Here is a 72,089-nt window from a genome sequence, read left to right on the forward strand (position 1 = left end):
TCATTTTTTGTACTTTTTTTTATTGCAAATGTGTTTTACAGAGGGGTTACAGTTACAGGAGCAAGGTAATGAGTATATTTCCTATTGAGCATTGTTGATTCTTTCTTTGTTTTCCCCCTACCATCCCTTCCCTCCCATCTCCACAACTACTTCACCCTGCCGAGGTCAGTGACTTAATTTTTCTTTTTTGGTTGGCACGGGGTTTGAACTCAAGTTGTGGCAACTCTTACCTCACATTGCTACAAATTTACCAACACCCTGAGTTCAAATCCCAGACTAGGAAAGAAAACTGGCAGAAATTCCAAACCAGGGAGCTTTATTTTTTTTATTTAGTTAAATAATTAATATTTTATTTATTTATTTATTTATTTATTTATTTATTTATTTATTTATTTATTTATTAGCCATCCATGGGACTTGAACTCAGGTCGTGGAAACACTTCCTCAGCTTGGATCTCCCTAGGCTGTGGTGCAGTCTCCAGACCCATAGCCGATCCTGAGATCCTAGGCCAGAGGGCTTGCAGGAAGAAAAAAAAGCTGGAAAGCACAAAAAGTGTTGATCTGCAGAAGACTGGCATTTTACGATTTTGGGGGGCATGGTGACCATCCTGGGCCTGAATAACATGGCTACAAAGTAGACCTGACCTGCAATTGCTGATTCTGGTAAGCTATCAGTGAAGCCATAAGCCAAACTTTCAACATAAGCCCTGGGTTCAAATCCCAGTCCTGACACCAATGGCAGGAGATCACAAGAGACTCATCCCTATGCATGGGAATACCAATTGAATGAGTAGTTCATGCATCCGTCTAGTCTAAAATTGGATGCAATAGTCCTAGAATGCTGATTAACGTATAGTTTATTAAGCATAAAAAGAATAATATTCCTTCAATGTTGGTATAATAAATACCTAAAAGTTGGTAGGAATATAGTAGGTGTCATTCAATCATAGATAGATGGCTCTGGCACTCTTTAACAATATACATTTATTTGTATACCACCGTCTGCCTATCCATGTATCGCTGTTTTGGCCAAACATGGGGGTCGATCTCAGTGCCTGGGAACCACTTGACAGCTTCATTGGCTAGAGACTCCCATGCTTAAACTCACCCATTCATGAATTGGGCCTGCTAGGCACTGAGTTCAGATCCTCACATTGCCAAGCATGATGGAAAACACATCTACAATCTAGATTCTTTGTGATAGGATGTAAACAATGTAATAAATGGTAGAGGTGTCATCAGAGTCAATACATTAAATGGTAAATAAATGAATAAAATGAGAAATAAAATTTATAAACGCACCAAACACAATATGGACTGAACATCTGAACGTAAGTATAAATCCTATCATTAAAATGTATATAAGAAGTATTTTTTCCAGGACTAAGGCTTGAATTCAGTCCCCCTAGGAGGAGGGAATGGCGGGAGATCCTGAGATACTCATTTCTGGACCTAGGAAGAGCCATGGCATGCGAAAGATCTCATCCTTGAATAAGTAGTTCATGCATGATGTGAGTAGGAAAGGATACATAAGACTCATGGGGTATAGATTATTTGTAAAGAAGAGTTGATGAAGCATGACAATAATCATCATATACATGAAATGGATGCATCAGAAAATAGGTACTCACAGATTGGATTCCATCACAGGTCACCAGAATCCTACTCTATACAAATATGTACTTATTTGCATTCTACCTTCAGCTTTTGAATGGATGACTATTGTGCTCCCCACTCTCCCCCCAGGGGGGCTCAAACTCAGGTACTGGGAACGCCTAGCTCTTCGTCGCTCACAGGCTGGTGTGCTCATGTGGACCCATTCACCAATTGTGCCTGGTAGGCCCCGAGTTCAAATCCCAGCCCTGCTAAAAGATTCATCTTGGTGTCAGAAGTCAATTGTTGCATCTATTTTCCTTTCCTGTGCAAGTCTTGGGTCTCAGCTAGGATACAGAATGCATGGTTCACCCTGTGGTCATGGGAATAACTTGTTATCCATGTCAGTCCAGTTATACCTGTCATCATATACGTAAGAAAATACACAATACATCCATCAATAGCATACAAAATATACACAATAAGTACACTCAATGCATGATGCAGTCCGCATACGGATGTGAATATACACCCCATGTTTCAATGATGCATTGAGGACTATTTTTGCCTCCCTGTGGCTTTAACTCAGTTCCTGGGAAGAGCCCATCTCCTTAGTGGCTCACAGTCTGGTGTGATCATGTGGACCGTTTGGGCAGTTGGGCCACCTAGGCCCCGAGTTCGAATCCCAGCACTGGCAAAAATTCACCCTGATGTGAGAAGCCAGTCATTGCACCTGTCTTCCTTTGCTGTGCAAATTCTGGGTCTCAGCCAGGATGACCACACCAAACGCAAGATGCAGCCCACCCATGTTTGGAAATATAGATCCTTTGTTTAATTATGAATTTATGACTATATTGCCCACCCACCAGGGCTCAATCTCAGGTCCCAGGAATGGCCTAGCTCCTTAGAGGCTAACAGGCTGCTGTGCTAAACATGACCCATTCACCAATTGGGCCTGATAGGCCATGAGTTCAAATTCCAGCACTGCCAAAAGATTCATTCTGATGTGAGAAAACCAAGGTTGCATATGTTTTCCTGTTCTGTGAATATCCTGGGTCTCATCGAGGATGGAGAATGTTATATAAGCAAATCTATAGCCATGGGAATAGGTTGTCATCCATGTCAGCACAGTTATATCTGTCACCATATTCAATAAAATGCACAATACATCAATGAATAAGACAGAAAATAAAAAGAATATCTACACTGAATGCAAGATGCATACCACTCCTGTAGGTAAAGAGAGATCCTATGTTTAAAAAAGGTAGGCTTGCGATTTTGTCCAGTGCTGGGGCTTCATATCAGGCCCTAGACCAGGCCTGAAATTCTAGTCTTCAAGGATGGTGAGCTTCCCCTTTCCCCAAAGTGCAACAGAGATACCCAGACCTGAGTTCAAATCCCAGCACTGACAAAAAATTATTCCTGATGTCAGAGGCCAGTTGTTGCACACCTTTTCCTTTCCTGTGAAAGTCCTGAGTCTTAACCAAGAAGGGGAATTCATAGGCAACCCTATAACCATAGGAACAGGTTGTCATCCATGTCAGCAAAGTTATACCTGTCACCATATTTAGTAAAATACACAATACCTCCATGAAATAGAGACAAAATAAGGAGAAGTTCACTAAACACAAGACGCTGTTGACACATGAATGTCAATATAGATTGTATGTGTAAATTATGAATTTATGACTATAGTGGACCACCTTGGGGATCAATGTCCGATCCTGGGAATGGCCTAGCTCCATAGTTCACAGGTTGGTGTGTTCACCTTGACTTATTGGACAAATGGTCCTACTAGGCCCTGAGTTCAGATACCAGCACTACCAACAAGTGGGTTGTAGAGTAAGAAGCCAAGTGTGAAACTTGTTTTCCTTTTCTCTGAATATCCTGGGTGATCCTGAGACTCCTGGCATGTTGAAGAACATTTGTACAAATCTAGATGTTCTGTGATAGGATGTCATCAATGTAATAAACGGAATGGGTTTCATCATAGTACAATCAATGGTAAATAAATGAATAAAAGAAAAATTTCAAGGAACAACCCCACCAAACATGTATGGACTGAACATCTATAGGTAAGTATAAATCCTATCTTTACAATATATATAGTATGTTTCCAGGGCTGGGGCTTGAATTTAAAACTAGTGAAGAGGCCTGACTTTCTTATCTTCAAGTACAGTGATCTTCCCCTTCATCCACATTGCTCAAGATTTACCCAGATCCTGAGTTCAAATCCAAAGCCTGTAAGAATAAACTGTGTGAATTGCAAGTCAGGGAGCTAAATTTTTTATTTTACTTTTCTCAGTATGGTGCTTAAAGTCAGGTTGTGGCAACTCCGTCTCAGCTTCGATCACCCTCGGCCAGGTGCAGCCACTAGATCTACAGCTGCTTCTGGGATCCTAGACCCCCAGGTCTTTCAGGGAAAGCAATTCACAGAAAAATGTGGCCTTTTTAAGTTTTCTTCCTTTGCATGGAGACCCTCATGGGTCTGAATGACACTTGCAAAGGGTACTTCACCTTGCAATGCTGAAGGCTGGCAGACTAGCTGGGAAGCCATAGGCCCACATGGCAACATAGGCCCTGATTTTGAATCCCCCTCCTAACACCAACCAATGGCAGGAGATACTAAGAAAATGGTTCCCATCCATAGGAAGTACAATGGAATATTATCAATGTCAAGGTTCGATGAGTTGATCAAGAATGATGCTCCTATAAAATTAGACAGCAACATTTCAGGAAGCTAATTGATTTTATTTAATATTTATGAAGCATAAAATGAATATTATTACTTACAGGAACACAATAATTTCAGGACACTGATTGATTTCATTAATAGTATAAGGATGAAAACAATAACACTAATTACATGGACGCATGACTAATATCCAGGAATTGGTAAGAATATAGTCTATATAACTGAATAATGTATAGACATCTCCGATACTCTGTAAAAACACATATTTTTTAGCATACTTCCATCTGCATGTCAATCTGTTCTTATTTTTTTAACCCCTGGGGCTTGAGCTCAGGTCCTGGCAACAGCCTGTCAGCTCAATTTGCCCCAGGATGGTGTGCTGACACTCAACCATTCATGAATTGGGCCTTGTAGGCTTGTAGGCCATGAGGTCAGATGCCAGCACTCCCCAAAAATGAATTGTGGAGTAAGAACTTGATGGTGACACACGTTTTCCTTTTCTGTGAAAGTCCTGGGTGTCAGGTATGAAGTGGAATACATATGCAGACCTCTATCTTATGTAATCAATGTAATCAATGTTTTATGTGCATAATAGTCAAAATAAATGGTCAATACATGAATAAAACAAAAAATAAAATAACTGCACTGAATGCAATATGGAGTCAACATATGTATATAAATATAAATCATATATGTAAATTGTACATGAATAAGATGTTTTCTAGTGGTGGGGATCTATTTCAGGCCTAAAGAATAGACATGAATTTCTTGACTTCTAGGAGTCCAGTTTCCCCTTCCCACACAGTGCAACAGAGTTAACAAGACCAGTTCCAGTCTCAGTCTTGGCAGAAAAATGGCACCTTTATAGTATGTAATAGCATAGTAATTCTAAGGTATTTCATTATTCCTCCATTTTATTAATGTGATTGTTTAAATGCCTCATAAAATATTAACTAACATCGATCAGTGTCCTATAACATAATTGTGTATAATTTTATCCTAGAATCATTCAAGAACTGCTCTTTCAATCATGACATTCATCATATTCCATTGGTAATCATATGGACAGGAATATGTTGCTTAGGATCTCCTTCCATTTGGAGGTGGCAGGACGAAGATTCCAACTGTGGGCTACAGCTCCCACCACTTAAACCCGAGGATAGGGAACTCACCAGTCTGTCCAAGAACATCAACAAGACCAATGATTAGGCAGGCACCAGTGGCTCTCAGCAGTCCTCCTTGATACTTACAAGGCTGTGATGGGAGGATCATAGTCGAAGACACCCTAGGCAAGAAGTCCAACTTCAGTGCCAACAAAGCCAGAATCACTGTGGCTCTAGTGTGGAAGGCCAACCTTGATCAAAAGCAGCTCACAGACTGTGCACATATCCTGAGTACAAGGACTGGGAATGGGAACAAACAGACATACACAACAATCTGTGAAACCATCCAGCTAAATGAGGTCACCCTCTTGTATCCAACTGAATTGGACATTGTTCCCTGAGAAAAGGGCTGGGGGAGCTGCTATTTCTTGACTGTGCCCATGCTGCTTGCATCACAGGATTCTGGCCACACCCCCATTCTTTCATAGTTCTTTCTGACCAATGAGATACAAGAATGGTGGTCACGCCCACATTCCATGCTGCCTGGTAGCACCAGGATTCCTTCTGTTAGTTTACACCACTACCAGCAATTAAGGAAGGTAGAGATGGCTGAGTGGTGAGGAAGAGACTCCAGGCAACTTTGGAATATAGAAGGAAATTGAGATGCCTGCCCTCACCCTGGCTTCTTTCCCTCCTTCCCAAGGTGCGGAATTTCAAACATCAGGCAATGGCACCTTGCCAGGCCGCATAGAGCCCCAACCTGCTCCCTGGCCCAGGTTCTTTGCTCTGAGGCCATGTGTCTGCAATGCCACTGCCATCACTGCTCGCTCGACCTGGAGCATCCTAAAGCAAATTCTCCCAGCAGCACAGGTGAGTGGCTGCCCCCAAACCACCCCTACCCCGGGTCAGACACCCCTCTGAGGGCCCCATGACCCACGACTTGTGTCCTCTCACTGGCTCTGAGGAGCCACCTTTCTGTCTTGGGAATTTCTGAAACAGAGCCTCAATATAAGCTCTTGCTGGGCTATTCGAGGTCTTCCTATCTGTGACAGGTATCCTTCACCAGCCCTGGTCCTCTGGAGTTGGGATGGTAGACATGTAACAACATGTGCAGTCATTAATTTAGAAGGATTATCGCAAACTTTTAGTCCACAGCAGCTGATTCTTTTTCTTCATATTTTTATAGTGAAAATACTGTACAGAGGGGTTAAAATTACATGGGCAAGATAATGAGTACATATCTTATCAAGCATTGTAGCCTCCTCCTTTTATTCCCCTTCCCATCCCATCCTCTCCCCATCAGCCTACCCGACCCTCCACCTCCCGCTAACAAAGTTGTAAAGTTCATTTTAGACATAGGACTTGTACGTCTCATTGTTGCAATGGGTCCACCTGTAATCCCTATTTAAATGATTTTCTTTCCCTTCCCCTCCATAAATTATAACAACATAAAATATAGTGAAAGCAGGGATTATATCATGGGGGAGGGACATAAAAAGCAACAAAGAATTAAACTTATAAATGTACTAGAAAAAATGGAATGAAAGTAAAATTTTTGAATACATACCTTAGAGTTCATTTCCCTAACACCAACTTATCTGACCTTTTCTGCTTGAGTCAGACATGGCATCTAGCTCTATTCCTTATAAATTTTTCATTTTATTTATATGTCACTTAATATATACATACATGTGTGTGTAATATATATATCAACTGTATCTGTCCAGTTAATTGTATGGTTATGTATGGTTAGGTAATTTCATCATGTCAAGTTCATGGACTTCCATAAACCTTAACATCCCTGCAACACCACTGCACATGCAATCTTAAGTGTTCACCATTGTGAGTTAGACTCGTGTTTTACCAAAGCTTTATATATAGGGTGTCATTTTTTTCATTTAGTCTTCACACAAAATGTGTGTGCTCCTAGAAATGATGGTATTAATAACTACAATAATGTAGTGTAAATCTTTACATTGAACGCATGCTCAGTATGAGTTGTTCTTTTTTTCCTTTTCTTATTTTATCTTTAGTAAGTTGATTTGAGTTTTGATGTTGTGTTTGCCAGACAAGTATTCCACCACTGGAGTCACTCCACCAATCCTTTCTTGTTTAATTTACTTTACTCATAGAGTAGCAATTTTTACACCAAGCCCCAAAATCAGGGATCATGATTGCATTCCAATATACCCACCTAGTAGGTTGATATGGCTGATACTTTCCTTCCTAGACTGATTTAGAACTGTGATCCTCTCAAATTCTACCACTTTAGTTAATTGTGTGAGCTCCAGTTCTCCATACTTCTAGAAGATAGGACAGACATAAATGATTACAGGTAATTTGAGCGAATCATTGGCTAATATAGGTGATTTGATATTAAAGTTTAGGGTAAGTTTGAAAGTATAATCACAGTAGTCAGATATTTTGCTAAGTAATTTTGTTTCACATTAATAACACATCTTGACCAGAATTAAGGACTTACTTTTATGTCTGTCAACTTGTATGTCATTTGGTAATATAAACTTCACGTCTTCCATGTGGGATAAAGAACTTTGAATGGTCTGATGTGCTGGTTCACATCTATAATCATGGTTAGCAATCAGAAATAAATAGATCACAATTTGAACATAGTCTAACCAAAAATTCTAGAAGTCCCAATCACAACAAACTAGTGGATCATGTTGAATCATGCCATTAATCTCAGAACCACAAGAGGCTAAGCCTCTGCCTAGTACTTGTGTCACTTGGGTAACTGGGACACTTGTAGGCAGTAACCTCTACTGATGCAGAAACTGGGCTGAGTTTTAGCAAGATGAGGGAGGAGTCTGCCCCACCTTCCTAGGGTCGACCTCACAGAAGGCAGTGAGCATGCTTGCTTTCCTCCTACAAATGGCTTAAGATGCTATGCTGCTGAGTGTTCATTATTTGATTCCAGTGACCTGTGGTAGAGGTGTAAGGAAACATTAAATAAATTTCACATATGCCAATTAAGCTGCTCTCCCAGCCTGTGAGTTCAACTCAGCAAGTGTTCATTATTTGAGAGTTGAGAATACTGAAGTAGGGAAGAGAGGGAGGGTGAGTGAAAGAGGGGAGAGATAGAGAGAGAGAGCTGGGCACTGGTGGCTCACACCTGTAGTCCTAGCTACTCAGAAGGCTGAGATCTGAGGATTGCGATTCAAAGCCAGCCTGGGCAGGAAAGTCCGTGAAACCCTTATCTCCAATAAACCACGCAAAAACCAGAAGTGGCGCTGTGGCTCAAGCAGTAGAGAGCTCACCTTGAGCTCAAGAGCTGAGGGACAGTGCCCAAGCCCACAGTTCAAACCCCATGACCGACCAAAAAAATAAAAGTGAGAGAGGGGAAGGGAGAAAAGAAAGGAAGGAAGGAAGGAAGGAAGGAAGGAAGGAAGAAAGAAAGAAAGAAAGAAAGAAAGAAAGAAAGAAAGAAAGAAGGAAAGAAGGAAAGATGGAAAGAAGGAAAGAAAGAAAGATAGAAAGAAAGAAAGAAAGAAAGAAAGAAAGAAAGAAAGAAAGAAAGAAAGAAAGAAAGAAAGAAAGAAAGAAAGAAAGGAAGGAAGAAAGGAAGGAAGGAAGGAAGGAAGGAAGGAAGGAAGAAAGAAAGAAAGAAAGATAGAAAGAAAGAAAGATAGAAAGAAAGAAAGAAAGAAAGAAAGAAAGAAAGAAAGAAAGAAAGAAAGAAAGAAAGAAAGAAAGAAAGAAAGAAAAGAAAGAAAGAAAGAAAGAAAGAAAATGATTGAGAATGAATTGTTTGGAGTCAGGAGTCATATGTCAGAGGTACTACCTGTATTTGGTGTTAGGTCTGCCCCAGGCCATGCAGACCCTATTCAGACACCTTCACACTTCTTGGCTAAGTTTCAACCCTTCATGTGTTGCCTAGTATCTGGCACACCTGGAGTTAGCCACCTCACCATCCTGTTAAGTCACAACCTGGTCAGCCTCTGGTCACACTTTCCATCTGACCAGAGGTGAGTTCCAGAACTTGAAGTCACATCCAGATCCAGTGTCGCCAGAGTTTCCCTCAAACTGCCACACCTCATCTGGTCCTTTACATAGATACATACTTCTCCCAGGTTGGGTCCCCCATTTTTTTACATGGCTTTCCACCATATATGGCATTGGCAGCAGTTCAGTAAATAAACTACTTTACCTGAATGAATACCGTGTGGTGTTCTCTTCATTGGGTACCGAATGAAACTCACCTAATTAATATACTGTACACTTCAGAGTTTCTAGTTATGAATCCATGGTTATTTTTGTGACACATGTGAGATAAGTATCTACAAACCATATTTACTAACTCATCATTTAACAGTATAGTTCTGCCTAGAATTTTTAATAGCAGCTTAATTAACCATAAAGTCTATTTTGTATGCTTTGCTTTGCTTTGTTTTGCTTAAATCAATAGAAGAGTTGGTGAGACAATCTGTGTGAAACCTCATGGTCTGTGTTGGAGGGGCAGAATGATGCAGGCTCCGGCCTCAGGATTATCTGAGGACTGTATTTGTGTATGTGGAAAGCTCTTGGCATGCCAAGTTAGAGAGGGAATATGTTCTCTCTCCCTATCTCAAAGCTCCTGTCAGGTTCCTGGGAGCTGAGGAAGTAGCTCTTCTGCTTACATAAGCATAGAGGAACAGCTAGTCAAGCATTTTCCTGAGTACAGGGAAGTGGTTTGAACTTGCTCTAAAATAGTTTAGATAAAAATATACAAAGACATTGTCTCATAGTTTAAGCAAAATTGTATCTGTTGAAATTCTTTGTGTGAATATTTCCTGACTAAATCTTGGCAAATATAATACTTGCTTGTCTTTAAATACCCACTAGCAATAAAGCACAGCATGCAGTGGCAATTGCTGTTTGCACTCTGTATCCCCTGTATCCTGGTGATTTTGTGACCCTTACCCAGGGACCCCAATGCCTTAGACGTTGCCAACTGGCACCCAAACAGGGACCCTGAAGTGTTGAATTCAGGAAGGTATATACAGGTAAGTACTTTTTTAATTACAGGGTGATGGGACAAGTTAAGTCTACTCCGTACTTACATATGCTAAAACATTTACTTGCTGCTTATGGTATAACTATTTCTTCTTTTGACATAGAAATGTGTATTAATGTAGTTAGGGAATGGAATCCTTGGTTCCCCGTTGAAGGGACATTAGATGTTGATAATTGGAAATGAGTAAAATATAATGTAGAAAGAGCTGTTTGAGAAGGGGAAAGGATTCCCGTTAGATTTTGGTCCATTTGGGCTATTTTACATACCCTTTTTAAAGCTTTAAATGAGAAAAGAGGCCACCCCTTCTATTGTAGATTTACAATTGGACTCTGAGGTTAAGGACGTAATAGATAAGGATGCATCACAATTAACAGAAAAAACAAGAAGTAAAGAAGCCTGAAAAAGAACAATCTGAAAGCGTAAATAGAATGTCTGAGCAAATGGAATTGATTTTATCAAGATTAAAACATATGGAGTTAGAAATTAGCAGAGTGAAAGAGAATCTGAGAAAGTGAAAGTAAAACAGCCTTCTGCTCCTCTGCTGGCCGAAGCAATTTTTACCGTGTCACTCCCTCACAAAACAGAAGGCTTAGACAGTGAGTTTGATGATGAAATGCATATTTTTTCTTATCCTGTAATTTGATCAGCCCCTATGAATGATTTAGCTCAACCAGTCAAATATGAAGGTGTTGTTGTCAATGATATTGGTAAACTTAAGAAGGCAGTGACGTTGTATGGTCCTCAGTCTCATTATGGTAAGGAATTGTTTAATGGGCTTGCCCGACATTACAATAATTTTGCTCTCGAGGATTGAAAGTTGCTTTGTAGAGCCTAATTAATACCTACAATGGCAAATGTGGTTTACTGAGTTATGTACAGAAAGGACTAGACAAAATGCACAGAGCAATAATCCGCGCCTATAGGTCATAACCTTTCCCATGTTGAGTAGAACAGAAAAATATGCAGTTGCTAATATGCAAGTGAACTCTCCTGAAGAGATCCATGAGTAGTTACGAGACATAGGTATTGAGGCATGGGAGAGGATTCGGCTGGTAGGAGAGCATTATGGCTCCTGGACAAAAGTAATTCAAAAACTTAATAAACCCTATGTTGAATTTTTATCATGATTGAAACTGACCTTGGAACTTACTGTTGTGGGAGAGGCTGCACAGCAACAACTACTGGGCATGTTGGCTTGTGAGAATGTTAATGAGGACTGTAGACGAGCCCTATTGCCTATTAAAGAATCTGGGGATGTAAATACATATTTAAGGGCGTGTAAAGACATTACATCTGAATCCCGGCTTATGCAGTTGTTTGTGCTGAAACTATGCCCACTACCTTGCATGCTTTACAAACCAAACCCGCTAATCTAAAATGTTTTGGATGTGGTCAAATGGGACATATAAAGAAGAATTGTAAAAACGCTACTGATGTTAACAAGAGAGGAACAGGAATTTGCCCTAAATGTAAAAAAGGAAAGCACTAGGCAAGAGTGTGTAGACCAAAAATAGACAATAAAGGATAACTATAAAAATACTTATCCTATGCAGGGAAACTCTCCGTCAGGCCAGCCCCGGGGCCCAGGATTAATAACAAAGGGTAGCCAACCATTTTTCTTCCTCGTCCATGCCACAGCCCACAGCACCGCAATGGACATGCCTATTCATTCATCTACTGAGAGGCATATTGGTTTAAAACATGCTTGCATGTAAGTAACAATTATGGTCATTCAAAAATGACAGATGTCCCCTCCCCAGACATACTGAAATCATGATTTCTAAGTAAGATAGGATTTTATGGTGGTACAAGTGTTGAGATATATGTATGAGTCTAATGTGTATCTTGCACTGAATTAGTCAAGAAGATATCCAATATCATATGGGATAAAAAATGGTAGTGAAAAGATATTCCCTTGAGAAAGATATAGGAGGCTGCGAGAAGTATGGAGAAATTCATATAATTTTGAACGATTTAAAAATGCAAGCTCAAGTATGTCTCATTAAGTGGAAGGGCAAAAGAAGGGGAAGAGAAGAAAATAACTGAAAGCAGATCATTGTCCCAACTTAGAGTACAATATAACATCCAAGTTAAAGAGACACCAATATAATATGTCCCACTTAATTTAGATACATGCAAAATATTTACTTGGGTTTTTACCACTTTAATGCTCCAAAATATATGAAGACTTCTAAGAAACTTTATGTGATTGTCGTTACATCAACCTGAACAATAATTGTGATGAGTCCTCTTTTTCTCAGTATGCTCTTGGAAAATACTCCCTAAATTAATGATGTTGTGACTGATTAGAGAGTCAGTGTAACGAGTTTGTACTTGTATGATAATCCCAGAATAGTTTAATGCAGTTTTTTTCTCAAGATATCCAAGTATATTCTCTGATGCTATACTTTGAACACACCCTCACACCTGAGCACATTATTTGAAATTGCACATCAGCATTTCCTTGGCACATTCTACTTTGTACCTTTGTCTTTTTGCATGTTCCTTTTGATTTCACAGTTGCTCTATTTCCATTTCTTCTGTGCAAACTGCTAAAAACATTGTTCAAATACCACTTCTTGTTTGCAAACACCCAGTCTATGTATGAAGGTACTTTGTCCATGTTAACCAATAGGGTAGTACTCACTCTCTGAGGAGAAAAGTTCCACAGTATAACTCTATGCCCACATTAGAGGGTGTAGAATTTAAGGCATTTTGAGACAAACAGTGATATCTGAATTGAAAGGCTCCTTAGGGATATTTTCTTGGAGCTCATTAGTTTACCCAGGAGAAATAAAAATATCCACACACTTTGGAGCTAATTAGTAAGTAACTGAATTAACACTAGATCCTAGATGTTGTGTTATTACAAGTCACCATTGTATTATTGTTACATCAGAATCCTTCCCTAAATGCATATGTGTATCAGAAAATAAAAGAAAGGTAGTAAAACAAAATGTCTTATCTTTTTAGGCATTTAGTCGTTGTGGTGAGGGTAATGTCTGAACTCTTCCATTCAATAAAAGCTTGAAGTTTATAAGAGCACTTCCTACATATAAGAATTTGTGGCAGGTTCATTGAGAGGGTTATTTCAGCATGGAGATATCCCTAACAAGAATTATATTTAAATAGAGTATATGACAGTTATGACATATTAATGGCTATTGAGGCATTTTCTATTCTAAAGAAGAATCAATTTGCAGAGTGTTCAGTAACATCAGTAAAACTGAATGTTCAAACTTTACTTGGTGGTATTGTCCTATGTTTATAATGAATAGTCTGAAAAGATAACCAAACATAGCTAAGAATATTTCAATAAAATTCCAAACTGATGTAGATACATGGATCACTCATTGGAACTGTAGGGCAAATTAGGCTTGTCTGTGCTATAGTTCAACCATAATCTCCTGGTTAAACAGTCTTCAAAAATATTCACAGAATATATCTAAGTAAAGTTCATGACAGTTACATCTGTATAATACTTCTAAGGTCAGGATAAAAGCATTTGTTCCTAACATTTAAAATCAACAGGATTTGTTGAATTCATGGATCTGGAATTTTATGGCTTCACATTCATATCACAAAATTTCATCAATATGAGTTACATCTCTACCAGTTCACCAAAACACTGTTCTTATTGAACTTGTCTATCAGGCTAGGAAGTTGGCTCAGTGGTAGAGTACTTCCCTTGCATGCCTAAGGCCCTGGGTTCGATTTCTCAGCACCACATAAGCAAAAAAGAAAAAACCGGTAGTGGCGCTGTGACTCAAGTGTTAGATCACTAGCCTTGAGCTGAAGAGCTGAGGAACAGTGCCCAGGCCCAGAGTTCAGGTCCCATGACCGGACCCCCTGCCCCTAAAAAAAAAAAAAAAAAAAAAAAACTTGTCTATGTCCTTTTAGTTTTCAAAACCAAATAGCATATTTCCTTCAATGTCTCTGTAACAGTTTTGACCTTTTCTTCCTGCAAATTCTTTCCTTTCTTCACTTCTGTAAATCTGTTTTTATTACTTTCTTGTTTCCTTATCTCTTTCTTCCAATCTTGTCCACATTGGTGCTCACAATGCTACACTTATGTCATAACTTTTCTTTTCCTCTTCCTTTTAATAATGTCCCCAATTTTATCATTCTTTTTCATATTCATGGTCATGGATATTTTGATGATATCTAAACAGACCTATCTTTGCATCTGTTTAATATAAACTTTAGAATTATCAGAGAGTTTTTTCCCCTAAATCCATCATTTTCACCTGTAATCCTTATCGCCAAGAATATCACTAACACATTTGCCTGGTCATAGATGTAGAACCCTTTAGATTTCTTCTTACCCTTCTACTCCACCCATTATATAAGATGAACGATCAAGATTTTCTTAGTTTCTGTTACTAATTTGATTTCTTTCTCTTTTTTTTGGTTGGTCATGGAGCTGGAACTCTGGGCCTGTGTGCTGTCCCTGTGCTCTTCAGCTCAAGGAGAGCACTCTACCTCTTGAGCTACAGCATTATTTTCGAGTTTTCTAGTGGTTTTCATTGGAGATCAGAGTCTCATGGACTTTTCTGCCCTGGCGGGCTTTGAACCGTGATCCTCAGATCTCAGCCTCCTGAGTAGATAGGATTACAGACATGAGCCACTGGCGCCCAGCACTAATATGATTTCTATGTACTCCTTTTTATGCCCCTGACACAAGTCTGTTTCATGTACTCATCACTGGTCACCTAGTCTTAAACAGCTATTTACAAAGTATGTTTTTTCCCCATTGTCTTTACATATTGGTCCTCTCCATCAACAAATTACTGCTCCTTGTAAGTATGCAGAGGGAAGAGCTCAGACACAAATTCTAGTATCATTATTTACTCACTACATTGACTGTTGGCCTTACATTTCTCATCTATAAATGGATGTAATCTACCAGAAATATTGAAGAATACATTTGCTTACTCCTAGAGCAAGAAAAAGGAAAAGTGACGAGTCCTTACATTTTCCACCCTAGTTTACAAATAAGGAAAGAGTCAAATTCAGTTTGTTGGTATAAAGTCACAAATTGTTTCATGCAGAAATAAAAATATATTTTACCTCCTGGCTCTAAGGGCTGTGTCCTTTGAAGGCAACTACAGATATGTAAGTGGTATTATGTAAATTGGGTCATGTGTCTACAGTTGCATTGAAGAACATACTCAACATATCACTGGAAAACATTCGTTATTGAATAGTATCTAGATGAGAATGTTACTTGAACTAATCACACTAGGTTGAAAACTAATCTTAGTCCATCAAAATTTTCTTATTGCTGTATGTGTTGCCAAGTGTTCTTCATAAATTTATACATAGATTTTCTTCAGTGAACTGGAAAGAAACTAAAACTGAATAAGGATTTCTGCCTACTGAGTGAAGCATGCTTGAGGTATGTGTTGTTACCTTCTAAGGATATATAACTAAGCAACTGGCTATGTGGGTGGTGAAAGGGTTTCTCCTAAGTTCCCAAGGCTAGAAAAAACAAGAACATTTGATAACAAAGCACTCAGATTATTATATTTTATCTATGTGGGATAATAAACATGTGGAAATAAACGATTTTATTTATAAGCAAACAATACCAACAAGAAGAGTGAATAGACATTAGAGAGACTGCAAAAATCACATATGGATTTACTGCCTCACCTGATTATGTGATTTTATTTCTTGATATTGAAACTCTCCTCTTGTTATTCTTATTGTATGTAATCCAACTCTGTTTATTATTATGTATTCAATGTGGGAAATCTAGCTTCAAAGATGTCTAAAAATTTTTCCTTTTCAATCATAACATTGTCATTATCAGGGTCACTCTGGTCACCATCATCTTCAACAAAATTATTATTAGCATAATAAGTGCTAATTATTGAAAGCCTGGTATGTGTCTATGATTTTGTATTATTTGTATTTTGATTAATAATTTTAATATTACCACTGTGCATGCATTCATGTTAAAATTTTGAATAAATAAAGAAATAAAAAAACTAAGCCATATCAGGTAGCTTGACTATGTGCTTATAACAAATTATTGAACCGATTTTTGAAGTATTGCACATTCCTAACCAGTATGAATTAACTTCCTCTCTCCCTGTCATTACACACAAATATTTAAGGGTTTGAACACAACTTTTTCAAGTAATATACTATAAATATTACTACAAGATCATGTGTATATCTAAAATTACCTTGAAAATAATATATTCTACTTTCTATTGAAATATTAGTCACTTTACTCTAGAAAAATTTTGGAAAAATAGACTATATATCTTTGACATGAAAAGGGTAAAAAATAGTAGCATAAAAGTTTTTGAGGGAGCCTATATATTCAGAAATATGTGTGTGTTTGTGTGTGTGTGTGTGTGTGTGTGTGTGTGTATGTGTGTGTGTGTATAAATGTTATGTGTGGAAATTTATACATTTTTAGAGGGAATTTGTCATCATACATATGTATATATATATATATATATATATATATATATATTTATGTATAGAATTGTGTGCATTAGAGTGAAACAAACATCTTCAAACATAATTAAAATTAAAAAAATCATCAAACCAAGTGCCAGTAACTCACACCTATAATTCTAGCTCCTCTGGCTGCTGAGATCTAGCAGCTGTTTTCACATCTAGCCCCGACAGAAAAGTTCATGTTAGATTCTTGTCTCCAATTAACCACTCAAAAACAGCAATTAGCCCTTTGCTTCAAGTACTACAGTGCTGGCCATGAGCACAAAAAGGCTTAGGGACAATGTCCAGGCCTTACAAACAACAACATGAATCACATTAATTTCACAAAAGTATTTTTAACTGCTGTGAACATTTCTTAGAAACATGAATATATTATCTGACCTTTTCTGCTTGACTCATACATATACTAGATATTGCAAATAAGGGAAACAATGGGACCCATGTTACTTTGGGTGTGGCTTACTTCACTTATTATAATTTTTCTAAGCCTTTCCATTTCCTAATAAATGGGGGAATGTCATTCTTTCTGATGGAGGCTTAGAATTCCATTGTGTATATATACCACATTTTCTTGATCCATTCATCTACTGAGGGGTATCTGGGTTGGTTCCATATCTTAGCTATGGTAAATAATGCTGCAATAAACATAGTTGTGCTGGTAGATTTAGTGTGATGCAAGGAAAATGAACCCTTAGATATGTATTTAAATGTTTTTTTTTCTTTCATGCATTTGTTTCTAACGCATTTATTAGATTATTTCTTTGTTGCTTTATATGTCCCTCCCCCACAGTATAACCCCTGCTTTCACTATATTTGATGTCGGTATAAATTGTGGAGGAGATGGGGAAAAACAAGTCGTTTAAGGATCCAGGTGGCCCCTTGCAACAAAGAGAAGTACAAGTTGTCATATGGAAAACGAACTTTACAATTTTGGTGGGGGGGGAGAATTGAGTGGGGGGGGTGAGGGAAGGCTAGGAAGGGATGTGAAGGGTAAACAAAGGAGGAAGCTGCAATGTTTGATAAGAAATGTACTCATTATCTTGCCCATGTAATTGTAACCTCTCTGCACAGTATGTTCACAAAAAATAAAAATAAAATAAAAAATTTAAAAAATGAAACATGAATATATGCCCCTGGAAAATGTTAAGTAAAAAGGATAGAATATTTATGTCTATATTAAAGACATGACTATTTAGATTGTTTAAGATATTTAGATAATGATTAGGAATTAAGACTAATGATATGTAGGTAATAATTGGGACTGGTATTTTATTCTGTTTTATGATAGTAATAAAATGACAATTGTAATGATTATATAAAATTACTCTTGATTGGTATTTGAATTATATTAAGGGATAAATATTTTTTGAAGTTTTTTTTATTGTGAAAATACCGTACCAAGGAGTTGCAATTACAATGGCAAGGTATTGAGTATATTTCTTTTCAAGCATTGTTGCCTCCTCCTTTGTTTCCCCTTCAATCCCTTTCATCTCCCCATACACTGATCCCCACACCCTCCCTCCCCCATTCCCGGGCCAAAGTTGTAAAGTTCGTTTTTTAACATAACAAAAATAACTCAGATTTCACTGTATTTGATGTTAGTATAATTTGTACAGGGGAAGGGAAAAAACTAATCGTTTAAATAGGAATACAGGTGGAACCATTGCAACAATGAAATGTACAAGTCGTTATGCTGAAAAATGAACTTTACAACTTTGGTGGGGGGAGGGGATTAGGTAATGGGGGTAAGGGAAGGGATGGGAAGGGGAAACAAAGGAGGAGGTAACAATGCTTGATAAGAAATGTACTCATTATCTTGTCCATGTAATTGTAAACGATCTGTATGGCATTTTCCAAATAAAAAAATACTTCTCAGTCCCATCTCTCAACATTACAGGACTTAACTTTCCAATTAAGCGACATAGACTGTCTAGTTGGATTAAAAAGCAAAATCCTTCTATCTGCTGCCTTCAGGAGTCACACCTTGCCCATAAAAACAAACATATTTTGAAAGTGAAAGACTGGAACAAAATATACCAAGCAAATGTCCCCCATATACAGGTGGGAGTTGCAATCCTAATATCAGATAAAAAAGGCTTCAAATTAAAATTAGTGAGAAGAGAAAAAGAAGGTCGCTACATATTAATTAAGGGTATGCTCCTTTAGGAGGATATTACAATTCTAAATATCTATTTGCCAAACAACGGAGCACACAAATTTATCCAAGAAACAATACTTCCCTTAAAGCTCACATAGATCCAAAGACATTAATTGTTGGGAACTTTAACACACCACTATCCACAGTACATAGATCAACTCAGCAAAAACTCAACAAACTGCAGATCTAAACAACTGCAAGGATTAACTAGATTTAAAAGACATCTAAAGAATATTTCACCCAGCAGTATCAGCACATAGAATATTTTCAACAGCAGCACATAGAATATTTTCAAAAACTGACCACATTTTAGGTCACAAAACAAAAGTCCAAATTCATTGAAATTATGCCTTGCATTCTCTCAGACCACAGGAAATAAAATTAGAATCCAAAGCCAAAACCACCAAAGAAAGTCCTGTAACACATGGATGCTGAGCAACATACTGTTGAATCACGAGTAAGTCGCATAAGAGATTAGAAAGGAAATTCAAGTGTTCATGATCTTCAACAAAACGAACACACAAATTACCAGCTCCTCTGGGACACAGAAAAGGCAGTACTCAGAGGCAAGTTGGAGAGATATGAAGCCAACAATTTAATGACACATCTGAACCTCCTTGAAAAAGAACAGCAAGATAAATGCCAACGCAGTAGATGGAAAGAAATAATTAAAATTAAATCAGAATTAAATGAATTAGAACCAAAAAAAATGGAATCAACAATACCAAGAGTTGATTCTTTGAAAAAATTAACAAAATTGACAGATCCTTAACAAATCTTATCAGAAAAAGAAAAAAAACTCACCCAAATAAATAAACTCAGAGATGAGAATGGAAACATCACCAGAGAAACAACCAGGATTCAGAACATTAAAAGGGAATACTTCTCAAAACTATGCTAGTAAGTTTGAGAACTTGACAGAAATCGACCTTTTCATAGCAAATATTGACATGCCGAAACTAAAGCAAGATGAGTTAAACCATTTTAACAGGCACATATCAAACATTGAGATAGAAACAGCAATAAGAGAAGTCCCATCTAAAAAAAGCCCAAGACCAGAAAGATTTACATCAGAATTCTACAAGGCCTTCAAAGCAGAGCTCACACCAATACTATTCCAACTCTTCAATGTAATTGAAAGAGAACGTGCACTACAGAACTTATTCAATGAGGCCATCAAAACCCTCATCCCCCAAACCAGGCAGGGAATCATAAAAAAAGAGAACTTTAAACACATTTCTTTGATGAACATTGATGCAAAACTTCTCAACAAAATTTTGGTCAATCGACTTCAACAATTCATCCAAAAAAGAATACACCACAATCAAACAGGATTGATTTCAGGGATGCAAAGTTGGTTCAATATACACAAATCAATTAATATATCGCAACAACAAGAAAACGAATAAGAACCACATGGTTATCTCAATTGTTTGAGAAAAAGCATTTGACAACATCCAACAAACCCTTTATGATGAAGGCTCTGGAAAAATTAGGAATCCAGGGATCATTCCTCAATAGAATAAAGGCTTTATATGACAAACCTACAGCTATCATTATACTTAATGGTGAAAACCTAAAGCCATTTCCTCTTAAATCAAGAAGGGGACAACGGATTGCTGGTTCATAGGGGAGCTCTATGTGGAGCCTTTTCAGGAAATTCCATACTACTTTCCAAAGTGGTTGAAAAAGTTTACACTCCCACCAACATTGCAGTAAGGTTCCCTTCTATCCACATCCCTTCCAGCATTTGTTGTTATTAGAGGTCTTGATTTTAGCCATTCTAACTGGAGTGAGGTGGTATCTCAATGTTGTTTTGAGTTGCATTTTTTCATGGCTAGGGAGGTTGAGCATTTCTTCATGTGTCTATTGGCCATCCTTCTTTCCTCTTCAGAGAAGTTTCTCTTTAAGTCTTTAGCCCACTTACTTATTAGGCAGCTGTTTCTTTGAAGATTTGTTGTTGGGGGATTTATTTTTTTTTGAGTTCCAGGTATATTTTAGATATGAGACCCTTGTCCGTTGTATGGCTAGTGAAGATCATCTCCCAATTCGTGGTCTTTCTATTGATCTTGCTAGCTATGATCTTTGCCATGCAGAAGCTCTGCAATTTCATGCAATTCCATTTATCCAACATTTTTTTGATCTGTTGTGTTTCTGGGTCTCTATTAAGAAAATTACGGCCTGTGCATCATTAACCAAATGTTCACAAACAAGTCCAAAGTTACCATCACGACTATGTTTATTGCAGCATTATTTACTACAGGTAAGATACGGAACCAACCCAGTTGCCTCTCAGTAGATGAATGGATCAAGAAAATGTGGTATATATACACAATGGAATTCTATGCCTCCATCAGAAAGAATGACATTGCCCCATTTGTTAGGAAATGGAAGGGCTTGGAAAAAAAATTATATTAAGTGAGTAAGCCAGGCCCCCACAAAACATAGGTCCCATTGTTTACCTTATTAGCAATATCTGGTGTATGTCTGAGTAAAGCATAAAAGATCAGATAATTTAATGTTAGGGAAATGAATCCTAAGATATGTATTCAAGTGTTTTTTTTCTTTTATTCGATTATTTCTAACACATTTGCAAGATTATTTCTTGGTTGCTTTGTATGTCCCTACCCGACAGTATAACCCCTGCTTTCACTGTATTTGATGATGTTATAATTTGTGGAGGGAAGGGGAAAATCAAATAATTTAAATAGGGATACAGGTGGACCCATTGCATTACAACAATTAGATGTACAAGTCGTTATGTCAAAAACAAAATTTACAACTTTGGTGAGCAGGGGGAGGATTGGGTGGACGCGGGGGGAGGATGTGAAGGGATGGGGAAAAAAAACAAAGGAGGATGCTACAATTCTTGATAAGAAATGTATTCATTGTTTTGCCCATGTAATTGTAACCCCTGTGTACGGTATTTTCACAATAAAAAAAGAAGAGGACAAGGATGTCCACTCTCTCCACTTTTTTTCAATTTAGTATTAGAATGCCAAGCTACAACAATAAGACAAGATGCAAACATAAAATCGATCCAAATAGGGAAAGATGAAGTAAAACTCTCCCTCTTTGCAGATGTCATGATCTTGTATTTAAAGTATCCCATGGACTCCACTCCCAAATTACTCATAATGATTCAAAACTTGGCAAAGTAGCCAGTTATAAAATTAACCCTAAAAGACAATGGCTTTTCTCTAATCCAACAATGAGAAAAGTGTGGCTCAAACAAGGAAAACAACTCCATCTATGATAACCCCCCCCAATAAAAAGCCTAGGAATTAAGCAAAAAGTGAAGAATCTTTATGATGAAACTTTTTTATTTTTTGTCAGTCACGGGTCTTGAACTGTGGGCCTGGGTGCTGTCCCATGGCTCTTCAGCACCAGGCGAGAGCTCTATCACTTGAGGCACAGCACCACTTCCGGTTTTCTAGTGGTTTATTGGAGATAAGAGTCTCACAGACATTCCTGCCCTGGCTAGCTTTTAACCATGATCCTCAGATCACAGCCTCCTGAGTAGCTAGGATTACAGGCACGAGCAATCAGTGCCTGGCTGATGAAAACTTTAAAAATCTAAAAAAGGAAATCAAAACAGAAATTAGAAAGTGGAAAAACCTCCCATGCTCCTGGATTGGAAGGATCAACATCGTGAAAATGGCAATACTTGCAAAGGCTATCTACAACTTCAATGTGACCCCTATCAATATTCCAACCTCATTCTTGAAGGAAGTAGAAGAGGCATTCCAAAAATTCATTCGGAACAATAAAAGACCCCGAATAGCAAAAATCATCAAAAGCAGAAAAAAAAGTGCTGGAGGAAAATGAATACCAAATTTCAAACTCTACTCCAACACCCCAGTAATCAAAACAGCTTGATACTGACACACGAACAGACTTCAGGAACAAAGGAATATAATTGAAAATGCAGAAATGAACCTATAGACCTATAGCCATCTAAACTGCGATAAGGGAGCTAAAAAATTAAAATGGAAGAAAGACAGCCTCTTCAGGAAATGGTGATGGCCAAATTGTTTAACTACTTGTAGAAAACTAAAGCTAGATCCTTATATATCACCCTCCACCAGTATCAACTCCAAATGGATCAAAGACCTGTAGTCCAAGCAGACATTCTGAAAACATTACAGAATGGAATTGGAGAAACTCTAAGTCTCCTTGGCACAGGTCAAATTTTTCTTTAAAGAGACCCAGAAGCACAACAAATCAAAGAAAGTTTGGACAAATGGGATTGCATGAAATTGCAGAGTTTCTGATTGGCAAAGGATGAAGCTAGCAATTTCAATAGAAAGCCCAAGAATTAGGAGAAGATCTTCACTAGCCATACAATGGACAAGGGTCCCATATCTAAAATATACCTGAAACTCAAAAAATTAAATCCCTTAACAACAAATCTTCACAGAAACAACTGCCCAATAAGTAAGTGGGCTAAAGACTTAAAGAGAAACTTCTCTGAAGAGGAAAGAAGAATGGCCAATAGACACATGAAGGAATGCTCAACCTCCCTAGCTATAAAAGAAATGCAAATCAAAACAACATTCAGATTCCACCTCACCCCAGTGAGTATGGCTACAATCAAGAACTCTAACAACAGATTCTGTATGATATGTGAGCAGAATGGAACCCTAGTGCATTGTTGGTGGGTGTGTAAACTTGTTCAACCACATTGGAATATAGTATGGAGATTCCTCAAAAGACTCCACATAGAGCTCCGCTATTTCCCAGCAATCCCACTTTTGAGCATTTACCTGAATGATACAAACATGATTATTTTAAAGCTACCAGCACGACAATGTTTATTGCAGCATTATTTATCATAGATAAGATATGGTAGCAACCCAGATGCCCCTCAGTAGATGAATGGATTAAGAAACTGTGGTATATATACACAATGGAATTCTATGCCTCTATCAGAAAGAATGACATTGCCCCATTTATTAGGAAATGGAAAGACTTGGAAAAATTTATTTAAGTGAAGTAAGCCAGGCCCAATGAAACATAGGTCTCATGGTTTCCCTTATTTGCAATAAGGTATATTTGTGAGACAAGCAGAAACGGTCAGATAAGTTGATATTAGGTGAAATGAACCCCAATATAAGTATTCAAATGTTTTTTCTCTCTTTCTTGTGATTGTTTCTAACATTCATAAGATGATTTCTTTGTTAGTTTGTATGTCCGATCCCCACAATATAACCCCTGTTTTCACTGTATTTGATGTTGGTATAATTTGTGGAGGGGAAGGGAAGAAACTAATAGTTTAAATAGGGATACAGATGGACCCATAGCAACAATGAGCTATACAAGTCGTTATGTTGAAAAATTAACTTTACAACTTTGGCCTGGGGGGAAGATAGGGGGACACGTGGTGGGGGGATGAGAATGGATGTGAAAGGGAGACAGAGGACGATGCAAAAATGCTTGATAAAAAATGTACTCATTACTTTGCTCATGTAATTGTAAGATCTCTGTACAGTATTTCCACAATTAAAAAAAAGAAATATACTATTCAGAAATATATAGAATTAGGGCTGGGAAGGTGGCTCAGTGGTAGAGTGCTTACCTTGCATGCTTGAGGCCCTGAGTTCAATTCCTCAGCACCACATAAGCGAAAAGAAAAAATCCACAAGTAGCGCTATGGCTCAAGTGGTAGAGCACTAGCGTTGAGCTGAAGAGCTGATGGACAGCATCCAGGCACAGAGTTCAAACCCCATGACTGGACCCCCAAAAATATATATGGAGAGAGAATTATAAGATATAAAAATACTTAAGACACAGGATCATTGTAGTATTAACAAATATGTGCCCTGTATCTGTTGGATATATTTTCACTTCTGTTATAGTGGCCTTTGAATTATTAAAGTTGTTCATCTGATGTTATCTAGTTTATTCTTGCTTTTCTTTTGCCATTAATGAGCGTCCTGAGCATCTAGGATTACAGGCATGACATATTGGCGCATCTTTTTCTTTCAATATTTTAAGGGTTTTCCACTTTCCTTTTAATTCAAACATTGTCCTGTCAGTAATTCTGCACATTCTCAGACTGTTGTTCTCAAAGATGATAAGCATTTGTTTGATCGGTAATTGTCCTGTTCATTATCTTTGACATAGTTTTCATTGTTTCTATTGATTTGCCCTTCTTAATTATTTAATATGACGATTAGAATATTTAATATATAGACTTAAGTTTTACCTCTTTGGAGATTGTAGAAGTCATGTCAAAAGAATTTTTTAAAAGATTCTTATAGAGACAGCATTGTGAACTTTATACATAAAAAAAAATTAGTTGATCTTCGTTCCTATGAAGAAATAATAAAAACATGATTTAAATTATATGGTGATATATTTTTAAATGGCATATGAACAAAAATATGATAATCAGCAAAATTTTCCCTAGTGACTATCCCATTTATTCCCCCATCCCACTTTTCCCTGCTCGGGAGCCTAGAAAGGAAAATGAAAATTTGTGTTGATTATTAAACATTGTGAAATGCTCAAACTAGCTTTTTAGAAGCTCTAGAGGGTTGGGATGTACAACTGTGTAAGTGACCAAGCCTAGCATATGCAATGCCCTGTGCTGGAACTTCAGCATGAAGAAGAAGAGGAGGAGGAAGAAGAAGAAGAAGAGGAGGAGGAGGAGGAGGAGGAGGAGGAGGAGGAGGAGGAGGAGGAGGAGGAGGAGGAGGAGGAGGAAGAGGAAGAAGAAGAAGAAGAAGAAGAACAAGAAGAAGAAGAAGAAGAAGAAGAAGAAGAAGAAGAAGAAGAAGAAGAAGAAGAAGAAGAAGAAGAAGAAGAAGAAGAAGAACAAGAAGAAGAACAAGAAGAAGAACAAGAACAAGAACAAGAACAAGAACAAGAAGAAGAAGAAGAAGAAGAAGAAGAAGAAGAAGAAGAAGAAGAAGAAGAAGAAGAAGAAGAAGAAGAAGAAGAAGAAGAAGAAGAAGAAGAAGAAGAAGAAGAAGAAGAAGAAGAAGAAGAAAGAAGAAGAAGAAGAAGAAGAACAAGAACAAGAACAAGAACAAGAACAAGAACAAGAAGAAGAAGAAGAACAAGAACAAGAAGAAGAACAAGAAGAAGAACAAGAAGAAGAACAAGAAGAAGAACAAGAAGAACAAGAAGAACAAGAGGAGGAGGAGGAAGAGGAGGAGGAGGAGGAGGAGGAAGAGGAGGAGGAGGAGGAGGAAGAGGAGGAGGAAGAGGAGGAGGAGGAGGAGGAAGAGGAGGAGGAGGAGGAAAAGGTACAGAATCATGTTTATCCACATTTTATTTAATGAATAATTGTGGCAAAATAAGTGTTTCAAGTTTCATTTTGATCTTTACAGTAGTTCCTGTTTAGCCTCTGGATATACATTTCAAGTTGATACCTATAATCAATGAAGTACTTTATGGAGTTAACCCTCAGTATCCAGAATTTCCACATCTAGGTGTTCAATCAACCAGAAATTTAAAATATTCAGGAAAAAACTTGTTCCCCAAACATTCAAAAGAGCAACTATTTACATACTGTTACATGTATGTTGGTAATATATATAACCTTGACGTGATTTAAAGTGTAACTTACTTTGTATGACATACTATACTATTTTCTATATGGGATTAGAGCCTATGCTGATTTTAGTATACTCAATCAGTTCTGGAAGCAACACTGTAAATACCAAGATGACCATTTTATGCTTTTACCCAGACAAATATAGCTACAATAAAGCTTCAGTTATAAATTGGGTACAGTAAGACAATAATAACAGTAACTAATAAAAATAGAAAAATTGTAACAATATACTGTAAAAAAATCAAGTAATGTGAAATGGATGTGGAAGTGCATACCTGTAATTCCAGGAAACAGAAGCCTAGGCAGGAAAGTAATCAAAGAGATATACAGTGAAACTTTATCTCCAAAAGAACCCCCCCACCCCCCAAAAAAAGGTATTATGTGAATGTGGTTTCTTTCAAAATATGAGATGTTTTACCGTGTAATCTTTTCAGAGCACAGTTCAGCACATGTAACTAACTACAGAAGGGGAAATTACAGTGAAGGGGACTACTGTATGGTTTTTTTTTGTGTGTGAAGAGAATAATGTATCTTATTTAAAGGTTTTTTTTTTTTGAGAAGAAAAACCATGCACAATTCTTTTGCCTTTTTCTGAAACTCTAAGACCTTTCTCCCCTCCCAACTAACCATCTTCCCACCTGGGTGCTGGAAAGGACAAGCACTCCCAAATTAGCTTAGCTGTGCCATCACGTCTTTTCATGGCAACAATGCTTGAAAAGAAATGTACTAATTACCTTGCTAAGGTAATTGTAACGTTTCTGTACGGTATTTTCACAATTAAATAGAAAAAGCAGAAGTACAAACATGATTTGTTCCTGAACAATCAAGCTTCCTGTAGCCTGTTTTATTCTTCCTATTTTGCTCCCAGATGCCCAGAAGACACTGGTTTGAAGACATATTCTGTATTGTCAGGTGTGTGAGATAAATGACTCCCTTAGAAGAAAATGTGAATTTGAACATTGAAATTGAGAAGGGAAATCAAACTCTTCCATCTTTTTTAGTAAGGACCAGAAAAAAATGGCATGTACTTACATGCTGAGAGTAAGCAACATTTGCCACCTGTGGTAATGAATTTAATTTTGATGCTGTTGTGAAATGTGTCTGACATGTGTCCTGAACCCTAATTCCTTATTTTCTGAGAGCACCACCTCTTCAGAAATTCGGATTAGTGCTGTGAATATTTACTTCCTGTAAAATGTAGTTGCTTGGATATTTTGATTTTGTGAAAGCTTGGTTAGTTTGATATTGTTCTCTCAGTTAAACTATAAGCAAATAAAAATGAATTGAACCTGATTAAATTAAATTCTTTCTGCCCATTTACTCTGGTACAGATTTCTCTGATTTAGGAAATCTATATTTTAAGTCATTCTGGATGCCTAACTAGGTCTGTGTATGGGGATGAGTCAATAAGAATTGCAGACTTTGCCACATTGATTTTGGAGCAAAAACTTATAGCTGGTAACTGGGCAACGATTCAAAAGACAGCAGAGGCTGAAGCCATGAGCCCTCCTGGCTGTGTTCAGCTCCAAATCTGTTCTAAAACACCCTCACTTCTCATGCATTGGTTTCTTTTCCTATCCAAAAGGTTTCTGGAGCTTCAACTTATGCTGGCCTCCTAGTATGCCAACATGAGGGAAGTCAAAGCAAGCAAGGCAGATGTGGCAGAGGGATTTTTTTGGTCGGTTGTGGGGCCTGAACTCTGGGCCTGGGCGCTGTTCCTCAGCTCTTCAGCTCAAGTCTAAAACTGCTGATCTAAACAACAGCATATATCAACTAGATTTAACAGACACCTATTGAATATTTCACCCAGCAGCATCAGAATACAAGTTTTTCTCTGCAGAACATAGAATATTTTCCAAAATAGACCACATTTCAGGTCACAAAGCATTCATGTCCAAATTCAGAAACATTGAAGTTGTACCTTACATTCGCTCACATCACAAGGGAAAAAAATTAGACCTCAACACCAAAAACCACCAAAGAAAGTCCTGTAACATATGGAGGCTGAACAACACACTGTTGAATCACCAGTGATTCAGGGAAGAGTTTAGAAAGGAAATTCAAATGTTCACGATATTCAACAAAAATGAGCACACAAATTACCAGCTCTTCTGGGACAGAGCAAAGGCAGTAGGCAGAGGCGAGTTTATAGCTTTGAGTATCTACATCAACTAATTGGAGAGATCTAAAACCAAAAATTTAATGAGACATCTGAACCTTCTTGAAAAAGAGCAGCAAGATAAACCCTAATCATTGAGATGGAAAGAAATAATTAAAATTAAATCAGAATTAATTGAATTAGGATCCAAGAAAACCATAGAGAGCATCAACAAAACAAAGAGTTAGGTCTTAGAAAAAATTAACACATTTGGAAGACCCTTAGCAAATCTTATCAGAAAAAGAAGAAAACTCACCCAAATAAATAAACTCAGAGATTAAAATGGAAACATCACCAGAGCAATAACCAAGATTAAGAAAAGTAAAAGGGAATACTTATCAAAACTATGCTAATAAGTTTGAGACCTTGGCAGAAATGGACCTTTTCATAGCAAATATCGACATGCCGAAACTAAAACAAGATGAGTTAAAACATTTTAACAGGAGCATATCTACAAATTCAATGCAATACCTAACAATATCCCTATTTCATTCTTCAAGGAATAGAAGAGACAATCCAAAAATTCATAGGGAACAAGAAAAGACCCTGAATAGCATAAAAGATCACTAACAGAAAGAAAAGTGGAGGAATAGCAATGCAAAATTTCAAACTGTGCTAGTAATCAAAACAACTCGGTAATGGCACAAGAACAGACCTCAGGTCCAATGGAATAGAATTGAATCTACAGATATATAGCCATCTAATCTTCGATGAAAAACCGAAATAATTAGAATGGAAGAAAAACAGCCTCTTCAGTAAATGGTGCTGGCAAAATTGGTTAATCAATTGTAGATAACTAAAGCTGGATCCTTATATATCACCCTGCACCAGAAACCACTCCAAATGGATCAAAGACCTCAGAGTCAAAGCAGACACTCTGAAAACATTATAGGATGGAATAGGAGAAAACTTAGAACTCCTTGGCACAGGCTGAAATTTTCTTAATAGAGACCCAGAAACACAGCAAATCAAAGAAAGGTTGGACAAATGGGATTGCATGAAATTCCAGAGCTTCTGCAAGGCAAAGAACATAGCTAGCAAGATCGATAGAAAGCCCACGGTTTGGGAGAACACCTTCACTAGCCATACAACAGACAAGTGTCTCATATCTAAAATATACCTGGAACTCAAAAAATTAAATACCCCAACAACAAATCCTCAGAGAAACAACTGACCAATAAATAAGTGGGCTAAAACTTAAAGGGAAACTTCTCTGAAGAGGAAAGAAGGATGGCGAATAGACATATGAAGAAAAGCTCAAACTCTCTAGCTATAAAAGAAGTTCAAATCAACCCAACATTGAGGTACAACCTCAGCCCAGTTAGAATGGCTATAATCAAGAACTCTAATAACAACAGATACTGGAAGAGCTGGGGACAGAAAGGAATCTTAGTGCATTGTTGGTGGGCGTGTAAACTTGTTCAACCACTTTGGAAAGTAGTATGGAGTTTCCTCCAAAGACTCCACATAGAGCTCCCCTATTTCCCCGCAATCCCACTTTTGGGCATTTACCCAAACGATCACAAACAAGACCATACTAAAACTACCAGCACAACTATGTTTATTGCAACATTATTTACCATAGGTAAGATATGGAACCAACCCAGATGCCCCTCATTAGATGAATGGATCTAAAAAAATGTGGTAGATACACACAATGGAATTCTATGCCTCTATCAGAAAGAATGACATTGCCCCATTTGATAGGAAGTAGAAAGCCTTGGAAAAAATTAAGTGAATCAAGCCAGGTCCAAAAATATAGTTCCCATGGTTTCCTTTATTTGCAATAACTAGTATATTTTTGAGACAAGCAGAAAATGTAAGTTAAGTTCATGTTAGGTGTAATGAACCCCAAGATAAGTATTGAAATGTTTTTTTTTCTTCCTTGCAATTGTTTCTAACATATTTATAAGATTATTTCTTTGTTGCTTTATATGTCCCTCCCCCATGGTATAACCCCTGCTTCCATTTTATTTGATGTTGGTATAATTTGTTGAGGCAATGGGCAAAACCAACCTTTAAATAGGGATACATTGGACCCATTGCAACAATGTGCTATACAAATCATTATGTCCTGTAGAGAGCTGTGAGAGGCCGCACCTGGAAGATAGCACCAGCTTCCGCCCTCCGCCTTCCTGATGGCGAGTGCTCTCATGGTAAACAACTCCTTATATGGCTAAGGCAAAGTATCTGGCTTGCTTCCACACACCTGAACCTATTGGTGGTTCTCACGTGGCGTATCAGCGTTGGCTACCCAGTGGGTACTTAAGGCTGTGGGGAATTCTCCCCAGGGTTGGGGTCAGAAGATTACTCAAAGGTCCTGAATAAACTACAGAGAGAAGAGTCCAGTGTCGCGTCTTCCTTGCTGGTCGAGGCGGTAGCGACACGTGGTGGCCCGTACGGGGAACTCAGCCATAACCCCAACGAGGACTCAGAACTCTCTGCGGTCAGGGTGGTGCACCGGTAAGTTCCCAGGTAAATGGGGAATCCGTGACAAGAGCAGGGGGATTTTTGCTCTTCTCAGTAGATAAAGAGAGAGTGAGAACCCGGGGCTAGTCAATAGAGTAGCCAAAAGTGAAAGTAAAGTCTGTTTACCAGCTTTAAATGTTTAAAACATGGGCTCTTCTTCTTCGCACCCAATTTTTTTTGGCTCTCAATGAGCTACTGCACTCAAAAAAGTTAAAAATAAAAAAAAGTACTTTAGAGAGATTTTTGAATGAATGTGACATCGTTGCCCCGTGGTTCGCTGTCTCCGGAAGCCTCACGGTGGCCTCTTGGGAGAAACTAGGGAGGGACCTAGATTTTGCCTCTGAACAAGGAATGCTTAAGAGCGGAGTGAGACCAATATGGAAACTGATAAGAGGCTGTCTCGAGGACCAGCGTTGCAGTGAGGCAGTAGAGAATGGTCAGGCCGCCTTAGAAATGCTGCAGGAAGAAAGATCGGAAAGGGCAGACAGCGAAAAGGAGGAGAGCAGGGGGGGGGTTATACCCCGATTTTGCCGAACTAGAGACCTCTGAGTCTACAGACTCAGAGGAACTACAATCACTCATAGAACAAATAGAAAAAACAAAGATAAGTAAGAGGAGGAAAGGGAAGGAGAGAGAGGACCCAGATAAAGACGAATGCACGCCCTCCGTGCACCGCCCCACACCTTCGGCCCCTCTGCTCTATGCGGAGTACCCCAGAAGTGGCAGCCTTGGCTGTTCTTTCAGCCCAGGTGTGTGGAAAGCGGTCAGAACCGAGTTACATCTAGCCTGTCCAATATTTCAGGATCCACAGGGACAGCGGTATCATGAACCCTTAGATTTTAAGGTTATAAAATCTTTAGCTGAGTCTGTGAGGACTTACGGAATCACAGCCTCCTTTACTGTAGCCCAGGTGGAGGCCCTAAACAGACATTGCATGACACCCGGTGATTGGAGTGGGCTCGCACGAGCTTGTTTGAGCCCAGGTCAGTATTTAGATTGGAAGGCCTTTTTGATTGAATTTGCTAGTGAAGAGGCTGCGGCCAATCAGGCTGGGGGAAACCCAGCTTGGGACAGAGATATGCTGCTTGGAAAGGGGAGATTCGCCAATCAGCAGATAGGCTACCAGGTTCAAGTTTATGAACAAATCAATAAAATTGGCATAAAGGCATGGAAGGCCTTACCAAATAAAGGTGAGGTGAGTGGCAATCTCACCAAAATCCTGCAGGGCTCTATGGAGCCGTTTTCGGACTTTGTTGCCCGTATGGTCGAGGCCGCTGGCAGAATTTTTGGTGACCCAGACACAGCCATGCCATTAATTAAACAGCTTGTTTACGAGCAGTGCACTAAGGAATGCAGAACCGCCATAACCCCATATAGGAATAGGGGACTAGAAGCATGGATGAGAGTTTACAGAGAGCTGGGCGGACCACTAACTAATGCTGGATTAGCTGCTGCTGTGGTGCAATTAACCCAGAAGAAGAGGGGCTGGGAAGGTGGCTCAGTGGTAGAGTGCTTGCTTTGCATGCCTGAGGCCCTGGGTTCAATTCCTCAACACCACATAAGCAAAAAGAAAAAAGCCGGAAGTGGCACTGTGGCTCAAGTGATAGAGCGCTAGCCTTGAGCTGAAGAGCTGAGGGACAGCGGCCAGGCCCAGAATTCAGGCCCAGAAAAAAAAAAAACTATTTAAAAAATGCTGCAAATTTGTCTAAACAGTTGTCTAGTTATCTTTTAGGTAATTGAACTGGGGAGTTCGACAGCCTGATGGAACAGCTCAGGGTTGCCATCGTCATGGTGAACTCGACCTGAGTGGATGCAGGATTGGCGGAGGGCTTATCTTCTTGGATCTCAGTTGCTATGAATCATCTCAAGGAGGGGGCGGGTTTGGGAGCCCTGACAGGCCTCCTGGTGTTAGCCTCCTTGGTATGTCTGTGGTGCATTTGCCAAATTAGAGGTTCTCAGCGTTGCAGTGCAGCCATGATTAACCAAGCCTTTACAGTCATTGGAGCAGGTCAGTCCCCCCAAGCGTGGCTTGCCACCCTAAAACAATGAACACAGATTGCAAAGCCAAAGTACTGCAGTCGAGAGGCATGAGTTTTGCCCTCGAGGAGAGCATGTTCGATTGCACACGGGTTCGATTCGCCTTTTCCCGTCCTTGTGAAAAACGAATCAATGGACAGGCTGAGTCATCCCTAGAGAAGGTACCCTCTGGAAGAAGGCTTGTATGCAGTCCTTGCATTGCACAACAGGGATCAGACCTCTGTTCTCATCTGTGTTCTTTAAACAAAAAAGGGGGAACTGTAGAGAGCTGCTAGGGGCCGCACCTGGAAGATGGCGCCAGCTTCCGCCCTCCGCCTTCTCGATGGCGAGTGCTCTCGTGGTAAACAACTCCTTATATGGCTAAGGCAAAGAATGTGGCTTGCTTCCACACACCTGAACCTATTGGTGGTTCCCACGTGGCGTATCAGGGTTGGCTACCCAGCGGGTACTTAAGGCTGTGGGGAATTCTCCCCAGGGTTGGGGTCAGAAGATTACTCAAAGGTCCTGAATAAACTGCAGAGAGAAGAGTCCGGTGTCGCGTCTTCCTTGCTGGTCGAGGCGGTAGCAACAATGTCCAATAAGGAACTTAACTTTTGCCAGGGGCAGGGTGTTGCAGGGGTGGAGAGGGGAGATGGGAAAGGATGAGAAGGGGAAACAGGAGGAGGCAACAATGCTTGATAAGAAATGTACTCATTACCTTGCCCATGTAATTGTAACCCCTCTGTATGGTATTTTGCAAAAATAAATAAATAAATAAATAAAGTTTGTCAGAATAATGTCAAAAAGTTTTTGACAGAATCATCATTAGTGTATCACCTAGAATCTGGATATGGTTAGTAACTCTAGAGGATTTTCTCATACTCTCAGAATTTTCGTAAACATATATAATAAGTCAAATGAGGTGGTTTATACCTATAATCCTAGCTACTCTGAAAATGGAAATGTCCATAGTTGCAGTTCAACGTCAACCTGGAAAACATACAAGAGACCTCCATCTCAATCAATAAAAGCTGGGTGTGCCAAGGTGTGGCTGTCATCCTACCTATTTTGAACATAAAACTAGGAAGTTCCCTATCCATGTAGCCTAGGAATAAACAAATACAAGATTCTTTCTCAAAAACAATCAAAGAAAAAAATAGCTGGATATGGCATGGTTCAAGTGGTCAGATGCCTGCCTGGCAAATGCAAGGCTCTGAATTTGAATCCAAGTACTTACCTCAAAAATTAAAAGTAAACCATATGAATTAATTCTCTAAATCACTTCTCATTGCAATTATCTTATGTATTCTTCAAATAATCTGGTAGTGAAGGCAGAGAATTGATTAAACCAGATCAATATAATAGGTGAAATTAACCCCAATATAAATATTTAAATGTTTTTTTTCTTTCTTGCAATTGTTTCTAACATATTTATAAGATTATTTCTTTGTACTGGGAATGCCTAGCTTCTTCATGGCTCACAGGCTGGTGAGCTCATGTGGACCCATTCACCTATTAGGCCTGCTAGGCCCGAGTTCAGATCCCAGACCCGCCAAAAGATTCATCTTGATGTCACAAGCAAATAGTTGCCACTGTTTTCCTTTCCTGTGCAAATCCTGGGTCTCAGCTAGGATGGAGAATGCATGGGCCACCGTGTGGTCAGGGAAATAAGTTGTTATACATGTCAGCTGAGTTATACCTGTCATCATATACTCAAGAAAATACACAATATATCCATGAATAGCATACAAAATAAAGACAATAACTACAATTAATATATGATGCAGTACACTCACGGATGTGAATTTACATCCCATATTTCAATGTTGCATTGAGGACTATTTTGGTCTCCCTGGGGCTCAATCTCAGTTCCTGGGAACAGCCCAGCTGCTTCCTGGCTCACAGTCTGGTGTGATCAACTGGACCCATTGGGCAGTTGGGCCTCCTAGGCCTTGAGTTCACATCCCAGCACTGCCAAAAATTCACCCTGATTGGAGAAGCCAGTTGTTGCACCTGTTTTCATGTGCTGTTTTCATGTGCTGTGCAAATTCTGGGTCTCAGCTAGGATAGAGAAGGTATAGGCAACTCTATACTTATGGGAATAGGTTGTCATCCAGTTCACCACAGTTATATCTGTCAACCTATACTCAAGAAAATACACAATACATCAATGAATAAGACACAAAATAAAGAGAGAGTGACTACACCAAACGCAATATGTTGCCACCCATGTTTGGAAATATAGATCCTTTGTTTAATTATGAATTTATGACAATATTGGCCCCCACCAGGACTCCATCTCAGGTCCCCGGAATGGCCTACCTCCTTAGTGGCTTACAGGGTCATGTACTCACCATGACCCATTCACCAATTGGGCCTGCTAGGCCTTGAGTTCAAATTACAGCACTGCCAAAGATTCATTCTGATGTGAAAAGCTTAGGGTTGCACATGTTTTCCTGTTCCGTGAATGTCCTGGGTCTCATTGAGAATGGAAAATGCTATATAAGCAACTCTATAGCCATGGAAACACGTTGTCATCCATGTCAGCGCAGTTATATCTGTCACCATACTCAATAACATACACAATACATCCATGAATAAGTCAAATAATAAAAAGAATAACTACACTGAATGCAAGATGCATACCACACCTGTAGGTAGAGAGATCCTATGTTTAAAAAAGGTGGGCTTGCTATTTTGTCGAGTGCTGGGGTTTCAAATCAGGCCCTGGACCAGGCCTGACATTCTAGTCTTCAAGGATGGTGAGCTTCCCCTTCTCCCTCAGTGCAACAGAGCTATACAAACCTGAGTTCAAATCCCAGCACTAACAAAAGATTCATCCTGATGTCAGAAGCCAGTTGTTGCACACGTTTTCCTCTCCCGTGAAAGTTCTGAATATCAACTAGGAAGGGGAATTCATAGGCAACCCTATAACCATGGGAACAGGTTGTCATAAATGTCATCCTGTCACAATACTTAGTAAAATACACAATACCTTCATGAAGTAGATACAAAATAAGGAGAAGAAGTTCACTGGACACAAGATGCTGTACACACAAGTATGTCAATATAGATCGTATGTTTAAATTATGAACTTATGAATATAGTGGACCACCCTATTGATCAATGTCAGATCCTGGGAATGGCGTAGGTCATTATTTGCTCACAGGATAGTGTGATCACCTTGACTTATTGGTCAATTGGTCCTACTAAACCCTCAGTTAAGATCCCAGCACTACCAACAAGTGGATCGTGGAGTAAGAAGCCAAGTGTAAAACTTGTTTTCTTTTCTCTGAATATCCTGGTGACTCTGAGAATCCTGGTATGATGGAGAATGTTTCTATAAATCTAGATGCTCTGTGATGAGATGTCATCAATGTAATAAATGAAAGGGGTTTTATCACAGTACAATCAATGATAAATAAATGAATAAAACAAAAAATACAAGAACAACCACACCAAACATGTATGGACTGAGCATCTATAGGTACGTATAAATCCTATCTTTACAATGTATCTAAATAGTATGTTTCCAGGACTGGGGCTTGAATTCAGGACTAGTGAACAGGCATGAGTTTCTTATCTTCAAGTATGGTGATCTTCCACTTCATCCACATTGCTCCAGATTTACCCAGATCCTGAGTTCAAATCCAAAGCCTGGAAGAATAAGCAGCGTGAATTGCAAGTCAGGGAGCTAAATGTTTATATTTTATTTTTCTCAATACGGCGCTTGAACTCAGGTCGTTGCAACTCTGCCTCAGCTTTGATCACCCTACCCTGGGGTGCAACCACTAGATCTACAGCTCCTCCTGGGATCCTAGACCGCCAGGCCTTGCAGGGAAAGCAATGCACAGAAAAAATAGGGCCTTTTTCTGTTTTCTTCCTTTGCATGGTGACCCTCATGGGTCTGAATGACACTGATGCAAAGGGTACTTCACCTTGCATTGCTACATAGGCCCTGATTTGGAATCCCCATCCTGACACCAACCAATGGCATGAGATACTAAGAAAATGGTTGCCATTCATAAGATTAACAATGGAATGTTGTCAATGTCATGGTTGAATGAATTGATCATAAATGATGCTCCTATAAAATTAGACAGCTTCATTTCAGGATGCTTATTGGTTTCATTTAATATTAAGCTTTCATTTAATATTAAGCTTTGAAAGAATATTATTACTTAAAGGAACACAATAATATCAGAACACTGATTTCATTAATAATTTAAGGATGAATACAATTAATTAATTAAATTACATTAATTACATGGACGGAGTATTAATACCCAGGAATTGGTAAGAATGTGGTCTATATAATTAATAATGTAAAGGCATCTCTGACACTCTATAAAGATATATATTTATTAGCGTACTTCCATCTGCATGTCAATCTTTTCTTATTTTGGTAACCCTTGGTGCTTGATCTGAGGTCCTGGGAACAGCCTGTCAGCTCAATTTGCCCCAGGATGGCATGCTAACACCCATTCATGAATTGGGCTTTATAGGTTGTATGCCTTGAGTTCAGATGCCAGCACTCCCAAAAATGAATCGTGGAGTAAGAAGATGATGGTGACATTTTTTCCTTTTCTGTGAAAGTCCTGGGTGTCAGGTATGAAGTGGAATACATATGCAGACATATATCCCGTGTAATCAATGTAATCAATGTTTTATGCTCAATAATAGTCAATAAAATAACAGGTCAGTACATGAATAAAACAAAAAAATAAAATAACTACACTGAATGCAATATAGAGTCAACATATAAATATATATATATAAATCATATATGTAAATTGTACATGAATAGGATGTTTTCTAGTGGTGGGGATCTATTTCAGGCCCAAGGAGCAGACCTGAATTTCTTGACTTCAAGGAGGCCAGCTTCCCATTCCCACACACTGCAACAGAGTTACCAAGACCATGAGTTCCAATCCCAGTCCTGGCAGAAAAATGGCACCTTTGCAGTATGTGAGACCCAATTCTTCAATATTTCATTATGCCTCCATTTTATGAATGTGATTTTTAAATGCTTAATAAAGAATTAACTAAAATCAATCAGTGTCCTATAATATAATTGTGTATAATTTTATCCTAAAATCATTCAAGAACTGTCCATTCAATCATGACATACATCACATTCCATTGGTATTCATATGGATAGGAATGAGTTCCTTAGGATCTCCTGCCATTTGGAGGTGGCAGGACCAGGATTCCAACTGTGGGCTCCAGCTCCCACCACTTCAACCTAGGGATAGGGTACTCACCAGTCTGTCCAAGAATATCAGCAAGACCAATGATTAGGCAGGCAACCGTGGCTCTCAGCAGTCCTTCTTGATACTTACAACCTGTGATGGGAGGATCATGTTCAAACTCATCTTAGGCAGGAATGTCCTTGAGTCGCCTGTCCAATTTCAGTGTCAACAAAGCCAGAAGCCCTGGGTTCCAGTGTGGAGGGCGAGCCTTGAGAAAAAGCAGCTCACAGACTGTGCCCAGATCCTGAGTTCAAGGTCCAGTTCTGGCAACACACAGACAGACACAACAATCTGTGCAGCCATCCAGCTAAAACAGATCACCCTCTCGTCTCCAACTAAATTGGACATTGGTCCCTGGGAAATTCTTCGTGTCTCCGTCCATGCTGCTTTCACCACAGGATTCTGGCCACACTCGCATTCTTTCATGGTTCTTTCTGACCAATGGGATACAAGAATGGTAGCTACGCCCACATTCCATCCTGCCCAGTAGCACCCGGGATTCCCTCTGTTAGTTTACAACACTCAAAAGCAGTTGAGGAAGGGAGAGGTGGCTGAGTGGTGAAGAAGAGACTCAAGCGACTTTGGAGTAGGAAATTGAGATGCCTGCCCTCACCCCGGCTTCCTTTCCCCCTTCTCAAGGTGTGGGATTTCAAACCTCAGCCAATGGTGCACTGCAAGCCCGCCTAAAGCCCTGACCTGGTCCCTGGCCCTGGTTCTCTGCTCTTACTATGTGTTTGCAATGCCGATGCCATTGCTGCTTGACCCACCTGGAGCAGCCTCCAGCACCTTCTCCCAGCAGCACAGGTGAATGGCTGCCCCCAAATCACCACTACCCGGGGTCAGACACCCCTCTGGGGGCACCATGACCACCTGCTTGTTTCCTCTCCCTGGCTCTGAGGAGCCACCTTTCTGTCTTGGGCATTTCTGAAGCAGATACTCAATATATGCTCTGGCTGGACTGGATCGAGGTCCTCCTATCTGGGACAGGTATGCTCCACCACGCCTGGTCCCGTGTAGTTGGGATGGTAGACAAGTAGCGCCATGCTCAGTTATCAATTTAGATGGATTATCCCAAAATTTTAGTCCACAGCAGCCCATTCTTGATCAGAGGTGAAGCTCTGGGTAGGGCCGCAACCATCAGACCTCATTCTCCTCACAGAATAGTTTTGAGGAAACAAGGGATTTAAACAGAAGGAACCCTGGAGCAGGGCTTGGCACAGAGGGAGAGGCCTTCAGAGAAGTTTCTCAGCAATTCTGTGAGCAAATGATAGGAAGATACCCGGAAAGGGTTCAGGTGGGGCCAGTTATTAATTGTGCAACAGGTGGGGATTATGAAACAAAACATTTCTCTCATCATCACCCTATCCCCATGAGGAAGGGGATGCTTCACTGTGCTGAGATTTGCAGCTGGGGAAGCCGAGGTACAGAGAAGCCAGGGGAAGTACTTATGACTTCAACTTCACAGGAAGTTCGGCATGACTTCACTACCATCCTCCCTAGGAAAATGGAGGCTATTCAATCCACTTCTTGTGACAGGTAGTCCACTTCTTGTCAGTTGTGTGGCTTGAAGCCTAGGCATGGGCGCTGTTCTTGAGCTCCTCAGAAAAAAGCTAGTGCTCTACCACTTGAGCCCACAACACCACTTCTTGTTTTCTGGTGGTTCTTTGGAAATAATAGTCTCATAGACGTTCCTGCCGGGGCTGGCTATGAACCATGATCCTCATATCTCAACCTCCTGTGTAGTTAGGATTAGAGTTCTGAGCCATCGGCACCCGACATATTGTAATTCTGACTTTTCTCTCTCTCTTTCACAAGAACTGGTTGAATGGGTACTGGAGAAGGGGGCCTAGCATTATCATGTGGCTGGAATCCAAGGTGACCCTCTCATTCTGGAGGTGGGCTGTGGGTCAGGAGCTATTTCGCTCAGACTTTTGAAACAGCTCCCTGAGGTAAGCCCCACTGTGCCCTGGCTAGACCATTAAATATATTTTCCATCCAGCTTACTGGACTTATTGTATTGTATTGCTTTCTACATGATTTTCTAGCACCTGGCTAAACTTATGATACATAGTTATGGAATGTAAATGTAATGCCTAATTAAGAAAGTCATTTAGGGCTCTGGGAATGTGGCTTCATGATACAGTGATTGACTAGCATGCATGAAACCCTGGGTTCAATTCCTCAGTAATACATAAAAAAGAAAAACACTGGAAGGAATGCAAGTGGTAGAGCACTAGCCTTGAGAAAAAAATAGCTCAGGAATAATTACTTACCCTTGAGTTTAAGCCCCTGGACTGGCCAAAAAAATTATTAAATGGAAAATAAAGAATGCATACTTGAAATATATAATTGCTCCTTCCATACTGACAACTGAAAATAGACCCTAATTCATGTACTATACCTATGTTAGGATACTGTGTTGAAAAAATTTTGTTCTTTAAGTCACAGCAATTAATGGCAGGAGTGTGCTTAGATGTCAGCTGAAGATTAATTCTGGAAATTCAAGGATTCCAAGATTTTCTGCCATCACTGCTAATCACGAAGTGAAAAATTGTCTAAGTGTGATTTTGAAATCTTTTTGGTCAGTTTTGGCACCATAAAGGCAGAGGCTAATTAATAGTTGTGAAAGAAAATAAGGAATAACTCCAGATGGAAGGAATAAACGATAGTAACTAATGTATACCAGAAACTGGTCTAGAGAACCATTTTTGGTTATTGAAGAACTAGTTGTCACCTAGGCTTTTCTAAGTCTCTTAGGCTAGTTCTTAATCTCTGCGTGATAAATGTATCTCCTTCTATGCTGTTCTTTCACACCTTATCTCCTTTGTTTTCTAAAAGTCTTAGTCTTTCTATATTTCTCTATGAACATTTTCTGATTATAAATACACCTATACAGATGTCACAGGATGCTAATGTAAGAGTCCCATAGCTCATGACTCATTAATGTAACAAAATGGAAAAGGAGGACATATTTACTGCTACCTCAATTTTTCTGAAAAGCTGCAATGTCATCATTTGGTTAAAATTTCCATTCTTTGCCTATACAGTGTCATTCAGTGCACATAAATGCAAATATGAAATGGGTGCTGGTGGTTTACACCTGTAATCAAATTGCTCAGGAGGTTGAGACCAGAGGATTGTGGTTCAAACCCAGCCTTGTCAGGAAAGTCCATGAGACCCTAATCTTCAATTAACCACCAGAAAATCGGAAGTGGTGCTGTAGCTAAAGTGGTAGTGCGCTCAACTTGAACTGAAGACCTGAGGGACAGTGCCCAGGATCAGAGTTCAAGCCCCACAACCAATAAAAAAGTGAAATATGACTTTAAGTTTACCCAAAAGGAACGACAAGATAAAATTCCCAAGAAAACAAAATTAATTCCAAAATGATTCAGTGCACCTACTTTTGTAGAGTTAAGTTGTGGATTCTTTGCTGGACATATTCTCTAAAAACAAATTGTTTAACTAGGGTTACAGGTGGACCCATTGCAACAATGAACTCAGTTAATAGATAATTCCAACAGCTCATGTATAAAATGATAATGTGAATAATGTAGACAGAGTTGCCAACAAATGGATGAAATTAATTTATACATTTAGAAAAAGGGTAAGTTTTTGAGGCTTTGGTATAACATGGTATGAAGAGAATAATTGTGTGACATCTTCTTTCTTCAACCTGTATGTAACATAGGAAGCAATTTCCTTAATTACGTGCCTCTGTACACAATGAGAAAAATGCTAGATTTGGGATTTGTTTTATTTTTGTTTTTGTTTTATTGGTTTTTCCTAGGGCTTGAACTCTGGGACTGGACACTCTCTCTGAGCCTGTTTATTCTCAAGGCTCGTGCCCTACCACTTCAACCTCAGCTCACTTTTGTCTGGCTTTTGCTGAGAATTTTATTGGAGAAAAGAATCTAGGGAACCTTCCTGCCTGAGTGGTGTAGTAGGAAGACCCCTACACAGGCAGGCAAGCCCACCTAGTCGTCCGGAGTGACTGAGCCCACCGCAACAAAGTTGTTATTAAAGAAGCAACTTTATTGAGAAGGTTCCTACACTGACCAGCCAGGGCCGCAGCACAGGCTCAGGAGCTGATACTGCGACCCCTAGTGGCCCACGTGCTTAGGTTTTTAAAGGCAAAAATCACAAGGTGAAGCCTGGTCAAGTAGGCGACCAATGAGATTTTCATGCACCCAAACGATTGCAGTCATACCAGACCACACGCAGGTGGCCAATGAAGTTACACTTTGTCACATAATGGCTGTTTAAACCAGCCTATCACTTTTGGTTTAAATGACTCACGAATTCAATGATAAAGCGGAGCTTGAGGTAAACATACACAAAGGAGTTTAGTGGAGTTTAACATAAGTATGTGAAAAAGGCAGACTGTATATAGTAAACTCGGGATGTAGCCAGCATGCCAGGATGAGCTGGATTACTGGCTATCTGTTTAACTGGTTAGTCCTTAACAGAACAAACATGGGTTAAGTTCTTAAGGGGAGGGGGACCTAGAGGCATTCTTTTCATTCCAAGAACTGGGCTGGTTGAAGCCAAGGATTTTGTTCTTTTTCTATAATCCCTAAAACAAAAACAAAAACTGTAAAGAAGCTGTCCCAGCTCGAGTCTCCTCTCAGGGCCTAGTTCAGTGGGCTTTGAACTGTAATCTTCCAACCTTAGCATCCTGATTATGTATGATAGTTAAAAAAGTATGAATATAAATAATATTTGCAAGAATATCAGTGGAGGAAAAATGATGCAACACAGTTTATTGTGGTGTTCTTTCCAGAACACGGAGGGCATCACATTAGCAGAGGTGCAGTGTATTCTCACAATGGAGATTAGCTATTCTTGATGGGAATTAAGGGAATTTTGAGGTGCACCCTACAAGTTGGAAACTGTTGCTCTAGGATGACTTTATGGCATAAATCTTGTGATTGATGGTCATAGAAATAATAGCTTAATCTGAGAACGAACTGCTACGCTTGAAGAATTAATTATAACATGCTTCATAGTTTTATCCTATACCAGAATGTGGCTCTTTTTCTGTTTACTTCTCAGTCTGTAACACCCCATTGGAAAATGCATCTGTTGCAGAATTACAAAACATGCAAACAGGTAAATTTTGAATCTCTCTCTCTCAGGTACGGAATGTTCAGAATTTGAAAATGAGTAGTTATTAATCATAGGAATTTTGAAGAACACATACATTCTGTCCTCTTAACAACTTATTTACTTTTAAAAGTTATGGGTTTCCATAGAATTAAACTGTTTTCTGTTTTACTATAAGAAAGTACTAAATTTATTCTATTTTCAAAATATTGACAAGTATATTGTGAAAAAATTATCTAGTTGGAAATCATTCAAGTTGATTACCCTCTGATAAAGAAGAGGTAAATAATTCAAATTAGATTCCAAATAATACTTATTTTTAAAAAAATACTACATAAAGAATAATATTTACAATACCAAAACAGTGAAATTTTATTTCATCAGCTTATTTTATAATTTAATTTTAATGTGAAAATGATGTGTTGTGGGGTTACAGCCATTGTAAGGTAGTGAATACATAAATTTTCAAACTTGTTATGCCCTCTCTAATTTTTCTCACAATTTTTCCTTCACCCCAATATCCCTCACAAGTTGTAATGTACATTTCCAACTTATTGTCTTGTGAGTATTGCTATTGCATTGGTTTGCCCTTTGTCCTTTATTTCACCATTTTGTTGTTCCTGTCCCCTTCCCAAATTAAGGTAAATGTATACACAATACACATGGTATCAAAATCAAACACAGCAGGGGATAAACCATAGGAGAAAATCTCAAAGAAAATAGAAATCACGTAGTACATCAAAAACAACAACCACAAATAAATATCTCTCCATATCTTGGAGTTCATTTTGCTCAGCATCAACTTATATGGTCATATATACGCATAACAAAGCCACTGGAAAATAATAGTTTCATGGACACTATATCATGAAAACACATGCGAACTGTTTTTGATGGTAAAGGTGGAATTAGGATTGGTGAATTCGCGATTCTGATAAAAGAATTTCAAAAGAGTTTTAAATTTTATGAAAGGTAAATTTTAATTGTTCAAACTTTTTAACAACTTAGCCTATCAAGAAAATTTAAAGTTACCTGGGAAAATAGGCTTTCATGCAAAGAAATCCATGGAGACTTAGCTGAGAGGGAGCAATGTGGGTGAATATGGCTTATTTTCACACTAAACAAACAAATCTCACAAACCTTGCAGTAAATCCTTTAGGTTCCCTTGAGAATTGTCCTTACCCAGGAAATGGACTCTCACTGTGTGAAACAAGGTTGCAGTGGAATTTAAATTCAAAGTTCTTTAAAAACAAAAAAGACATCAAAATTTGTGAATTGTCATTTAATTACCAAACAGTAATTCTCTGAAAAAGAAGGAAAGATATAATTCAAAATCACTTCACTTTATTAAAAGTATGAGAAAAGAGTAGTGAAGAGAAATGAGAGAAACCATAGAGGACTGTTTTCTCTCCAGTGGTGTAATGGGTTCTTGATCTTGTTTCTTCCATTCTATATTCACAAGCTATCAAGTGTGGCTGAGGACTGGAGTAACCACTTCAGACAAAGAATACTCACAGAAGAAAATATTTGCAGCACCTGTAAATGATTTATAACCTTTGACAATCTATTTATATCTGTTCAAAATTCTTCCCTACCCCGAACAGCATTCTTTGAACAGCTTTGTTTGCTTTTCCAAAGACTGCCCTTCATTAACTGCTTAAAATATTGTGAGGTCATATACATACACTATAGAGATTGTTGTTTGGTTGTGATTATTGTGTGTTTTTATTTGTAGTTGTGTTTTTAACTGAATTTCAAAAGGTTGTGCAAGTGTGTTACAATTAAATATGTCCATCAAATGCTCCTGGTTCAGAGTCATTCCTTCTATCAATCTGAACCAACCCTTTCTCCAAGATTTATTTCAGATTTACAACTTCCTTTATTACTTGTGTACATTAGTATTCTAGCTGTACTTGCCCATTTTCCATTTTTCATTCATTTTATGTCTTTATAATAATTCCTTTCTGGTTTCAACTTCCTGATAGTCATTCTGTTAAACTGTTTAGAATTTGAAAGGTTTATATACATTCCTACATTCCATGGAGTTTCAATCCTGCATGTACTTGAACTGCAATAACAATTTGCAAGACTGGAGACGTGAAGCACCTAGATATGATTTTATTCTCATCTTTTTGGAAGATTAATCTTTAGTCAACAAGAAAGTTTAAAAATCGTTTAGAATTTATACCTAACTACCAGCTTTTATAAATGGCTTTGTACAATGGTGTGTGATTATTTTATTTTACATGGGATGATATTTTCTACTACCTCTAAGTTTTGGAAAAAGAAAAAAACTAATTTTTACTACAGTAGAGGAATATGATAGAAATAGAAGACAGATTTTATGTTTGTCACATCTCTGATGATTAACCATATGCAAAACTTAAAGTCATATTCCTTACTATGTTAGACAGATAGGGAAACCATATGATAAGGCAACACATGATAAGGCAACTATTAGTGACTTTAAAATGTACCTTCTTATGTGAAGAAATTTACTTTATTAGCTAATATTTGGGTTTGAATCATGGAAGGCTGATCTATTTAACACATTTCTGGAAGGCACCTACTGAGCAACGCAAATGGTGGGAGATACTATTTCTACACTTTAATGAATGGTTGAACTTACTTGGCATTTATGCTGGGTAAATAAATCATCTCTATTGTAACTTGATTCCTACACTTGAAACACTTTTAATGTCACTATTATCTACTTGTCAAGTGTTATTTTGGTGAATAACATTTTTAAAAGTTTATTGGAAAAGGAATATACTTTCAGAAGATTAAATGTAGGTTATCATTGGTTTGAGAATGACAACATTTTTATAATACAGAACTAAGTTTTCTTGAAGTACCAGTGTTTTGAAGCACTAAGGATCTTCTCAATTAATGATTTTCTAAATTATATTTGACTTCTAAGTCAAGATTTCCTAGCCTTGGTAGAACAATTATGGATCTATCATTCCAGTAATTATTTTTGGCCTACTTACGCTGGACTGAAATCTTTCATTTATCATTAGGAGAAGGGTATAAAAATAATTTGTGACATTTGTGAATTTGTTTACTCATATGGGCTGGTCATCTGTAAATTGAAAGTTTGAACTACAGTACATTCTCTTATATTTTGTGATCTCATCTTTCATTTTAAGTTGCCTTACATTTCACAATTGCTTACTACTGATTCCTACAAGGAATTGGGGCCCTGAAATATTATAGGAAATTAGAAATTGAGATGGGTCTTCAATTACTTTCCGTTAGCATGTTGCATGGGCCAAAGTCAGAAGTCTTGCCCTTGTTATATGATGATGAAATAACTGGGACTTGGTATCCTCAAACCTGTGGGTGCTACAGAAGAATAATAGTTTTTACACATCATATCAGCAAAATTTGGGTATAATCAGTAAGAATGCTTCAAAAATATGGAGAAAAACACTTTGGGTCCAGCGAGTTAACACAATAAACACAGCAGCAGTGTAAAATATCTTATAGATTAGAGGAAAACAATACTGGTTTTTTTTTTACAATGTGAATTCAGAAGACCTAGAACACTTAGAAGGTATCACAAGTTTATAACGAAGACATTGCTTTGATACTTTTTATTCTAATATATATTCTAAACCTAAGTATTTATATTCCAATTTGTTTATGGGAATAAATTTCAATTTATTTGTCAAATTATCAATTAATTCTAGCAATTCTAGAAATTTAAGATCAGCACATAGAAATATAAAATATATAAGTACTTATAATATAGGAAATTGTTATGCATTGTTCTGTTGTGGTTAGGGTATCAATGGCAACTCTGTTTTAAAGTATTATTCCATTATTTCTACCTCAGTTTTTGGTAGAGTTAGACCTAAAACTTTACCATTTGTAAGCCTGGAGGCAAGAGGAAATACTGTGATTAAAACATTAATAATTTAAGCCTAATATCGAGGAGAAACCTATGGACTTCTCCAAGTTTTATGGAAATATTTGGTGATAGAAAGTCAGTAGTGGAAGTTCCTGCCTGGTTGGATGGTAGACAGACCAGGATATTAGGTAATCATGCATACGAACAATTTTTTCACCTTCTTGGCTTTAGCTACTTTTGAAATGATAGGTATAATAAACAATTGTATTTTGATAAAATACCTTCTATTCTGAATAATTCGGTCTGAACTGTTAATCGCTCTATGGACCCTTGTAACTAAGATTAGTTTTGTTCCAGTAAGACAATCTATGCTGTCAGGGTAAGATATTCTGGTTGGTTTGTTTCTACATGGGAGAAGGGTAAAGTGTCAGGAAGACATTTGTGCCAGTGAGACTTCTTTGCGAACTTTTAAGCTGCAGAAGTTTAGAAGTAGCTCTTAAGCAAGACTTCCTTTGAATCCATTAGCTCCACAAAGCTAACTCAGTTGATTAGTGAGTACTTGAAAAGGCATCACCTTTGGACTTAACTATAAAGACTTCAAAATATGATCAAATTTAAAATGAAAACAACAAAATAGTCATTGACAAAAATTGCAAATGTGAGCAATCGACCAAACAATATAAGTTTTTCCCACTATACACAGAAATTTAGAGAAATAAGATCAATAGCATTTTAGGAACAATAAGGGCTCCTTGTTACAAATAGGCAACCAAGGATATATGCCTGTATAAAGATTGCATCATTAACTACTTAAATTTAGAGGATACTACAGCTTCAGCAGCAGGCCTAACCAAATGACAACAATACAGAGATTAACATGGCACTTGCAGAAGGATGATAAAAAAATTCGTGAACTATTCCATATTTTTCATTCTTCAAATGAAAGAAATGAAAAGCAGTTATTAAAAAGTTGATTACAAAAATACAAGTGTAACAATACATGTAATTCATAGAATTAAAGGTTAGTTTGACATCAGTGTATTAAATCTTCACTTTACAAAGGCTCTTACATAGCATAACCTTTACAAAACTTGAAATTAGATAATATTATCATCTTATCCCAAAGAAATAAAATACTATAAGGACCTAGGAAAAAAGGAATCTTAACTTTTTCTATATGGAATGTAATCTGAAAGGAGACATTTATTAATGAACCTATATATTATAAAAATGTAGACTTTAAAGTATTATATCTAGAAGATAATGAAATAGATTATGGACTTTATACAAACTTTGATATACTTTTTTTCAGACAAGCACCAGGAATAACTTTAGTTTCTATACTATTCATTTCAACAGATAAGGTAAAATTAAAAAAAAAAACACAAACTCTGCAGAAATCATTATAGATGCTTACAAAGAACTCTTGAATACATTTTGACATCAAAGTGAGGCAATTCACATGGAAGAATACCATGGAATCCATGAATTTTTAAATTAAGATATTGCTGTTGCTTTTTATTATGAAAATATTTTGTAGGGACACAAAAGATGGAATGGCACTTTTGAAATTTAAGAAATTAACCAAACCATTACTACGTAGGAGAATAATTTGTACAGCCTTCCATAACTTCAAAGAGGTAGTGATACATACTTATCCTTTTGGCAATATCAAATGCAGTTTCTTCCAAGTTGTTCTTCAGACCCGGTTTGAAATAATGGTTCAACAGAAGGAGATACAGCATATCCTTGCTATTTCTATTCCCAGCAGCAAGATGCAAGGGGGTCAAGAGGCCTTTAGTTTGGAGATTGGTATCTGCATCATGATGAATTAAGAAAGAATCCATTCTGGTATTAATCCATATATAAGTACTATGCAGGGGTGCCAAACCATTCACAGTTATTGCATGAATATCTGCCTTGACCTACCAACTCATGGACAATGTCTACATGTCCACTCTAGGCTTCCTGATGATGAGGGGTATACTTATCCTCATCCCTGGTATTCATATGAGTGGCCTTTTTGAAAAGTATTCTCTGCACTGCAGTAAGCCCAAAGAAGAAATTTGCTTGCATTCTTCTCCATTATTTTCTTGCAATTGATACCATTCCTCACGTTTTCATCTAGTTGATGGTCTTCATCAGAATTGCCTAACAAGAGACATTGAGTACCAGTGGGAATGAGGTGTCCATGTATTTCCTGAATAGTTCACGTTGGTTGAACTGGTCAGAAAAATCTGGTGAATTTCCTGCATGTTTTTTCACCATGATTTATTTTCTGTTTTTTCATTTTTGCTATTTTAAATTATTCTAACTGGAGAGTAGGGAATTGATAGAGAGCAGAGGAAAGACTTTCCTCTGTATTCAAATGCCCAGACTGAAAATGAGGACCAGTGGTATCTTCATGTGCAGCTTATTCTAGGCATGAGAAAATAGGAAACAATGCCTTCTATGTAAATGATTTGGGAAATACAATGATATAGTGTAAGAGAACTTACTATTCAATATATGAGCTTTAAGAGCTTTCTAATACATCCATTATTTATTGGTATTCAACATTAGAAAAAAATGTATAATGCAGTAGTAAAATAGAAGTCCTTTGCATGACTACTTAAATGCTTTGTTTTTCTTTTTTTTTATTGTGAAAATACTGTACAGAGGGTTTACAATTACATGGGAAGATAGTGATAACATTTCTTATCAAGCATTGTAGCCTCATCCTTTGTTTACATTTCCCATCCCTTCCCAGTCTCCCCTAGTCTCCCTACCCAATCCTTCCCCCCCCCCAACTAAAGTTGCAAAGTTCATTTTCGACGTGACAACATGTACTTCTCATTGTGGCAACAGGTCCACTTGTATCCTTATTTAAATGACTTGTTTTTCCCCTCTCCCTCCACAAATGATACTGACATCAAATACAATGAAAGCAGGGGTTATACTATGGGGAGGGACATACAAAGCAACAAAGAAATAATCTTATAAATACGTTAAAAACAAATGCATGAAAGAAAAATAAACATTTAAATACATATCTTAGGGTTCATTTTCCTAACTTCACCTAATCTGAGCTTTTCTGCTTGACTCATACATATACTAGATATTGCAAATAAGGGAAACCATGGGACCTATGTTTCTTTGGGCTTGGATTACTTCACTTAATATAATTATTTCCAAGTCTTTCCATTTCCTAAAAAATGGGGCAATGTCATTCTTCTGATGGAGGCATAGAATTCCATTGTGTATATATATCACATTTTCTTGATCCAATCATAAAGTGAGGGGCATCTGGGTTGGTTCAATAACTTAGCTATGGTAAATAATGCTGCAATAAACATAGTTGTGCTGGTAGCTTTAGTGTGGTCTTGTTTGTAAACATTTGGGTAAATGCCCAAAAGTGGGATTGCTGGGTATCATAGGGGAGATCTATGTGGAGTCTTTTGAGGAACCTCCATACTATTTCCAAAGTGGTTGAACAAGTTTACACTCCCACAATCAATGAAATAAGGTTCCCTCCTGTCCACACCCCCTCCAGCATCTGTTGTTGTTAGTTCTTGATTTTTGCCATTCTAACTGGGGTGAGGTGGTATCTCAATGTTGTTTTGATTTGCATTTCTTTTATGGCTAGGGAGGTTGAGCATTTCTTCATGTGTCTATTGGCTATCCATCTTTCTTCTTCAGAGAAGTTTCTCTTTAAGTCTTTAGCCCACTTATTTATTGGGCATTTGTTTCTTTGAGGATTTGCTCTTGAGGGATTTAATTTTTTGAGTTCCAAGTATATTTTAGATATGAGACCCTTGTCCGTTGTATAGCTTGTGAAGATCTTCTCCCAATCCGTTGGCTTTCTATAGATCTTGCTGGCTATGTCCTTTGCCATGCAGAAGCTCTGCAACTTCATGCAATCCCATTTGTTCAATCTTTCTTTGATTTCTTGTGTTTCTGGGTCTCTATTAAGAAAATGTAGGCCTGCGCCAAAGAGATCTAGGGTTTCCCCTATTCCATCCTGTAATGTTTTCAGAGTGTCTGCTTTGACTCCGAGGTCTTTGATCCATTTGGAGTTGATTCTGGTGCAGGGTGGTAGATAAGGCTCTAGCTTTAGTTTTCTACAAGTAGTTAACCAATTTTTCCAGCACCATTTATTGAAGAGGCTGTCTTTCTTCCATTCTAATTTTTTAGTTGTCTTTTGAAATATTAGTTCGCTATAGGAGTGTAGGTTCATTTCTGGGTTCTCAATTCTATTCCATTGGTCCTGAGGTCTGTTCTTGTTCAAGTACCAAGCTGTTTTGATTACTATGGCTTTATAGTAGAGTTTGAAATTTGGTATTGATATTCCTTCAGCAGTGTTCTTTCCTTTGAAGAGCGTTTTTGCTATTTGGGGTCTTTTACTGTTCCATATGAATTTTTGGACTGCCACTCCTATTTCCTTCAAGAACAAGGTTGGAATTTTGATAGGTATCACATTGAATTTGTAGATAGCCTTGGAAAGTATTGCCATTTTCACGATGCTAATGTTTCCAATCCCGGAGCATGGGAGTTTTTGCCATTTTCTAAGTTCTGTTTTGATTAACTTTTTAAAGTTTTTAAAGTTTTCATCATAGAGATCCTTCACTTCTTTGGTTAGTTTATTAAGTCAATTTGAACAGGCAGAAAAATGCACTGCCTTACCCAGGGTTTTGTGATCCTCTTCCCAGGTTAGTTCATTGTTAGGCAGATCTCCTTTGAGTATCACAAAAGAGGGATATGACTTTTTCCTCATGTTTTGAGATGTTGCGATGAGGCTAGGTTCTGGGTAGAGTTGAGGCCTCTCAGCAAACAGTAGCTTTTCCCAGGGGCTGGTTTGTGAGAAACTCACAGCACTCAGCCTGGAGCCATTCTCAGAGTTTCTGTTTACTGAATTTCAATTGATTATCAAGGCTGCTAAAGGGAGGAGCAGCCTATGGCTCTGATTATCCAGTGAAGAAAGCCACTCCTGGGGCTGGTGCCCTAGCTGGGTGTTTTTCCCTGGGTGGAGCTGAGTCTGCCAGGTCAGTTAGTTTCTTGTGACATGCTAAATGACTCTAGATTTCTTCCAAGGCCTGAGTTGGAGAGTGAGGATGTCAGGCTTCTACTCACGCTGAGTCTTGGTTCCTGGGTTGTCTCTGGTCTGCAAACTGCAGGTTGAAGATGTCTGTTCCTTGTCGGTTCTTGCTGGTGTTGAGTAGAATCTGCTCACCCGCCCTGTCTGGCTCCTTCTTCCCAGACTCTCTGTGATTTAGGTATGGTGACTGAGGCCACTGCTGCCACTTTTGCTTCCGAGGCAGCGGCTGCTGGCAAGTGCTCAGAGCTTTCTCCTTGCCTGGATTTTCCCTCTCTGGCCTAACTCTCTGTCCTATGAAGGCATTCTTGATGTGATTCTCTGGCTTAGGACTATTCACTGCAACTCTAAAACTGCTTTCTATTTTAGAGCTTGTTTAGCTTCTATCTTCTCCTCTGCCATCTTCCAATTCCGTGTTTTTTTTAAAGACATTTGTTTTCATCTAAAAAAGTAAGCCTGTCTATTGTCTTCTGTTGATTTTGATGATTGAAGATGCTTAATGACAAGTCAAAATGTGTTAGTAGTCCTTTGATATCAATTGTTTCATTTTTTCCTCTTGGAGAATATAATGATCAAAGCAATAGTTCAGAATCACCAATCAACAGTTCAGCATCATGCTTCCAGTGCAAGTGGAATACTAGTAAGTAATCCTCGATACCATTTTCCACAAAGTTTTGTCATAGATACAATCAGCCTGCCTTCTCTAGCTGCTTTCGTAGCCTGCACCTATTCCTTCATTGTGCAGGAAAAGTGTGATTCAACTGATTTCAGTCAGATCTGTTCCTAGATTTATCAAGGAATTAGATTCTTTTTTTAAAAATTAGTTATGGGGCCTGAACTCTGGGCGCGGGCACCGTCCTTGAGATCTTCAAATCAAGGCAAGCACTCTACCACTTGAGCCACAGAACCACTTCTGGATGGTTCTGTTTATGTGGTTCTGGTTTGGGAAATGGCAGAGAAGAAAGTGAAATGATGCAACCAAAAAAATGAAAGCAAAATAGATTAGGATAATTATGGAGCAACCATATTGTCTGTGAGAATCATGAAAGAGAGAGAGGAAGAGAGATACCGATGTGCAATGACTTAGCTAGCCAGAAAATCCATGTTTCTGATGAATTTACAAAGCAAACAATTTTATTTTTTTATTTGATTAAAGAGATGAAATAGAGTTTATGTATTTACTTGAAATTAGTAAATATATTTTTAGTAGCCTACATAAAGAAACATACCTTTGACCAAATTACAGACAAGTATCTTAATCCTTGGCCTGGGAAGGTGACTCAGTGGTAGAGTGCATGCCTTGCAGCTTACTATAGTGTAGAGGCCACTTTCCAATAAGGCCACTCATATGAATACTAGGGATGAGGATGAGTATACCCCTCTTCATTGGGAAGCCGAGAGTGGACACTGAGACATTGTCCATGAATTTGTAGCTCATGGCAGATATGCACTCAATTACTGTGAATGGCTGGACACCCCTGCACAGTGCTTATATGTGGAACATATTGCAACAACACACACACACACACACACACACACACACACACACACACACACACACACACACACACACACACACACATAAACACACACTTCATCAGATTTCTTCTTAAGTATTTTTGTGTATGGTCTTAAGAAGAAATTTACAGTACTAACGAGTTTCTGGCAGGACAATATAATCACTGCACATCTTGCTTCTATACTCTCAGTTTTAAATTATTAGCTGGGTATGTGCATTAGATAAGTATAGGAAAAAGTAGGAGCCACACGGGTGGCTCAGGTCTTTAATCCTAGCTAATCAGAAAGATGAAATCTGATAATTATGGTTTGAAACCAGACCAAGAAAAAAAAGTCCATTAGATTCTGGTTTGAAAGTAACCAGCAAAAGCTAGAAATGGAGCTCTGGTACAAGCAGTAAGATGCTAGCCTTGAGAAAACTAAAACAAAACAAAGAACAAATTCTGGTACAGAGTCAGGTCCTGAGTTCAAGCTCTAATATTAGTACTAAACTAATGAAGAAATGAATTAGCTAATTAATTACCTAAAATAAATTAAGTGGTCACGTGTGGAATGGCAGGTAAAATGTAACAATCATGGTGACTGGATTATGTATTATTTTGTAATAAGGCAAATTATCATTTGTCCTAATCACTAATATTGTATTTGAACAATAAACCCTGAATTTGGCATGTGTGTATATGTGTGTGTACATGTGCACACATGTGTGTTTATATGTGTGTGTGTGTGTTGTTGCAATGTTGGTTGCCAATAAGAACAGAGAGAGGCTGAAAAGAGCTATGTTGCAGTTTTTTTTTTTATTTAACAGTGTTCTGTCCTGTCATTTCAGTGGAACCACCCTTCTGTACATTTTACTTGTTAAATAATAACATCATCATAATTAAAACATTTACAAAATTAAGTTAGATATAAGAGATCATTTTCAGGTCTTAGTATATGTTAGGTAAAAAGAAACACATATAACTAGGTAATGAGTTATTGCTATAAGATGACTGTCAGTACAAAATATGTATTTGACCTCTTAAATTGGTCATACTTTTAAGATATACTCATGGAGTGATTTTGACTGACTTGACCAAACAGTTATTACTCTCTGGTTATTCCTGTGAAACTCAAGGTGGATATACTCTTTCCGGATTTCTGTTGAAAGTAACTTTCTTTGTAAGATCGTATCTATTCACACTAAGATAATCAACCCCATATTTTTTAGGTTTGAATATCCCATCATATTGACTGAAAATCAGTATTGTGGCTTTGCTTGTTAGATATATATTTCAAAAAAATCAACAAAAAACATGTGTCACCTCCAGATTGTGGATGCATTTGTAGTTGTTTTTTACATACAAAAGTTTCTTCATTAATAGTTTTTTGTGGGAGTAACTATCACAACTTTAACAAATAATGTTTTTTGAATATCTTTTCCAATATAATATCCCAGAGCGAGTCTTGCAATTTCTGAAAACCCTTTAAATATTAGTATTATTTTGTTCATTGACTATACAGCTAAAGATATTTCTGAAACAAATATTGTTAAGAGCTGAAAATGTAAGTGGGCATATAGGCTTTTTTTTTGCATCATTTTATTAAAAGTCAGTTTTTTCGAAACTAAAAGAAATAGAATAAAATAATGTAAGTGAATTGGGTAACATCCTTATAATTTTGTTTTCTATTAGCACTGTCTTTGAATGTATATGATACAATTAAATTATTTTTTGTGTCACTGTGCTTCAGTTATTTTTATAATAATAGTTTATAATTGAATCTTCAGTATCATAACAAATTTTGAAAAATGTGGTAGTATTGATGTCTTTTGTTTGGGGGGAGGGAGTCTGGTAGTGGGGCCTGAACTCTGGGGGTTGTCCCTCAGCTCTTCAGCTCAAGGCTAGTGCTCAACCACTTGAGCCACACCGTCACTTCCGGCTTGTTTCTTTTTGTTTGTGTGATGCTGAGGAATCAAACCCAGGGCCTCATGCATGCAAATCTAGCGCTCTACCGCTGAGCCACCTTCCCAGCCCTTCACGTCTTTTTAAACCAATTGTATTCAGAAGTTGGAAAGTTTTTAATTCATGCTTAGGTCTTGGTGTCTATGATTTTTAACCTCTCGTTCCTAACATTAATGATAGGCCAGAGTGCATTGTTGGGTATAGGAAAGGTAAAATATTTATCTAGGGTCAAAGGTGATTTTTATAGCAGTCTTGCTTTAACTGCATTTTAAAGTAGTACCTTTCTCTCAAAATATTGGATATAAAAAGCAATCAAAATATTTAAAATGATAAACAATTTAGCTGAGCTACAATGTGGAAATGATTGGTCCATAAGACATGCAGTCTGTTTTCATCAGGAATTGGGGAGTTCATTCTTTCAGTAAGACTGTGTTAAACAGAGATAGGATCCAGGCAGTGCAGTGTTGAGTGAAGGGATAAAATATGATTTCAATTATTTTGAGCTAGAAATCATGAATCTTATACTTTAGCAGTTCATTTCACCAGGGAGGTATGCATTGATATGAACTTTGAGTTTTCATATTACAGTTCCCTATTTTCTAACAATGTTAAAGAGAAATATTATGAGTGTACACAATAATTCTGGGGAATTTTCCTATTATTTGTAGACTAAGTGCTGGTATTTTAGTCATAAAATAGAATGTGGTTTATTGACAGTGGGAGATGAACCTCAGGCTAACACTTACAATATGTGCAATGTTGTAGTAGTAATTACAACTCTGAAGACTTCAATATCATCATCTGAGAATTAAAAATGTAAGTACTTCCACTTTATGCAATTATTGTGAGGATTAAATTAGATACAATAGGTAAAGTACTTGGAAAAACAATCAATTAGCATTTGGTACATTCTACCTGTTATTTTACGATGTGATGAATTCTAACATTTTTACGTTGATTTTATATGTGCAATTTCATGTATTAATATTCATTGCACTGATCACTTTCCTGTTACTATGAGGAAAAAAAGTTCAAAGAAAATTTCTGAGGAGGAAACTATTATATTGACTCATGGTTTAAGAGAACACAGTTTAAGATCAAATGCATCCATTGTTTTTAATCATATTTTTCTTATCTTAACTAGTTGTACATGGGAATTTCCATTCAATAAATGACTTTTTAAATTATAATGGATCTTTATATAACTTTTCTCTGCCCTTCCAAACCTCACCACACTTCAATTTTTTCTAGTTTCATATTATTTGCATTAAATATAATGTCTTCACTCTTACTCCATAACTCTCTTTATTCCTCCCCTTTGACTTCCCCTCACATCTTCAAAGTGATAGTTTCCCGGTATTCATTTTGTTGGATTAAAAGATCAATTTTATAAGAAAATACACCATTTAAATGCTCCTGTGCAAATAGCATGATTTGGTTACTATTGTTTTGTAAACTTGTATAAAGTTCTAGGTTCCAAATATGAGATTGAACATGGGTCCTTTGTGTGTCTGGCTCTGACTTCGTTTACTTAACATATTTTTAGATCTATCCATTTCTTTGCAAATAATGTAACAGTCCCCATAATGGATAGGTGCAATCCAATTCTGTATATATGACACACTTTTGCCAACCATCCCTCTGCCAAAGGACATCTTGTCTGTTTCCATAACTTGGTTATGGTGAATAGTACAGTAATGAATATGATTGTGAAAGTGATTTTACTGTAACCTTTTGGAAGAATTCATCACTATCTTTCTGTGAGCAATCCTCTAGCCAGTTTTAAAGAATAAGTACATCCCTCCCTTCATCTTCATTACAACGTAATGAAGATGAAAAAACACACTACCCCATACAGGTCTCAATAAGCTAAAACCACACTGTGCCCATATTCTTTCAATACATTTTTAATAATTGTACATATAATTTAGTGAGAACCTTCTATGTACTTTCCTAATGTGGAAATTAGAGACATAACAACAGTGTAAAATAAGAAATATGCATTTTAATTAGCTATTATCATTTTTAAAATCTTTTTCAACTCTAACTAAAAACCTCACTTATTATTATTTTAATCTTTATTTGATTACTTCATCTATCGCCTAAATTATAACAGATGAGTTAAATACAAAGGCAAAAAGTGTGTTTTGTTTTTGACACTCATGTGTGAGGATGCACAATATGGGCAAATAGATGGATCGGAATTAATAGCAATTATAAATTTTGTTAAAGTAGAGATGGTTTGCCCAAACTGATTCATAATTTATTCAACAAAAAGAAACGTGTCACAATTCCCTTTGTTTTGCTCCTATTAAGTTTTGTTGCCATTTTATTTTATAATGAAGGATGATTTCATATATCTACTGTAGATACAATAATATGTTAAAATATTTCTATCCGTATGTATTGATATATAAATACACATATATAACACAGGTTACAATGATAATTTATAACTTCTGTAACTATACAATTACTGAATTATTAAATACATCAACGGCTCATGCCTGGAATCCTGGTTACTCAGGAGGCTGAGATCTGATGTACATGGTTTAAAGCCATCCTGGGCAGGAAAGTCCATGAGCCTCTTATCTCCAAACAACCAACAGAAAATCAGAATTGGAACTGTGTCTCAAACTAATAGAGTGGTAGCCTTGAGAAAAAAAGCTCACGGACATCACCCAGGCTCTTAGTTCAAGAACTACAATCTACCCAAAACAATCTATTTAATGTACACCTGTGAAAGGAGAATATTTCCATCACCCAAATGCACATCCATGCTCATTTGCAAGGTAACTGTGTTTTGTCTGAAGTACCAATAAACATTATCACTAAAGTAGAAAGCATTGGAACGTGGGTTAATTCTATCACTCTCATGGATTTTTCTCCACTCAAATACTCAAGTGTTACAATTATTCCAATTATTTATAATCATAGCTTTTATCTTTAATACACCTAATATTACAGTTTGAATTCAGTGTCTTGTGCCCACTAACTGGGTGTTCTTACCACTTTGTCCTATGCCCAGCCCTAAATTATCCTGATTATATTTTCAGATAGAAACTGGCTTCCTACTTGTGTATGATCTTGGCCTCGTTCCACTTTATGTTATTCTTCCTGGAATTTAGAATAACAAGTGCATGGTATTTTGTACAGATCTTTCATTCTGGTATGGGCTTTAGCCACTGTTCTCACAACAGTGCACTCCCATGTAGTCAGGATTTTCATAAGCTTGTCATAGCTGACTATTTTTAAATCTTTCATTTCCTGCAAGTTCTTGAGTACTGAATTAATTTGTGTTTTCTTGGGTTGTTTTGTTTCATTTGAATCTATGTGTTGAGTTGTTCCTCACTTTTCCTTTTGTTTCTTTCCTTCTAGTTCTTACCTATAGTGCTGAGAAACCATTTCTTCTTTCTCAAGATAATTAGGGTGAATATTATTTATTCCAAAGCAATTTCAGTAACATTTAAACAGCATCATATCTATGAATGGTACACAAATGCTAAGGGCTGAGAAGGGTGTTTTTACTTTCAAGGCAGTCTTTGGCATCACAGACAGATCATTAAATGTATGAAGATAATATAAATACAGATGAATGCCAGGAGGAGAAAAACCTATTATAAATTGTTTGACAGAGGCTTCCCTTTTAGTTTAAGAAATATATTGCTTGATGCAGGATTTCACAAAATCATATTGCTAGGAGGAACCTAAACAATCATCTAATACTATAAATTCAGAGTGATGAATTGAATTCCTGAATAAGTTACTTTTGGGTCAAATAAAAGCAGGCTTCCAAAAAGAGAGTAGATTTTAGAGAAACATAAAGAATTTTATGTAAATAGTTCCTTAGCTGATTTTGTAATTTTGTAAACTAATACAGGAAAATAAAGTACAGCAAAGTAAAAGAATAAAGAACTTCACATTGAAATACTCATTTGTGTGTGTGTGTGTGTGTGTGTGTGTGAGTGTGTGTGTGTGTGTTCATGCCCATGCGAGTATGCAAACGCAAATGTGCATGTTCTCATGCATGCATTCATCATTCTTGAAGCTTGATAGTGGCTAAGAACTATTACTAAGCATCTGTACGCAAGGATAGTGGTCTTCCACTTCAGCCACTTCTTTTTTTTTTTTAGATAATTTCTTGTATTTTCATGATTGGACTAGCTTTGAACAGTGGTCATCAGATCTCATACTCCTGAGAAGCTAGCTAAGCTTATTCAGCCTCTGAGTACCTAGTTAAAATTCTGAATGTCCTCTATGCTTCACTGCTCTTTTATTCTTTTCCTGAGGTAATCACAAGCCTAAGTCACATATATGTCTAATTGCTTTAAAAATACTGTTACTGCTTGGCACCAGGGGCTCCCATTGATACTCTTAACTACTTAGGAGGCTTGAGAACTGACCCAGGCCAAAAGGTTAGTGGAATTCCTTCTCACTCTATAGCTGGGTGCATTGGATCATTTCCAACATCCTTCACTATCTAGTTACTAAGATTGGAAAGACTGCGGACCCAGGCCAGTCAAGGTAGCAGGTTAGACAAGATGGTATTCATCTCTGATGCCACTGATGATGGGAAGGCTAAAAGGACAGATTAGGTGCATGTTCTTGTGGAAAGGTAACACCTATCCTAAAATTAACCACTGATATGACACCAGCTTAGCAAGAAAAATATACCCTAAGTTGAAATACCCACAATTTCCCACTACCAAAATAAGTATATACATGAACATTCAAGAATTTAGTACAATCTGTTCTTTGCTCTAATATCAGCTTCATCTGATTATCATATGATGTAACAGAATAGTGTTTCAATTAAACTTATGATAATTTAAAAAGACCTAGAAAATTCTTTCTCACTAACTAAGTTCAAATGTATGGCATATTGCCTCATTTCTTACATTTTTGACTACCACTATAAATTAATCTTATGATTATTATTAATAGTAATTTATTCTGATTTATTGCTTTACTTTGTAACAGTTTTTAAAATTTTTGCTTCTCTGCTGAGGTTGAAGTATTTAAATCGTATCATCAAAATATATTCCTTGGGTACTTAAGGCAGTTTTTTACAAAGTTTTTAAGCAATGGCTTCTAATAATTCTTAACTGGTATATTATTTGGTTTATTTTTAATTTCAATTTAATTTTATTTTAATGGTAATGTACACAGGGGTTACAGTTACATAAATAAGGTAAGGTAATGAGTACATTTCTTAGGGAAGGAACATTGTTATCTCTTCCATCGATTCTTTTGTACACTCAAAACAAGAACTACTGATGATTTTGCTGTTGCTATTGATCCATGGGTTCTTTTGCTTTCTTTGTTAATGCATTTTTATTATAAAATTGATATACAGAGGGTTTACACTTAATTAAGTGTAGACTTCATTTTATTTTCTAAATTTCAAATTTTGGGCTTAAATGTTTTCTTTTGTTTCTTTAAGATATTTATTTTTTTCAGAGGATTAGTTAATTTATTTTTGCATGATATTTACACATGTAAATTATTCAGACATATATTTTGCTTTTATAATATTTAATATGTGACTATTAAAAATTTTCTTAAATTTTATATGATTAATAATTGTAAATAATTTTTTCTTACACTTACAAATATATTTGTCCAGGTAACAAATACTGTATTTTCAAGAAGTACATACTTTATTAAGAAAGGCTTCATTACTTGGTCACTTTGTGGAAATATTTTTACTTCTATTAAAAAAAAGTTTGAGCTCCGCATGGTGATTTGTGGCATCCATTTTCTAGCTATGGTGGGAAGTGTAAATAGGATTTGTAATTCGGGAGATACTGAGAAACGCTGTGACCTTATTATAAAACTATTCAGAGTGAAATGATTAGAGGTATAACCATCGCTAGTGTTATATAAAGCACCTAGCTATCATATTCTAAATCTTGAGTTAAAATATCAGTAACATCAATTTTTTGTCAAAATAAAAGGATACATGTTTCCAAATGTTTATTATTTCAACTTATTTTTAAAGGTTCTCATGTCACCTATTAATTTTCAGTTTTCTTAATCTATTAAAATCCAAGTATATTGTGACTATTTTATTTCTACTAAACTTGTAAATAGTACGTGCAATATCATGATTCCATATATTAACACACTTTTACTATCTGTGATAATTTCCTCCGTTTAATATAATTATATCAATATTCCAAATGTGTGTATGTGGTGTATATGTGTGTGTTTATGTGGTTTTTGTATGTGTGTGCTTTGTGTGTACTTTGTAATGTTTGGGAGATCACACCATTGTTTCACACATGCTAGGCCAATGTTTTACCACTGAGCTATGCTTCCTAATTATAATCCAAATAGTGTTTTACATCATGACTTTGAAACTTTCATTCCTAGTATGTTTTTTCAAAATTATACAATAAAATGTGCTCCATATTCTATCCACGCTAGCAATTGTTATTGTTACTTAGAATATTCCCACTGCCTTTCCACTTCCAAACTCTTGTGTTTGTTATTGATAAAGGTTTTACTTTGCTTGTTTTCTCTCTTCATTCCTTTTCCCTTTAGAGTTTAACTCTTCTTTCTCTTATTTCTTTGGGAATTATCATATTCTTATTACAAATTCTTACATTTGTAACAGGTATATACAATGCTTCATTTTCTATTTTATTTTTTCCCATTTTCGCTGACTTTTGGTCCAAACTATTAGATGGATTAAAAGGAAACTTGACTCACGACACTTTAGTTTTCTCCTTCTCTTCTCTGAAGTCTTTCTGTTTTTTGAAACACAATAGCAATGACATATAGCTCCTACATGGTCCATCATTCCTTCCCCTCTCACTCTCGTCTGTTGTACAGCTCAAGTTGTTATCAATCAGATTTATTATGCTACAGCATTATCTAAATCTTAACTCATTCCTAAATTAATTTTAGTTGGTTGTTTCATGTATTCTCTAAAGAAATTTTTCTATATATAATATCTGGGGTCTTGTTTTGTACAAGGTACAAATATGAGTGACTATCAAACATCTAGATATCTCTGTAGAATATTGGTCCACCTGCTCAATAAACTAGTATGTAAATTCAAGGAATACAGGTCAATCAGAACAACCTTGTAAAATGGTGTAGTTTGAACCTTCATACTAGCTTTGAATCTTATTACCATGTTAGTAGTGAAGACAAAATAGTTCTAGTACAAAAGCAGACACATAGAAGAATGTAACAGATTTGTCAAAAAATTCTTATTTTTATGGTCAATAGATTTTGAAATCTATCCTATGACTTTATGAATTAAAAATAGAATCTAAAATCGGTGTATTTGCACTATTGTCTCTCAAGATTTAAAGAATGATCTTATACTACTACCTCAATCCTTTTTTGTTTTGTTTTGTTTTTTGTCATTCATGGGGCTTGAACTCTGGGCTTAGGGGCTGTCCGTGTGCTCTTCAGCTCAACGTGAGTGCCCTACCGCTTGAGCCACAGCACCAGATCTGGTTTTCTAGTGGTTTATTGGATATAAGATTCTCATGGACGTTCCTGCTCGGGATGGCTTTAAACTGTGATCTTCAGATCTCAGACTTCTCAGTAGCTAGGATGACAGTTATGAGTCTCAGGCACCTGTCTTACCTCCATCCTAATACTAAAATTTAAAATAAAAAATGATTATCAAACTAAATGTGAGATGTGAAAACCTATAAAACATAAATGTAAATGACATTGCATCAGTAAAGGTTTCTAAAAATTTGACATGGAAAGCATTAGTGGCTAAAGAAAGCAAGAATAAACTGGATTGTATCAAGTGATAGCCTTTCATAATTCAAAGGACACTATAACCAAAGTTAAAACATATCCAATTAAAACATATCGAACAGATACAGGGAACATATTTGTTAATCCTACAGTGTTAATGCTACAATGAGTCTGAATCTTAAGTATTTTTATATCTTCTAATTCTATGTAAATTTTTCCTGATATGATAATTCTTTAAAGAACTTATGTAAATTAAGTCAATAGGAGGAGCATATGAAATAAGCTCCTCTTTAGTATCTAAGAAAAAAGAAAAAGAAAACTCACTACTATGACCCTAATATAAAAAGATGACACAAAATATAGTAATGCATTTGTGGAGAAATTGATAACCTCTATATAGGAGAATGATTTGTATAATACTGTGATCATTTTAGCAAGCGAGATTCAAGTCTTCAAAAGGTCAAAGACAATTGTAGATGATCCAGCCATTACACTTCTATGTATGTATTAAAGAGAAGTAAAAAACTTGTTTGGACAGGGAATGTAGTTCATTGACAGTGCACTTGAATAGTATGTGTGAGACACTGGAAATAATCCCCAAAAACCAATTTTGAAAAGACACCCTATAGAGGATGTATGCTGGAAATATTCCTGTAACAGAATTTTATATCTACTTTAATGTCTGTTCTAAAATTCACAACATTTCTATTTGAAGAAATGCAAGTTTGTTAAAATTATGCTTGGAAAACCTATTATTGTCCAATTTACTTCCGAAGCACTAAAATATATACAATAAAAGGAGATTATATATTGCATGTGAATTTCATGTAAGCAAATAAAGAAAACTATTGTTAAAAATACTTCACACAAATTGCAGAATACCTAAAAAGATGTTTTCAGTGTTGGCTAAAAATTCATTGTAAACTACAGCGTTTAAAACAAAGATGTGTTTTCTGTGTAATTTGAGTTTTTTTGGTCTTTTTTTTTTTGAGTTTATACAGAGATTACTCAAACAAAAATTGGATGTAATAACTGCAATATCTAGGAATTATGCATCACTAATAAGTAATTGATAACCTTTTCTGGAAGAAACTTTTAGCAAATGACAGGAGACCCAAATCTATGCATCTGCATTTTATGAAAGTCATATGTTACTTAGTCAATCCAATTGCTTTTCTCTACTTCGCTAGGAAAAAAATTATTCTCAATGTAAGAGCCAATAGCAGTGAAAAAAAACAAAATACATAATCATCTTGATTTATTTGTGAAACTATGAAATGAAATAAAACAATTCCACTTAAGCGACTCCAATATTAGTACCTATGAATCTGTTCCTGAATGCTAATATCCATTGAATTTTTTAAATTTTAATTTCTACCAACATATAAAAACTAGAACAAGAAAACAAATATACTCTGAGAGCAAACCAGCCTTGGACTAATTTTCTTAATTGTTTGAAATTACAAAAGAATTTATACCATGAAGAAAATGATTTTTTCCCTATGGAAATCAATTAAGAATGTTTATTATTTAATATAACACAAATACCAAACAAGAGTATTTTTATATAATCATTACAAATATAATTTTATTATTATAGTAAAATAGAATAAAAAACCAGTCCCAATGTATTATCATTATTCTTAATTCCTAATCATATAGCTTAAATATCTTAAACAAACTAAATAGTCATGTCTTTAACATAAACCTAAATATTCTATACTTTTTAACTCAACATTTTTCAGGGACATATATTCATGTTTCTAAGAAATGTTCACAGCATTTAAAAGGTGCTTTTGTGAAATTAATGTGATATATTTTTGTTGTTGTCGTTGTTTGCAAGGCCTGTGCATTATCGCTAAGCCGTTTTAGGCTCAATGCCAGCATTCTACAACTTGAGGCACAGAGCTAATTCCCGTTTTTAGTGGTTAAATAGAGATAAGAATCTAACAAGTACTTTTTTTTGGGGGGGGGTCCAGTCGTGGGGCCTGAACTCTGGCCTGGGCGCTATCCCTCAGCTCTTCAGCTCAAGGCTAGTGCTCGACCACTTGAGCCACAGCCCCACTTTCAGCTTTTTTCTTTTTGCTTATGTGGTGCTGAGGAATCGAACCCAGGGCCTCATGCATGCAAGGCAAGCGCTCTACCACTGAGCATTCTTCCCAGCCCTAGACTACGTTTTCTAATTATATGAGCTTTTTAAATTGGCACATCTCTAGTGGTAGATTATGAAGTAATGGTTGGTCAAGTAGAGGGTATTTTAAAATGATGACAGGAAGTGACTACTACTAAATATTGGAGTATTTTGAGAAGGCAGTGATGATAAAATGTTCTAGAACTGAAGGTGATGTTCATAGTCCAACTTTAGACATTCTATGAATCATTGTATTTTATCAAAGAATTTCAGATTGCATTTACATTAACTTTAGGAAAAATTTTAGGATAGTAGTAGGTGAACCTGAGTGATAATTTAGAATTTAAAATCAGAGAATTCTGTAATAAATGAGTTTAGTATGTTGATGAATAAGACTATCAATAAAATATTATCTGTAACATATCCTCTGAGTGACTATGTGTGACATTGCTAACCAGTGAATATTCTGCAAAATTATGTAAACTGAGGGATGAAATAGGATTGGGAGGAATGAGGGATGATGAACCTCAAGGTGCATTGTATTATCCATAAAATGTGTCTTAGTGTTAGACTGTTTGCTTTGAATGTATGAAGCCCTGGGTCTGATTCCTCAGTAATACATAAACAAAAAAAGCTGGAATTGGCACTATGACACAAGTCGTAGAGTGCTAGCATGAGGAAAAGAATTGCAAGGACATTGCCAAGGCCCTGAGTTCAAGCCCCAGGATTAGCCAAAAATAAAAAAGATGCATCGTATTAAGCCAGGCACTAGAGGCTCATGCTTGTTTTCCTAGATACTCAGGAGGCTCAGGATGGAGGTTTGAAGCCAACGCTGGCAGGAAAGTCTGTGAGATTCTTATATCCAATTAAATATCAGAAAAATCTGAAATTGCTTCTGTTCCTCAAGTGATAGAGTTCTGGTGTTCATCCAAAGGAGCTCAGGGACAATGCCTAGACCCAGAGTTCAAACCTCAGGAGTGAAAAAAGACAAAAAACTCACTTTACACTATTCATAAACTGCTTTGTCAAACAGCAATTCCCATTCAACTACTTAATGTTAATTAAAAAATACGATAAAAATAAAATACGAATCATTTTGGGAACAAGACATAGAATTGAAAGGTTGTTTACAGGGGACAAAGTAAATTTTATATCAGGCAGTTTGAGTTGAAATTTGTTCTTGTCTTCTTACATTATTTATGAAAGTGATATTACTGCCAGTTATGGGTCAATTTCCTTGAGGAACAGACTGTATTCTGCTTTCTTTTCATAGGAAATCATACAGGTGATTTTTTTGTCTCTCTTTTTTTTTAATTGTGAAAGTACCTTACATAGGGGTTACAATTACACGGGCAAGGTAATGAGTACATTTCTTATTAAGCATTGTTGCCTCCTCCTTTGTTTCCCCTTTCCAACCCTTCCCATCTCCCCCTCATCCCTCCCAGCAAAGTTGTACATTTCAGTTTTTGAAATAAAATCTTGTACATCTCATTGTTCCAATGGGTCCATCTGTATCCCTATTTAAACAATCTCTATTTTCACACACCTCCACAAATTATACCAACATCAAATACAGTGAAAGCAGGGGATATACCGAGGGGGATGGATATACAAAGCAACAAAGAAATCATCTTATAGTATGTTAGGAACAATCACAAGAAAGAAAAAAATTGAATCCTTATCTTGGGGTTCATTTCGCATAACATCAACTTAACTGACCATTTCTGCTGGTCTCAGACATAAATTAGTTACTGCAAATAAGGGAAACCATGGGACTTCCATTTCTTTGGGCCCGGCTTAATTCACTTAATTCAATTTTTTCCAAGTCTTTCCACTTCCTAACAAGTGGGGCAATGTCATTCTTTCTGATGGGGGCATAGAATTCCATTTTTATACCACGTTTTCTTGATCCATTCATCTTCTGAGGGGCATCTGGGTTGGTTCCATATATTACCTTTGGTAAATAAATCTGCGATAAACATGGTAGTGCTTATAGCTTTGTTTGTGAACATTTGGGTAAATGCCCAAAAGTGGGATTGCTGGGTCATAGGTGAGCTCTATGTGGAGTCTTTTGAGGAACCTCCATACTACTTTCCAAAGTGGTTGAACAAGTTTACACTCCCACCAAGAATGCTGCAAGGTTCCCTTCTCTCCACATCCCCTGCAGCATCTGTTCTTATTAGAGTTCTTGATATAGCCATTCTAACTGGGTGAGGTGGTATCTCAATATTGTTTTGGTTTGAATTTCTTTTATGGCTAGGGAGGTTGAGTATTTCTTCATGTGTCAATTGGGCATCCTTCTTTTCTCTTTACAGAAGTTTCTCTTTAAGACTTTAGGTTGATAGTTTTTGTCTTTCCCCTCTACAAATTATACCAACATCAAATACAGTGAAAGCATGGGTTATACCGTGGGGGAGAGACATTAGTGGTTATGTCAAAAAACAAACTTTACAACTTTGGCGGGGGGTAGTTGGGGTGGGGTAAAAATCGGGTTGGGGGAGGTAGGGGGACTATGGGAATGGATGGGAAGCAGAAACAAACAGGAGGCAACAATGCTTGATAAGAAAGGAACCGTTATCTTGCCCATGTAATTGTAAATCCTCTGTACGGTATTCTCACAACAAAAAGAAAGAAAGAAGAAAGAAAGAAAGAAAGAAAATAATAACCAAAAAAGAAAAAGAAATGTACTCATTACCTTGTTCATGTAACTGTAACCACTCTTTACAGTATTTTCACAATAAAAACCAATTTTAAAAAAAGAAAAAAAAAGACTTTAGCTCACTTATTTATTGGGCAGTTGTTTCTTTGAAGATGTGTTGTTGGGGAATTCAATTTTTTGAGTTCCAAATATATCTTAGATATGAGACCCTTGTCCGTTGTATGGCTAGTGAAGATCTTCCAATCCGTGGGCTTTCTCTTGATCTTTCTAGCTAGGTTCTTTGCCATGCAGAAGCTCTGCAATTTCATGTAATCCCATTTGTACAACATTTACTTGAATTGTTGTGTTTCTGGGTATCTATTAAGAAAATTTCGGCCTGTGCTAAGGAGACCTAGGGTAGCTCCTAATCTGTCCTGTAATGTTTTCAGAGTTTCTGCTTTGACCCCGAGGTCTTTGAACCATTTGTAGTTGATTCTGCTGAAGGGTGATATATAAGGATCTAGCTTTAGCTTTTTACAAGTAGTTAACCAATTTTGCCTCCACCATTTACTGAAGAGGCTGTCGTACTTCCATTCTAGTTTTTTAGCTCCCTTACCGTGGATTAAGTTGCTATAGGTCTGTGAGTTCATTTCTGAGTTTTCAAATCTATTCCATTGGTCCTGAGGTCTGTTCTTGTGTCAGTACCAAGCTCTTTTGATTACTATGGCTTTGTAGTAGTGTTTGAAATTTGGTATTGATATTCCTCTTGCAGTGATCTTTCTGTTGAGGATCATTTTAGTTATTCGGGGTCGTTTATTGTTCCATATGAATTTTTGGATTTCCTTTTCTATTTCGTGGAAGAATAAGGTTGGAATTTTGATAGGTATCGCATTGAATTTGTATATAGCTTTGGGAGGTATTGCCATTTTCAAGATGTTGATCCTTCAAATCCAGGAGCATGGGAGGTTTTTCCACTTCCTAAGTTCTGCTTTGATTTCCTTTTTCAGGTTTGTAAACTTTTCGTCATAAAAATTCTTCACTTCTTTGATTAAGTAAATTTCTACGTATTTTAAATTTTGTGTGGCTATTTTGAATGGAGTTGCCTTCCTGATTTCACCCAGTCTTTACTCAGTGTTGTCATAAAGATAAGCCATTGTTTATTGAGGGTTAATTTTATACCCTGCTTCTTTACCAAAGTTTTGAATCAGCTTCAGTAATTTGGAAGTGGAGGCAGTTGGATTCTTTAAATAGAAAATCATGTCATCTGTAAATAGTTTTACTTCATCTTTCCCCATTTGGAACCCCTTTGGGTTTCCATCTTGTCTTATTGCGGTAGCTAGGCATTCTTATACTAAGTTGAAGAGAAGTGGAGAGAATGGATATCCTTGTCTCATTCCTGAGTTAAGAGGAAATGGCTTTATTTTTCCAACATTAAGTATAATGCTGGCTGTAGGTTTGTCATGTACAGCTTTCTTTGTATTGAATAATGATTCCTGGATTCCTAATTTTTTCAGACCCATCATCATAAAGGGTTTGATGGATCTTGTCAAATGCTTTTTCTCCATCTGTTGAGATAACCATGTGGTTTGAGTTATATTAATTGATTGTGTATATTGAACCAGCTTTGCATCCCTGAAATGAAACCTGTTAGATTGTGATGTATGATTTTTTGGATGAATTTTTGAAGTTTATTGACCAAAATTTTGTGGAGAAGTTTTGTGTCAATATTCATCAGAGAAATGGGCCTATAGTTCTCTTTATTTAATGACTCCCTGCCTGTTTTTGGAATAAGGGTTATTATGGATTCATAGAATGAGTTCTGTAGTGAATTTTCCCTTTAAATTTCATTGAAAAGTTGGAGGAGTATTGGTATAAGCTCTGCTTTGAAGGACTTGTAGAATTCTGCTGTAAATCCATCTGATCCTGGGCTTTTCTTCGATGGGAGGACTCTTATTGCTGTTTCTGTTTCAATCCTTGATATGGGCCTGTTAAGATGGCTTATCTCATTTTAGTTTATTTTTGGCATTTCCATATTTGCTAGGAAAAGGTCCATTTATGCCAAGTTCTCAAACTTATTAATATAAAGGTTTGAGAAGCATTCCCTTATAATGCTCTGAATCTTGTTGTTTCTGTGGTGATGTTTCCATTCTCATCTCTGAATTTATTTATTTGGGTGTGTTCTCTTCTTGTTCTGATAAGATTTGCTAATGGTGTTTCAGTTTACTTAATTTTTTCGAAGAACCAACGATTTGTTTTGTGGATTCTTTCTATGGATTTTTTTAAAATGCTAATTCGTTTAATTCCTATTTAATTTTAATTATTTGTTTCCATGTACTTGATTGGGGCCTATCTTGTTGCTCTTTTTTAAGGAGGTTCAAATATCTCATAAAATTGTTGGTTTTAGATCTCTCCAATTTGTTGATGTAAGAACTCAGAGCTATAAACTTGCCTCTGAGTACAGTCTTTGCTCTGTCTTAGAAGTGCTGGTAATTTTTGTTTTCATTTTTGTTGATTATCATGAATATTTGAATTTACTTTCTAATCTCTTCCATGACACACTGGTGATTCAACAGTATGTTGTTCAGCCTCCATATGTTACAGGACTTTTTGGTGGCCTTTGGTGTTGAGTTCTAATTTCATTCCCTTGTGGTCTGAGAGAATGCATGGTAAAACTTCAATGTTTTGGAATTTGGACAAGTTTGCTTCATGACCTAAAATGGGGTCTATTTTGTAAACTGTTCCGTGTGAGGCTGAGAGAAACGTGTATTCTGATGCTGCTTGGGGAAATATTCGGTAGATGTCTGTTAAATCTAGTTGATCCATGCAGTTGTTTAGATCTGCAGTTGCTTTGTTAAGTTTTGCGACTTCATCTGTCTTGTGGGTATAGTGGTGACTTAAATTCTTCAATTTATGTCTTTGGGTATATGTGAGCTTTGAGGGAAAATAGTGTTTCTTGAATAAATCTGGGTGATCTGTTGTTTGGCAAATAGAGATTTAGAATTGTAATATCCTCCTGAAGAGGAGATCCCTTAATTAGTATGTAGCAACGTTCTTTATGTCTTCTCACTAATTGTAATTTGAAGTCTAGTTTATCTGATATTAGGATTGCCACTCAAGCCTCTTTATGGGGCGATTTGCTTGGTAGAATTTATTCCAGCTTTTCACTTTCAAAATGTGTTTGTTTGTATGAGCAAGTTGTGACTCCTGAAGGCAGCAGATAGAAGGATCTTGCTTTTTAATCCAACTAGACAGTCTATCACTTAATTGGAGAGTTAAGTCCGTTAATGTTGACTGTTAGGACTGAGAGGTGTTTGGGAGTTCCTCCAATGTTATCCACCTTGGGTGCTGGAGCAACTAGATTCTTCCTATAGTTCTTGGATTCTCAGTTTGGGTGCAGTTTCTTGTTCTTTATTGTGGTCTTGTTGGTTTTCTATGTGTAGGACATCGTTTAGTGTCTTTCATTGGGCTTGTTTGTTGGAGGTATATTGTTTCAGTTTTTCTTTGCTCTGGAAGGTTTTTATTTGACCTTCGGTTATGAAGGAGAGCTTATCTGGGTACAGTATGCTTGATTGATAGTTGTTCATCTTTAGGACATGGCCTACATCATT

The 72,089-nt window shown here is 37.2% G+C and overlaps 1 long non-coding RNA gene and 1 pseudogene across 1 annotated transcript; both read left to right on the top strand.

Moving 5' to 3' along the window:
- Positions 1 to 5,950: 5,950 nt before the first annotated feature.
- On the top strand, positions 5,951 to 30,888 carry LOC138825145 (uncharacterized). Its single transcript, XR_011371355.1, has 3 exons — positions 5,951 to 6,261; positions 15,728 to 15,800; positions 30,840 to 30,888. It is a non-coding gene; the product is annotated as an uncharacterized lncRNA (long non-coding RNA).
- A 17,393-nt stretch (positions 30,889 to 48,281) lies between these two features.
- LOC138825148 (U6 spliceosomal RNA) lies at positions 48,282 to 48,381 on the top strand (annotated as a pseudogene).
- The last annotated feature ends 23,708 nt before the right edge of the window (positions 48,382 to 72,089 follow it).

Source organism: Dipodomys merriami, unplaced genomic scaffold (assembly GCF_024711535.1).
Source record: "Dipodomys merriami isolate MVZ:Mamm:240054 unplaced genomic scaffold, mDipMer1.0.p SCAF_135, whole genome shotgun sequence".
In the NCBI taxonomy this organism is placed as follows: domain Eukaryota; kingdom Metazoa; phylum Chordata; class Mammalia; order Rodentia; family Heteromyidae; genus Dipodomys; species Dipodomys merriami.